The sequence below is a fragment of the Brachyhypopomus gauderio genome, chromosome 5 (genome assembly GCF_052324685.1).
Source record: "Brachyhypopomus gauderio isolate BG-103 chromosome 5, BGAUD_0.2, whole genome shotgun sequence".
In the NCBI taxonomy this organism is placed as follows: Eukaryota; Metazoa; Chordata; class Actinopteri; order Gymnotiformes; family Hypopomidae; genus Brachyhypopomus; species Brachyhypopomus gauderio.
This window is the reverse complement of record NC_135215.1, coordinates 29,856,986-29,929,074: the sequence shown is the minus strand read 5'-3', so window position 1 is coordinate 29,929,074 and position 72,089 is coordinate 29,856,986. Positions and strand designations below refer to the sequence as shown.

The following is a 72,089-nucleotide window of genomic DNA, read 5'->3' as shown; positions in this document are numbered from 1 at the left end:
GCAATGTCACTAAGGCTGCCTTTTTCCATTTACGTAATACCGCCAACCTGAGACACTTACTTTCATTAGCTGATGCAGAGAAGCTAGTCCATGCTTTTGTCTCGTCGAGATTGGACTACTGTAATAGTCTTCTAATTGGATGCTCTAAACAGTCCATAAAGAAACTACAACTTGTACAAAATTCTAGAGTCCTAACCAAGGCTAGGAAATTCGATCATATTAGTCCCACTCTCGCCGCACTACACTGGCTGCTGATTAAATATTACATTGAATTTAAAGTTCTCCTGTTAACCTACATAACATACATCCTGCATGCTCTTTAGGAGACTGTCCTGATGCTTGCTTGACTTTTTTGGGCACTCTGAAGCATTCTTCACTGCAGTTGAACCACTCTTTCAGTTTAAAAAAAACTGGAAAGATATGGTATGAGAGGGGTAGCATACTCATGGCTCAAAAGTTATTTAGGCAATAGATATCAATATGTGCAAATAGGGAATAGTAAATCTGACTTATTAAATGTCACTTGTGGTATTCCTCAAGGTTCAGTGTTGGGGCCCAAACTGTTCATATTATATGTAAATGACATTTGTAAAGTCTCAAATCTATTAAAAACTGTATTATTTGCTGATGATACAAATTTATATTGTTCTGGGGAAAAACTGGAATGGCTTTTGAATACAGTAGGAAGAGAATTAAGTACTTTAAAGAGATGGTTTGATATTAATAAGTTATCATTGAATCTAACTAAAACAAAGTTTATGATATTTGGTAACCGAGAAATTAGAACTGAGGTAAAACTTAGTATAGATGATGTTGAAATTGAAAGAGTGTACGAAAATAAATTTTTGGGTGTGATAATTGATAATAAGTTATGTTGGAAACCACACATAAATAATGTAAAAACTAAAATGTCCAAAACTATTGCAATACTGTATAAAACCAAACATATTTTAAATCAAAATTCACTATATATACTGTACTGTTCTTTAATAGTTCCATACATGACCTATTGCGTGGAGGTATGGGGAAATGCATATAAAACGAACACACATCCAATTTTCATGCTCCAGAAAAAAGCAATACGAATTATCAACCAAGCAGCATATTATGAATCAACTAATAAACTGTTTCTTAAAATACATGCTTTAAAATTTAATGATATAGTTGATTTACATATTGCACAGATAATGTATAAGGCAGAGAAAAATTATCTTCCTAACAGCATACAGAAGTTATTTGAAATTAGAGACAACACATATGAACTTAGGGAAACAAGTAGATTTTAAAAAAATAAGAGCAAGGACTAATATAAAAAATAGATGTGTATCAGTTAGGGGGTTAACTTTATGGAATAGTTATAGTAAGGAAATGAAATTGTGTAGTTCAGTAAGTAAATTTAAAAAAATGTACAAGAGTAAAGTAGTAAATTCTTATAAACTTGTACAGTGATTATATATGGATTGGGTGATATTTATTTATTTATTTATTATTTTTTATGTTATTTTGTACTGTGCTTTGGTATACAGAATGTGAGATAGGCTTAATGTAAAAAGGGTAGGCAAAATAAGCTATAGCTTCAACCTATACCTTTTCGGTTAAATGTATTTTGCTGACATGTTTACTTACAGCAAACTGAGGTTGTGTTGTTGTTTTGTTTGTATATATATTCTTTTTGATTGTGGAGCACATAACCGAAATAAAACTATTCAAACGTCAAACTCTGTTGCTGATTGGATAAATGGTTGAATGGCGTGCTATCTTACAAGCAGCTCTGTCGTTACCTCTGAAACCCTTTTTATGCAATGCAATGATGACTGTATTTGTTTTCTTGGAGGTAACCATGATTAACAGAAGCTCCACTACCCTTTTAAAGCAACCAGTCTGCTCTTCTAATCAGTATGACAGAGTGATATCAGCTGTATTGTCCACATTAACCTTTTCTCCTGAGCTAGAGAGATCGTCACTGAAATCATGTTAGCAGGCCATTTTGTAGGGCTGGAATTCAGTGGCTAGAATGCAGTAATTTTTGTGATAAGGTCATTTTCATGACAGGGAATGACTTTGCAATTAATTGCAATTCTTCTAATCAATCTTCACAATCTAGAATTAATAAAAAATTGCCACTATAAAAATGAGACAGAAAACTTTGTGGCAACCAAAACTGTGCCATTGTCAAAACTTTTGGCCACAACTGTAGTTTGAAGATTTGATAACACCAAGATCCAACCATCTTCCACAACTGTCTAATCTCAACTTTTTCATTTGGTTTACTTTTGTCTTTGTTTCTATTTTTCATTTATCAAGCCCCATCATTCTTGTTGACCCTAGCCTGACCTGATGAAAATGATCCTGAATTTGCCCCTAAAATCTTGCTTCTTTTCACAAATGTGTCTGCCTCCTTTGTGTTCTGAGTTACAGTCGATACAGTTATAACTTGAAGCAAAGGGTTAAGGAATTAAGTGAAACAGAACATAACTAAGGACAAGAGAGCTGGACAGACAGATACACACTGAGGGCTAACATTGTTGTAACAAAACAAGATAAGAATGCCAATGCGATGACTGGGAACATAGACTAGACAAGGCGAAGAAACATAACATGTGCTAGACAGAATAGATTAGAAACAACACAGAACAAACTCTAAATAGAACAAACTCTTCTAACTAGAATTGGAATGATAACACAACATAGGAAAATACAAAGAATAATACTAACAAACCATGACTAGGAATAATGTAGTGAAACTTACAGGGCTTGAACAAAAGATAAAAATTAATCAGAGAAGAAACAAAAGAAACAACCAGACTATAAACTGAAATGCTAAGGGCTAACAGACTAAATGGTAGATGAAGGGAAAAGAGTAATACACACTAAACACTGGTAACTAAATGAAGACAGGTAACTGTGACGCTGGGCGGCGGCAGACGGACGAGACACAGAGTCCTTGGTCTCACAGACGTCACTTTTATTTTAACAGAGAATTGCGCAATATAGCGCACGAAGAACATATACTGAACACAGCAACGTGTAAACATAGACAACGACGAGCACAGGACACTGCGCGAGCGCACATTAAATAGACAAACCACATTAGCCCCACGTGATTACGAGACGATTCACAGGTGAGACTTATTAATAACCCATAACCCCAATACACATAACCCCAACCACGAATATCCACTGACGCAGACAAAGCACGTGGACAACGTTGACACACGCCCAAAAGGGAGGGGCCGGGGTCCTCAACGTGACAGTAACTAGAATAACTGGACAAAGATATTCAATTCAGGAGATTAAGCTATAACAAAACACAGGAAACAAGTTGATAAAAATGTAACCTAAATAAACCAGGCAGGGCAAAGAGGCCACAAACAAGGAATCAATGAACAATGACCAGCCAATAAAAAACTAAGCCAGACACAGGTGAATACAGTAAGGAAAGGTGGAGAACTAAATGAAGGGGCCTGACAACTGAAGTTAAAACACAGCATATAGAGAAGGCAAACAATGACATGACTGACAGCAGGTTGGTTTGGGGGGTGGCTGGTGTGACAATAACCCTTTAAGCCAATGATCCACCAAACGCAATTCACATTCACAAGAGCCAGTTTATTTGTATTCTCCTGCACCTGTCCCTCATTTCTCTAACCCTATTAAGCTCCACAGGTGCCCATCTCAAGTGCTTGACAGTTGAGCTCTACAGTGGTCAGCTAAGCCTTTCACACTGCTGTTTATTTCTATTCTTGCTGTTGACCTTAATCGTGTTGTTGACTAATTCGGTGAACAAAACCACATAATGCGTCAGTACTAAATAGTGTTTCAAATGAACACAGCTTAATGGACCTCGGATTGGGTGCCATGTTTTTAATGAGTGAAACATGAATGACTACTCTGAAGTCCTTGAAGCTCATTTACATTACAAGAGAACCTGCAATGTAACATTACAAGAGAAACTGCAGAAACTGTACCAGAGGTTTAGTAGTGCCAAAATGGTGCATTTGTGATATAAATGTTAATATAACATTGAGAATTGGTGAGCCTACAAGTTGCTGTTTTTGTTAATATGAACAGTAAAAACATTGATTGCTTTCATTTTTGATAAAAACATCATTACAAATGCAAATCTTCAAAGATTATTTTCTGTGTTTGATCAAAGCTGATAAAATAACAAAGACCTTCATAGCCCTTTACTGCTTATATTTACCAAGGGTGTCTAATTCTGAAGAGCACTATAGCCTACATCCAACTACCTTGGACCTCCCATATGTTACATCTAATTTAACCTTATACATTTTAATGATGCTGTAGATTATGTACTTCACTTATTTGTACTCTAGATCTGGATCTGTCAATCAAACCCCATTAGGAGGAGAGGGTCAGATCAACACAAGACCTCTTCTTCCTGGTATGAATGATTCAGCAGTGTGTGTGTTTGCCACGAAACAAACACACAGATGCTCGTGAAGTGATAGGTTGTACTTCACTGATGTAATGTGTTTGTATCTGTAATCCAGATACAAAATGATCAATAGGTAGAGGTCAGTAACAGATCAGAGTTAACAATTCACACAGAAGGGCAAATGCAAAAAGACATAATCCAGATACAAAGTCGACTGTGACGGTGGGTGCGGCGTGAAGGACGAGACACAAATTCTTTGTGGCAGCAAACGTCACTTTACTTATATTATATATGTTGCGCAATAGCGCACGATAAACATACACAAGCACACAACAACGTGTGGACATTAGACAACGACGAGCACAGGACACTGCGCGAGCGCACATTAAATAGACAAACCACATTAGCCCCATGTGATTACGAGATGATTCACAGGTGATACACATTATCACACAACAGCCTTCACCACAGAGTTCCACAGACGCAGACAAAGCACGTGGACCACGTATACACACGCCCAAAGGGGAGGGGCCGGGGTCCTCAACGTGACATCGACACCAAAAGAGACACTGGACAAAGGAACCACTTAGTGCTATATCACAACATTCCTAAGAATCTGCAATCCCTTGCAATGAACTGAAAAGAACACATATACAAGTACAACAAATAACAAGGCACAGCTGGATAGAATTAATATTCAGGTCAGGCAGACATCCTACAAGGTACAACATTGGCAGAACGGGGATGTGTGTCCTCCTTATGACTGTCTGGGGCATCCTGGGAAGTGGAGTTCATTTGAGTCTGGCCAGGAGACAGCATGACATTGTTGTCCAAATGAGAGAATTAATAACTTGTTCCAGTCTTAATTTAATGACCTGGATGCCTCTGACTGGCTCCTGTGGAGCTTTAGTATAGTATACAAATTATCTCCTATTTAAATTAAGATTGTCAGTGTGTTTCATCAGTATGTGAGGTTGCAAGCAGAAACTGTTTATATTCTTTAAGGTGAAATATAATGTTTGCATAGGTACTGTTGGAGCAAAGGAGTGGGGGTGACCCATTCTTTCAAAAATGTTTGAAAAAACAGTCTGCATGCCTAGGTGCTTAATTTTATACATCTGTGGCCATGGAAGTGATTCTGATAATTAGGATCTGTGACCGAATATTTCTGGCAATATAGTGTATATTCAATATTGAATTATTATATTTGGTGGGTAAGCTAACTTTCACCACACTCATGGTTTTCATTAATTTTATTTATTTAAATGGAAGATTTCTAATTGTATTCTGTTTCATTGCTAAACAAAACTGATTACAGTAATACAATTCGATTCATGTGACTCCACATTTTAGTTTTATATTGATTTATTCTTTTGTTTGCAATTAAGCATTTTGAGGGGTATTTGCAAAAACTGTTTACTCATGTGTCCTTGTCAGTATTTGAATCTCATTTTCATTCAGTTTGTATACCCACAAGGACAAATGTGTGTGTATGTGAATATTTGTGAGCGTATGTGTGTGGGAGATGGGGGGGGGGGGGGGTAGTAAACAATGCCCAGGTATATAGTGGAAAGATTAAGCAAGGCTCTGGAAAAATGTGAGGCTCTGGAAATGTATGAGGCTCTGGAAAGGTTCACAATGAATCAGATTTGATTTGTCTTATGCACCTAAGATACTCTACACACAAAGGATGAAAAGAATGCTGATAAATGCACTACACAAAAAACACAGAATTGAATCCAGTTAACCCAATTTTTTTATTGCTGCTCTGTCTAATTTTGGAAGCTTCAATAAGCTGCAACATGTATTTTATATGACATTTTGTATATTTATGCATTTCTTGTGTATTCTTGTGAGTGTGCCCATGTTTATGAAGATAATCCACATCAACATCTGTGTCTCACTGATGGCTGATTTTGTGCAATGCGTAATTAGGGCTTGGAAAGCCTGGCTCTTTGATGTTAATAAAAGAAATGTTTGAAGACAGTGGGCTGTGTCATCAGAGCAGTCTAGTTGCCATGGCTAGTCTGACGTCACGGGAACCAGAGAAATTATTCACTCGCTTACTGTTATTTTGAGCTCACTTTGTTTCTTTGGTAATTGGGTGGCCGTGCCTCTATTTGCAGCTTCTCTGATTTGGAAAGAAGGCACAAAGGGACTGGTTAGCCTGGGCTAGGCTACAACACTGGACACAGTTCACCCCTGACCTCCATTGTACACATACAAGCATTTGATTTGCTCAGGGACCCGTTTCCATGTCACTTTTTGACTTGCTTTGACCTTTAACCTATAAGGTGTATGTAAAATAAAAACATTATGAGGCTTTCACAAAATGATTCAGTTGTTGACTGACTGTTATTACAGTATTACAGTATCACAGGACCAATGTTGAACTGGATATTATGTGGGTGGTGGACCATTCTGAACGCAAAAGTGGGAGTGCCATGGCCAGTAGTGTTATGTGAGTGCATCAGGGACAGCAGGATTTCTACATGTCAGTGAAACTGAAGAGATGAAGATTTGAATTTCAATAATATTCAGCCATCAGGTGTCCATGGTCAGGAACCGGCCATGAATCGTTTGTTTTGCTAAACATAATTGTGCATGGCAAAAGGTTGTAGATACAAATCGTTTATAATAAATAAAGTGTTATCAGTGAAGTAGGCACTGAATGTCTATTGTTTGAACAGTCTAGAAATTACAAAAGCTCTCTGGGGGGTCCTGAGACTTCGTATTGTATTGTGACAATGTTGTTGTGGCAGAGTCTAAAGGGCAAGATTTTTCCAATGTTGGACTCAGCAGGGGAGAGGATGAAAAAAAAAAGTCTATTCTGGTGTCTCTCCACATTTGAGACTCAGACATCAATTAGTCCTGAAATAGCCTGGAGAGTGGAGGTGTATGGTTGAGTGTGAAAGGGAAAAGCAGACACCTGTAGTTTCCCATCTGACATGAAACAGAGTCACTAACAGGAGTGGGATCAGTGGGATCTGAGCTGAGAAAATTATGGGTTACACGGGGAGTGACATGATCCATGGTTCCAGTAATGGATAAAAAATATCACAGCTTGAATCCCAACATGGAGGAAGCTCTGATTCCTTCAGCCTGGTGAACATCATAGAATTTGGTCCATGTAAGCTTTATATTCAGTTCATAACAGCTCTGTCAATCTCTGTGATATTACAGCATGGTAAGGAGGTTTCAAAGCAGACTCTTTGTCTCTTTTCCAAGCTTATAGAGCAGGTATCCCTTACTCCAAGAACATCATCAATTTGTATATTTTTGAACTATCAGTGAATATAAGACTTCTTCCTGGCTTTACTTTCTTAAATATTTTCAGTAACGAAAACAAATTAGGATGATAGCAGGCAAACGCTCGTGTGCTAAACTTGCCTTATCAGAATAAGGTGTTGCTCAAATTAACCCCTACCCCAACTCTCTCACTCCCACCTCTTTTAGACACACTATGGAATGTTATCCTTTCTTCCATTCTGTTTCCAATCAGTATCTTTCTACAAGGATCAAAGAACAGACAAAGACTAAGATTTTTGTTATCACCTCATTGGCAACCCACAGAAATAATTTTAGACGATCTAAACTGAAATGACTAACGTTTACTCAAGGGAAAGAGTTGGGGGGGGGGGGGGGGGGTTTAAAGGGGAAAGCACTGGGTCAGGTGGCCATTCAAAGTGAAATGGAAATGTGGAACAGCTGTGTAAGCTCTGATCACAGACTTGAAGAAGGCAATTTTGTGTATTTTTGTTCTCAATAACATGCCTGCATTGCTCAAAATGTAGACAAGCATGCTGTAGGAAGTATTAGGCAAACAAACATTCAAACACAGATTTAGGAAGAAAAACAACAGGCAACTTAAACATTTTTTGCAATGGACACATGGACTTTTCATTAGGGTTATGGTGAGTTCAAGATAAAGAAAGGAACTGATTAGAAATATCATATACCTGCTAAAATTACATATTAGGTGGATGAACTTTCTAGAGGAAGTACTGTAAGTCTGTATGGCATGACGGGGCCTTGTAGAACATCTTCATATTTCTGTCAAAATAGAAAAAAAGCCATGTTATATTTTAAAGAATTGTATGGGTTGCCAGATATTTTCAGCTCCATTTGGTGATAAACCTTCCCCCTTCCTATCAGGCCAGGCTGTTTCCATAGCAACATGACTGCTATCAGCTCACAACTGCCTACAGTAAGGTAGTAAAGTAGAGCAAGTTGAAAGAATTTTGTCAGATCCGAACTGTTGTCTCACAGGCAGCCTATGACACCAACTTCCTCTCAATGTCATGTAATTTTTTTACTTTTTTGAGTAAATAACATGGACCACACTGATGAGCTAATCTAATATCAGCATATTCAGAACAGTGTAGAATATCAGTGCTGATTTTCACGTTTTTGTCATTTATTTATCCAATTAATGCATGTTTCTCAACAGATCATTGTTTTCCCTTCAGACCGAACTGTTTCTTGAGCTGCTGCTTCAATGATTTTGAGTTGTTTTTGTCACAAAAACCTTGTACAAACCTAATATCGTAACTTTTTTCTATAAAAGTCAGATTAATAGTGAAATACTTTAGGGCCAAAACTGTCAGAATAAGCCTAGTAACACATTGCCACTTCACACTCACCAGCCAGTTTATTAGGTACACCTTGCTAATACGGGGTTGGACCCCCTTTTGACTTCAGAACCACCTTAATCCTTTGTGGCATAGATTCAACAAGGTACTGGAAACATTCCTCAGAGAGTCTGGTCCATATTGACATGATAGCATCACACAGTTGCTGCAGATTTGTCAGCTGCACATCTATGACATGAATCTCTCGTTCCACAACATCCCAAAGGTGCTCTATTGGATTGAGATCTGGTGATTGTGGAGGCCATTTGAGTACAGTGAACTCATTGTCATGTTCAAGAAACCAGTCTGAGATGATTTGCGCTTTATAACATTAAGGCACGTTATCCTGCTGGAAGTAGCCATCAGAAGATAGGTACACTGTACAACAATACTCAGATAGGCTGTGGTGTTGACACAATGCTCAATTGGTACTAATGGGCCAAAAGTGTGCCAGGAAAATATCCCCCATACCATTGCAACACCACCACCAGCCTGAACCATTGATACAAGTCAGGATGGATCCATGCTTTCATGTTGCTGACACCAAATTCTTGCCCTGCCATTCGAATGTTGCAGCAGAAATCGAGATTCATCAGACCAGGCAACATTTTTCCAATCTTCTATTGTCCAATTTTAGTGAGCCTGTGCAAATTGTAGTTTCAGTTTCCTGTTCTTAGCTGACAGGAGTGGCACCCGGTGTGGTCTTCTGCTGCTGTAGCCCATCCCCCTCAAGGTTTGACGTGTTGTGCATTCAGAGATGCTCTTCTGCATGCCTCAGTTTTAACGACTGGTTATTTGAGTTACTGTTGTCATTCTATCAGCTCAAACCAGTCTGCCCATCTCCTCTGACCTCTGGCGTCAACATTTGCGCCCACAGAACCACCAATCACTGGATATTTTCTCTTTTTCAGACCATTTTCTGTAAACCCTAGACATGGTTGTATGTGAACATCCCAGTAGATCAGCAGTTTCTGAAATATTCAGACCAGCAAGTCTGGCACCAACAACCATGCCATGTTCAAAGTCACTTGCAAGACTGCTGCTCATTTTTTCTTGGGATGTCTAGTAATGCTCACGTATACCTAATCAGGTTGCAGTAACAATGAAATTATATATTTAAAATTATAGATTTCAAATGATCTTTGGCAAACACTCTGTAGATGACTTTCTATCTGCTTAAACACGAGAGGAGAGGGGAAAGAGCCAAAGTTGGAGCTAAGATAGTGACTGTGTGTAAGTCATGTTATCATGTTACTATCACCAGGACTCCCACACAGAGTGCAGACAGTCTGGGGCTGCCGGCCAGAGATGATAGTCATTTAACAGCCTGTAAGGTGCCTCTAATGTGCTGTTATGTGAAGTTTCAGAATGTCCTGCTAGGCCTGTGGTCTGGCACCTACATTTAGAGTATTTGCTATCAGGATCAACACTGCTCAGGTCCACACCGTATCTGGACCATGAACTCCTTTCACATTTTACACACACACACACACACACACACACACACACACACACACACACACACACACACACACACACACACACACACTGGCTAAATAATTAGTCTGGTAGTTTTTGTAGTCATGGAAATGTGATTGAAATTCTATCTCTAATAAATTTTAGACAGATCATTCTAAGGAACTTCCTTCTATTACTCAGATAAGCAAGACAAATATTTGCTGATAAGTAATGCTTATATAAAAAGCAATAATTATGCCTCCAGCAATACAAGGCCAAATAATCTTTTGAGATATAGTCAGTGAAGAATGAAAAAGATTAGCATAACGAAAGAGTCCCTTGCTTCATCTCATCGGGATATCTAAGACATTGCCATGGCAACAGGCATGTGGCAGGAGGTTCGGCATTGTTAGGTGAGAGCTCACACTTCAAGCTGGGAGGGTTTCCCATTCTTGTTCCTTGTGGCCATGGAATGTCACATGACTCATATCGCCTTAATGATTCATCATGGGTTCACACAAGGCACATACATACTGCCACCAGTAATTCACACCAAGGACAGAGATACCACTGAAGGCTGTAGATGTCATCCAATATCACACAATTCACATACATACTGCCATAAGCCTCTATCACTAATTTACACCAGTGGCGGAGATACAGCTCATGGTATATATATATATATATATAGCATTAATAGCATTATATAGCATTAATGTGTATATACTGTACATATACACATTAAAGCGATCATCACAGTTATCCTTTATTATACTTTGTTCTCTGTTCTTGTCTTTATTCTTTTGCAACATGGTGGTTGCAATGGACATGCCCAGATCTCTGACCTCAAAATGTCAGAGGTCTACCTGATGTACACTTAGCTGTGTAGCACATCATCTCCGCAATAAAACAGATCCCTAGCTTCCACCATCCTGCAGGCACGCTGGTTGGCACTCCATGGTGTAGGCTCAGTGCAGCATGACTGTGACAACTGCTCATTGTTTTAGGTTATAAATTCGCCCAGATGCCACTGGCACTTTCCCTAAATTCTGGACGTTCTTGCTGTTCTTGACCCAAGGTCTTGCATTTCTGATCAAGTTAGTTACTTGTAGGCTCTGAAAGACTTACAAAACACCTTTAAATTTTTTTTATGATGCATAAAAAACATTGAGGTTCTGAGGTTCTAACATTTTTTGAGGTACTTATCTCTTTCATTGAAGTAAATGTTAATATAGCTGATAAAGAATATAACACTGCTAAGATTTAGATATTATTAAATTCTGTGTCACTGCACTGTTGTTTGCTTAGTATTCAGTCTCAGTTTTGTGTATGTAAACAAAGAGTCTGCACCCAGCCCCCTGCATAACCTCTGCCAGCCTCTGTGCAGTCAGATAAACAGGAAATGGCCAACTGGGTACATGATACAGCTGCCATCTTTCTGCACAGTCTGAACAGCTCATATTTGGAGAAAACCAAATTAACCAGTCTCAACAATTCTTTTTAGCAAGTGAGAGACAGAGCTTAGTGGTGAACTACAACCAGAGATAAGCCCCATGATAACTGCCTGAAAACAGTTTGCTTTGTCACAAAACTTTGCTTCTTGATCTAACAACTTAGAAAATAAATACAGTCTGATAAACAAACAAAAATGGAGTAATGAAACATTTAGGTTTAAGCATGACCGGCTGCAACAGTTCCACACAGCTAGCTTTGAATGATATAAATCATTTTACATCAGGAAGTGAATAATACTATATTATGATCTGATTAACCGGTAAGCAGGAATGAGGATAGAATTTTTTTTTTTTGCCAAGAAGCCACACTTTACATTAAAACAGACTGACACAATGGAAATAAACCCTTCTTAGTAAAATTTAGGTTACATTTGAAATGCCAATAGACAATACATTTAGAGCAGACTGATAATAACACATAAATATATAGAAAATCCCATTGTTAAAGTTATTTATAAATTACTGGCCTATGGTTTCCATTTATATGTGAATATGTTTCTTTTGTCATTAACATTATGTTGGCTTTCATTAGTTCCATAACTATTTTGTTAGGGATAGGGATTTAAAACCAAAGATCCCAGTGTTGAGAGGCAAACATGCCAACCAACCAGGGAGGCCTGGTTCTGGGGAGGACCATCATTGTGGCTTTGTTGGTTGGCATGTTTACCTCTCAACACTGGGATCTTTGGTTTAAAATCCTTATCTGTATGGGTTTCCTCTAGGGTCTATGGTTTCCTCCCACTGTCTATGGCAGTTAGGTTGATTGGCTGAAAAATTCAGAGTTTTTGCATGTGTGACTGTGTGTCTCTCCTTGTCAAATAAAAAATACTGTCTGTGTATTCATTCGTGTGACTAAGCCCAGTTGTGGCTGGTGGCCTGGATGTTCTTTTCTCTCCCCTACTTGAACCAAATTCTGTCCCTCAGGGAGCTATGCTGTGTGTGATTGGCCGATGCGTGTCACTGGTGTGTGAAGGGTTCTGAAAGACTTGTACCTGTGTTTCTGTGTAAATATGTAAAGTTACCTTTGGGTTGTAAAGGGTGCTATATAAGCTGAACATATATATATATATATATATATATATATATATATATATATATATATATATATATATATATGTATAATATTATTTATTTATATTATATATAATATTTATATATTATATTATATTATATAATATTTATATATTATATTTATTTATATTTATATTATTATTATATATAAGACTAAAGTTGTTTGTTACTAGTCTGAGGTACCATTTAAACGCAAAGCACCCGTTTGCTAATGCTGCTGACGCTGAGTCAAGCACTGATGCAGCCCAGGGGAAGAGTCGCCGCCAAACTACTCTGTTTGACTGCAACCGAGGCAAGCCAGTCAGCACAGCTCTATCAGACAAGTTGAGCATGTTTTTTTCTTCAAGTATCAAAGTAGAACAGCTTTCTCAAACAGTCATTGATGCATTTTGGAAACAGGAGATGAGCCCCTGGTCTAATGCACCCTCTGTATTAAGAAACCCCATCTGAGCCATTTTTATCTAGATTAAGATTTCAGTGAGATTAATCTAGATTTTAAAAAAATATCTTTGCCCACCCTATATATATATATATATATATATATATATATATATATATATATATATATACAGTTGTGATCAAATTTATTCAACCCCCACTGAAATAAAGTGTTTTGGCCAGTTTGACATTGATTTTGATCATTTCAGTCATCTTATTTACAATTATATCAAAGAGGCACTTGTAAATTAGACAAACATAACATAATATTTATGATGGAATAACCACAAATGTCTTTACTGTGCTCACATCATTATCAGTTTTATTCAACCCCCTAGTGACATTATTTTTTAGTACTTAGTACAACATCCTTTTCCAGTTATGACAGCTTTCAAGCGTGAAGCATAGCTTGACACAAGTGTCTTGCAGCGACCTATGGGTATCTTAGCCCATTCTTCATGGGCAAAAGCCTCCAGTTCAGTCACATTCTTAGGCTTGCGCACTGCAACTGCCTTCTTTAGGTCCCACCAGAGGTTCTCAATTGGATTTAAGTCTGGTGATTGCGATGGCCACTCTAGAATGTTCTAGCCTTTCATGTTCAACCATGCTCTAGTGGACTTGGATGTGTGCTTCGGATCATTGTCCTGTTGGAAGGTCCAACGTCTCCCAAGCCGCAGGTTTGTGACTGACTCCATCACATTTTCCTCCAAGATCTCCTGGTACTGAAGGGAATTCATGGTACCCTGCACACGTTGAAGCTTTCCTGTACCATTAGAAGCAAAACAGCCCCAAAGCATAACTGACCCCCCGCCATGCTTCACAGTAGGCAAGGTGTTCTTTTGTTCATAAGCCTGGTTCTTCCTTCTCCAAACATAGCGCTGGTCCATTGTCCCAAACAGTTCTAATTTAGTTTCATCTGACCACAGTACACTGTCCCAAAACCTTTGTGGCTTGTCCACATGACTTTTGGCATACTGCAGTCGACTTTTCTTGTTCTTTGGAGTCAGCAAGGGGGTGCGTCTGGGCGTTCTGGCATGGAGGTCTTCGTTATGCAGTGCGCGCCTTATTGTCTGAGCTGAAACTTCAGTGCCCACATCTGACAGGTCTTTTTTCAGTTCCTTAGCAGTCACGCGGGGATTTTTCTCCACATTACGCTTCAGGTAGCGCACAGCAGTCGCGGTCAGGATCTTCTTTCTGCCACGACCAGGTAACGTTTCCACTGTGCCCTTTAACTTGAACTTGCGAATGATACTTCCGATAGTGTCTCTTGGAATATTTAACAACTTCGCAATCTTTTTATATCCATTGCCATTCTTGTGAAGAGCAATAACCTCTTCTCTTGTCTTCTGGGACCATTCTCTTGCCTTCACCATGCTTGGAATCACACCAGTAGATGTCTAGAAGGAGCTGAGTATCACAGTCCTTTTAAATCTGCCTAATTGGTGCTTATCATGCTTGATTGCTGCTCGTTGACATCCACAGATGTTTTCAATACCTGATGGAAAACACTGGAATGAACCTCTGTTCTTAGGAGTGGCAGTCGTAAAGGGGTTGAATAATTGTGTCAATGAAGAAATCACAAAAAGGCCATTTAATACTTTATGACAAAAAAAATTGATGCTATCTTAGTTGCATTTAGTTCTTTAACAAGTCCTTGTAAGATTTCATTATGAACACAATTACAAATGTGCACTGAATTCCATAAAACCCTTCGCAGCATTGGGGGTTGAATAAATTTGATCACAACTGTATATAGGGTGTATATATATATATATATTTTTTTTTATATATATTTTTTTATATAGATGTGTAGCTTGATTGCTATGTGGTCACTCAGGTCTGGAGGCCTGCCTATGAACCAGCTGTGCTGTGTTCCTGTAGGTGGCATCTTGGTGTGTGGTGTCACCGTTCCCTGTGTGGTGTCACTGTTCCCTGTGTGGTGCGGTGTTTGCTGTTCCCCAAGCCCTTCTTTAGTTCCTTTTTGTGCGTGCTTATGTTCCGTTTATTTCATTAAACTCCTCTCCAGCTGTGAGGCTGCAAGTCCCTCTCCAATCAAATAAAAACTGATGCTAGCATCACCAGCATAGTAGCTGATAGCTTTCTTTTTCTTAATTAAAAAGGAACATTTATATAGCTCTGTAAATACATTCAAGGCAACATAAAAAACAATAAAAATGCATATTATAATTGACATTTGCATTTTTATGCAGCAGTTTTCATGATCTGCTCCTACTTTTAGCATATAATTATCCCTCTAAATTAATCTTATCTTAAAAGAGTCCTCGGGTTTGCATAAGAGCATGAATAACTTTACATGCTGGTCCCAAGTATTCATTCAGGTATACATAAACAACCAAATGTTCATTCCAAGCATTTGAAAATATAATATAGTTCTAAATGGTTTGTATAGATAACCCTGCCACCACTGTGCATGATATTGGTATAATTAATTCAGAAAAGCTAACAGCATCATCAGAGTACTGTACAGGTGTTTGGACAAAATGATTGAATAAAAAGATATCTATCTAAGAATATTTCCATAGAAAATTATTCAAAGGCAAATGAGTTCTACTTAGCATGGTGACATTTAGTTGGAAATAGAGGACATTCTGTAGGCAGACTGCCACAATAAATGACCTTTTGCCGAGAGACATCCTTTGTCTATTTATACTGTGGACTGGAGATTATGAATGTTAATTTCTTGATAAAGGAATGAATTGACCTTCACACATAACCTGTCAGCAGAAGATTCATTTTTTGTGAGAAAACAACCCTTATGCAAATGAGCAAGCATTTGTACTACATTACCACAAAGCCAAGTCTACACTAAAGTAGTGTCAGTGCAAGAATGTCAAATCAGGTTGACTTTCTGGAACTTTCCTGCACAATCAAGCTAAGAAACAACTGTAGAGCTGTAACCTCATTGAAGTTTGATGTTCTCCAAAAACACCACCTGCTACCTGAAGCTGCTACAGCATCCCCAGCAGGCTTGCCACCATCCCAAAACCCAACCCAGTGCTCTCATGCCAACCCCAAGACTGCTTCCACAAAAATCTTATCCTCTAGCCCTTGTACCAATCGCCGAATGCAGATTTGAATGTTAGCCTTGCACCATTTCCCCAACCCTGCCATACATCTACACATGTTTTAGCTTGTTCCCTGAGAGTGTAATATGATGGTGATGATTAATAATCAATCATCATCATCATCATCATCACACAAAGTAATCCCTGTACTAAAATGGTAGGAAATTCGGTTTGATGAGTATGTGAATATGTCAATCTGTAAATGTCAGTTTTGCAGAGCTGGATCTTAATTACTAGTCAGTTCATCATCTAAAGTATAAATAGGCAATCACCTTTAACTATGCTTTACCCGAATCTCCCATGTACATTATGGTAGAAAGAAAATAAATAATTTAGGCAAAACAAGCTGTCACAGTAGACCACTCCCATGGTTCAGCTCCCACTTCCATACCACAGTCCCCCGTTCCTCTCCCGTTCTCCACCTGTTTATTGACACACCCTCAGGTGCACCTCTTAAATATGAACACAGGTCCAGCACAGGTCCAGCCGTCCGATGCTGTGTATTCCTTGCGGATGTCAGGATTGAACCAGCGTCTCGTCATCTGCGACTCTTCAGGGACTGATCCTCCGCACCTTGAGAAGTGTGATTAATACACATTCGCCTATAGCGCCTCCTGCTGCTTCTGTCACTCCACAGAATACGCAGCTCCGAAGCAGTAGTGCGAGTACTACAGGAATGGCTGATGTTTTGGCAGCTCAGAGTGCTGCCTTACAAAAGCAGCAACAGGAGCTTAGCAAACTCAGAGCCCTGATGGGGAACCTAGCTCACTGTGTGCAGGAACTCTCCAATAGAGCAGGGGCAGGTTAACAGGTCTGAGCCTGGTAAGTGCCACATTGCCACCCCTGAACCTTATGCAGGTGACCCGGAGCAGTGTGAAGGTTTTGTGGTACAGTGTGAGCTATACAAAAATGTCTGATCCTACCAAAGTGGCATTCATAATATACAGACTTAGCGATAAAGCTTGCTTGTAGGGCACGGAGCTGTGTTCTGATGCCTCACCATTACTTCAAAACTGATCTGGAATGACCCAGCCCTAGTGAACACCTTTTTTTATGGCCTGCTGTTCTAGCTGCAAGCAAAACTGGCCTAGGCTTTGCTGAACGAGGTTGTCAGGCTCGTTATCACCTTTGGTCGCCTTCTGAAACGAGCGAGACGCTTTGCCACACAGGGCATCAATGCAACTCCCTGAGGCGTCCACCGTGGCTCCGGCTGTCCAGCAGATGGTTCCTGAGCCTATGCTCTTCCTGGCCTGCATCACCACCTGCTACCCCCAGAGACCGAGGGGGAGCGGCCGAGTAAGTACTGAATCCGCAAAAAGAATGCTGACTTTGTGACAGTTTCATATAAGAATTGTTCTGTCTCTGCTTTAGTGGACTCTGGCTCCACCGGACCAGAGACTTACTGAGGCCCTCGGTGTGCAGCTGGTTCCTCTCTCGCCCCCCAAACACCCCCCCTTCCCCGCACACCTATGCACGGCACACCTATAGGCACTGGCCTAGTCACACACCGCACACGCCTTTCAGTTGGTCAACACATCGAACTCCTCACCTTTATTATTCTCCCCAATTTGCAATATGAGTTAGTTCTCGGTTTTCCTTGGTTGCAGACACACAATCTCCATGTTTCATGGGAAAAGAGTCCAATAGTGGGTTGGTCTCCCATGTGCCATCGGGTCCACATTGAACAGGCTGTGCCTCTCTATTCTACATCAGTTGAAACAACAGAGGCAGGAAAGCAAGGTGAGGTCCCTTCTGAATACAAAGATCTCCAGCAGGTGTTTGGCCACTCCAGAGCCACGCAGTTGCCACCTCACCGACCGTGGGATTCCATTGAGCTCCACGAGGGGGAGGTCCCACCGTGTTGCAAGATTTACCTCCTGTCTCAGGAAGAGGAGTAGGTGATGGAGCAATACATCAGAGAGGCTTAAGCACAGGGTTACATCCGCCCCTCCATCTCACCCGCCTCAGCTAGCGTCTTCTTTGTAGAAAAGAAGGATGAAGGCTGAGGCCATGTGTAGATAACCAATACCCATACCCACTGCCCCTAGTGCTGACAGTGCTAGATCAGTTAAGGGAAGCAAGGCATTTCACAGCGCCTATAACCTCATCTGCGAGGTTGAGTGGAAGACAACATTTAGTACAGCCACCGGCATTCATAAATGAGGTCTTAAGGGAATACCTGGGTAAATCAGTCATCACTTACATCTATGACATTTTGATTTATTCCACTTCCCAGGACTGAGCACTCTTTTGTGCAGTCACTTGTATTGCAAGCTAGAGAAGTGCGAGTTCTATCTCACTGAGGTGAGCTTCTTGGGTTACATCATCAGGCAGGGCTCCATATGTATGCAATGCAGCAAGGTGAAGGCAGTGATCGGGTGGAAATGACCCCAGACACGCCGTGGTTCCTGGGGTTGGCCAATTTCTATCGGCAGTTCAACCGATCACTAAGCACCCTAGCGAAGCCTCTCACAGACCTGCTCCGAGGAGGAGCTAAATGCCTCAGATGGGGAGAGGAGTTGGAAATAGCTTTCCTAGGACTGTAAGATGCATTCTCAACAGCACTAGTTCTGCAGCAGCCAAACCCCAATCACTCTTTTATCGTCGAAGTAGACGCCTCCGATGTAGGAGTGGGAGAGGTCTTCTCCAAGAAAACCAGGAACCAGGGTGGGCTATGTCCTATAGCCTATTACTCTAAGAAACTCACACCTGCTGAGCGTGATAATGGGGTAGGAGACTGGTTTCAGTTCACTTCACATGTGTGGTGGGAGTTCTTAAACAAATTGATGTGATGGCAAGTCTAACATCTAGCTTCAACCCACAGGCTAACTGGCAAGCTGAGCACTTCAACCAAGAGCTAGTTTGTTTCCAGCGAGCCTACTGCCACAAGTATCCCGAATCCTGGTCTTCCTATCTGGCATGGGCAAAATAGGCCCAGAACTCCGTCCACCGCGAGAGAACTAGGTTAACCCCCTTCGAGTGTGTGCTTGGCTTCCAGCACCCTCTCTACCCGTGGAACTCCCCCGCGTCGGAGCAGCCCACAGTTGAAGAATGGTGCCAGAGGAGTGAGCGCATTTGAGAGGAGATACACCAATGATTGCTCAGGGCCCTCCAGCGCTTCAAAAGGAAAGCCGACCGAAGACGAGGAGAAACGCCTATCTACCAGCCAGGCGACAAGTTTGTTCTAGAACCATTTTGTTCTATGTCCTGTGTGTGTACCTTGATTTATGATGGACATTAAAGACCACACAGCCCCTGTAGGGCCTCTTGCTGCTTCTGTCACATCACACAAGCAAACAAACAAACAGTCCGCTCTGAACTCCACATATCTTTTCATGAGATCTCAGCGCAATAGCTAAAGATTCAATTGCAAAATTGAATAGAAATGAACAATAACTGCAACCTGGTCTTGTCCCTTTAAACGTAGGGAAATTATACTGATACTGACATGACATTGTTAGTGCAAACATATGTTGTAGAAGAGGAGTGTAAACATTTAATCCAGGAGAAAAATTTTGCACCAAACATTTTCCACAAATAATTAATCCCACCCTGCCAAGGCCTTTTTGGCATTTAAGATACAATCACTTCAGGATGCAAGGTTGAGTGGTCTGAGTGACAAAAAACATTAATAAGCATTACCTTCTAGATATGAATGTTCATAATATTTGTAGTCATAGACTCTAAGAGTTTAGATAAATATTTGGTCAGGATCTTATAAGAAGAACACAGCAGATTAATTGGTTGGGTACAACCAACATCTAAAGGGTTTTCTTTTTTCAACAGCACTGAAATGGTAGGTTGTGCAAATGTTTTATAGATATGAATGATAACATTTGTTTTATTAATAGGGGATTATCAGTTTAATCAATCAATCACCAGACATAACAAAGATTAAAACAATCACAAAGAAACAAAACAGGATAGGACACAGAAACCGAAACAAGAGAAATTGAGTACGTTAGTACATTTGGTCTATATATGACAATACATCATAATGAGGACATGAAAACAAACTACATAGGTAAATGTAATTAAGAACAGATGAGTACAGTCAACAATCAGGAGCTGTGGTATGGAGGAGAGAGCTCCTGCTCAAATGTTGCAGTACTAAGAATGTTAGATTTATCTAGGAAGGTTTGGATATAGGAAATATATATTATACAGTGCTGGTCAAAATTATTGGCACCCCAGAAATGTTCATTTAATTTGTCTTCAATGTTAAACCACAAAAAGAATTGTCAAAAAGCCAAATCGGATATAATTCCACACCAAACATACAAAAAGGGGTGGACAAAAGTATTGGCAGCCTTTGAAAAATCATGTGATGCTTCTCTAATTTGTCTCATTAACAGCACCTGTTACTTACCTGTGGCACATAACAGGTGGTGACAATAACTAAATCACACTTGCAGCCAGTTAAAATGGATTAAAGTTGACTCAACCTCTGTCCTGTGTCCGTATGTGTACCACATTGAGCATGGAGAAAAGAAAGAAGACCAAATAACTGTCTGAGGACTTGAGAAGCAAAATTGTAAGGAAGCATGGGCAATCTCAAAGCTACAAGTCCATCTGCAAAAAACCTGTGTTCCTGTGTTCATGTTCCTGTGTCTACCGTGCACAGTGTCATCAAGAAGTTTAAAGCCCGTGGCACTGTGACTAACCTCCCTAGATGTGGACGGAAAGAAAAATTATCGAGAGATTTCAACGTAAGATTGTGCGGATGGTGGATAAAGAACCTTGACTAACATCCAAACAAGTTCAAGCTGCCCTGCAGTCCGAGGGTACAACAGTGTCAACCCGTACTATCCGTTGGTGTCTGAATAAAAAGGGACTCCATGGTAGGATACCCAGGAAGACCCCACTTCTGACCCAGAGACATAAAAAAGCCAGGTTGGAGTTTGCCAAAACTTACCTGAGAAAGCCAAAAATGTTTTGGAAGAATGTTCTCTGGTCAGATGAGACAAAAGTAGAGCTTTTTGGGAAAAGGCAGCAACATAGAGTTTACAGGAAAAAAATGAGGCCTTCAAAGAAAAGAACACAGTCCTTACAGTCATACATAGTGGAGGTTCCCTGATGTTTTGGGGTTGCTTTGCTGCCTCTGGCACTGGACTGCTTGACTGTGTGCATGGCATTATGAAGTCTGAAGACTACCATCTAATTTTGCAGCATAATGTAGGGCCCAGTGTGAGAAAGCTAGGTCTCCCTCAGAGGTCATGGGTCTTCCAGCAGGACAATGACCCAAAACACACTTCAAAAAGCACTAGAAAATGGTTTGAGAGAAAGCACTGGAGACTTCTAAAGTGGCCAGCAATGAGTCCAGACCTGAATCCCATAGAACACCTGTGGAGAGATCTCAAAATGGCAGCTTGGAGAAGGCACCCTTCAAATCTCAGGGACTTGGAGCAGTTTGCCAAAGAAGAATGGTCTAAAATTCCAGCAGAGCATTGTAAGAAACTCATTGATGGTTACCAGAAACGGTTGTTCGCAGTTATTTTGTCTAAAGGTTTTGCTACCAGCTATTAGGCTGAGGGTGCCAATACATTTGTCCAGCCCATTTTTGGAGTTCTGTGTAAAATGATAATTGATTTGACTTTTTTTTCATTCTCTTTTGTGTTTTTTTTCATTGCAAGCAAAATAAATGAAGATATTAATACCAAAGCATTTGTGATTGCAATCATTTTCTGGAAGAAATTGAGTATTATCTGACAGAATTGCAGGTGTGCCAATACTTTTGGCCAGCATTGTAGTGGCCTCTAATGAATACAGTGTGACGCGCGGTGCAGGGCGAAGGATGAGACACAGAATCCCAGCGTCACTCACGGTCACTCTTTATTTAACACAGAAAAGCGCAGTAAGCGCACGAAAAACAGAGGGACACACACACACAACGTGTAGACTCAAACAACGATGAGCACAGGACACTGCGCGAATGCACATTAAGTAGACAAACCACATAAACCCCACGTGATGACGAGACGAGCCACAGGTGAGATGAATCAGCACAAGACACAACCGCACCCACGGAGATCCACAGACGCAGACTAGGAGACGCAGACGACATAAACACATGCCCAAAAGGGAAGGACCGGGGTCCTCAACGTGACATACTGTAGGGGAGTTTGCATCAGACACAGTTAAGGAATGCCGGCCAGAGCACTACTTAAGGCATGAAGATGTTGAATGCTCGGAAAGGACGACACCAGACGGGTGGAACTAAACGTGATTCGATTGTATTCACACTTTAGTTATACAGGTTACAGGGTGGGGATCCGCATTGGGATGTTTGCGTGATCCTGAGCAGAACAGAAATAAATACAATAAATTAAATGCTGTCCATGACGTTACTCTAACATACACACCACACTGTTACATACTAAAATCACTGCTACACACACCTGACCAGAGATTAACTGGACTTACACCGAATACCTCGGCAGCGCGTGTAAGCAGCGTGTGCGTTACAGGTTCAGTACGATCTAATAAATAACGTCAGGATAAACGAGATGTACAAAATATGCCCTGATACTGACTGAAATCAACTTAAATGACAATATGCGGTTACTTACGTGCGTACTTAAGATGGCAGCATACGTAATGACGTAACCGATCTAGCGATGTCAAATTAAGAGCCATTAAGCTGAAGTCAGAAAGTGCATTACATAAAAACAAGGAGAACACCATATCACACGAAAAGTCCATAGCCTTTTCTACAGCCGCCCCCAAATGTACGTGGGACATTTGTAACCAAGGAAAGGCTACTCAAGGGTGAAAACTCTCTTTGCCGACTGGAAGGGCTGGCAGAATCACCAGCCGGGCGACAGGTCGGGTGTAGGTCCGGTCTCTGACCTTCACATCAGCAGATCGGATGTGACCGTCAGGGCTGGGGTGGACCTTGACGATGCGCCCAATAGGCCACATGGCCCTAGGGAACTGAGGGTCCACGATCATGGCCACAGAGTCTTCTGTGACGTCGGCTGCGGAGGACTGCCACTTCTGTCTGAGCTGCAGCCCAGGTAAGTACAGACGGATGAAGCGAGCCCAGAAGTGGTCGGTCAGCACCTGAGCGTGCTTCCATCTCCGCTGGCTGAGGAGCTCGTCTCAGGGGTAGACGAATTGTGGGAGAGACCCGTCGGGCTGCCCCATCAGAAGACAGTTAGGAGTGACCGGGTCTGGGTCACTGGCATCGGAGGGAACGTACCCCAACGGTTTGGAGTTCAGGATCGCCTCCACTTCGATGAGGACAGTGCGGAGGACCTCCTCCTGCAGCGGTTGAGCGCCTACAGTGGTGTATAAGGCATTCTTCACTGAGCGAATCTCTCTCTCCCACACTCCTCCGAAATGTGGAGCAGCAGGAGGGTTGCAGTGGAAATGAATCCTGTAGGATGCCAGGAGGGACTGGAAGTCAGGTGACATGGCCGCGAACGCCTCCCGTAACTCTTTGGCACCGGCTCTGAAGTTGGTCCCCTGGTCTGAATAGAGCTCAGCCAGAGTCCCTCTACGGGCGATAAATCTTCTTAGGGCCATAAGAAAGGGGTCAGTGTCGATAGAGGTAAGTAGATCTAGGTGAACTGCTCTGACAGTCAGACATTTGAATATGATCCCCCACCTCTTCTCCAGACGTCTTCCTACCTTGACTTCCAATGGCCCGAAGCAGTCTATGCCTGTAGAATGGAAGGCAGGTTTAAACAGGCGTAGGCGGGCTAAAGGCAGGTCAGACATCCGAGGGACAGTAGGCTTAGCCTTCCAGCGGCGGCACTCTGCACACGTCTTCTGAAAGCGACGTACTGCCTCTCGACCTCGCAGGATCCAGTAGGAGCGTCGGATCTCTGCAAAGACGCGCTCCGGCCCAGGGTGTTTCAAGCGGCTATCGAAGTCCTGAATAAGCAGGCTGGTCACTGGGTGTGAGGGGTCTAATACCACTGGGTGTAGACTGGTGTAGTCCAGGTCCTCTGACCGGCGGAGTCGACCACCAACTCTGATGAGGTCGCTGCTTTCATCAAGTTCCGGAGAGAGGTTGCAAAGACGGCTGCTCCATAGGACCGGTTTCTTAGCTTTAAGAAGCCGAAGTTCATCAGGGAAGCAGTCTTGCTGGACCTTTCGCAGGAGGTGAGTCTCTGCCTGGCGGTAATCCTCTGCACTCACGCATCCATCCTTAGCAGCGGCCCCATGAAGCTCCTGGGCTGTGGCCTGCAGCAGCTCCCTCCAGGTGTTGTACTGATTGAGCTCTGGGTCGGCTTGATCCACAGCCGTGGAGGTGGCACCACAGAAGGTCTCTTTACGGAGTTCTGAGGAGTCTGGAGGATCTCCCAAGGTGCCCAGAGGCTCCGCTGGCCACTGGTTACGAGGGAGTAGGAGGAACGGAGGGCCTTGGCTCCATCGGTTGGGTTGGGCTATGTCGTGCAGTCTCTTGCCACGAGTAATATCGTCCGCAGGGTTCTGTGCCGAGTCAACATACCGCCATGTGTGTTGCTGAGTGAAATCTTGAATTTCAGCAACACGGGTGCCGACAAAGACTTTGAATCTGCAAGATTCTGATCTCAGCCATGCCAGCACGGTTGTGGAGTCTGTCCACATCACGGTTTGCTTGATGTCGAGGGTAAGCTCATCACTCAGGAGCTTGGAGAGCTGAGCTCCAATGAGGGCACCACACAGCTCCAACCTTGGCATGGACTGTAGACGCCGGGGGGCCACTTTGGATCGAGCCATGACGAAGGCCAGGTGGGGTGCTCCATCGCTGTCAACCATCCTGAGGTACGCGACTGCTCCGTAGGCCAGCTCCGATGCATCACAGAAGATGTGAAGCTCCCTCTCGCTTACGGCCACAGCTGCACCCTTAGGTAGGTATGGACGACTGAAGTGGACTTCAGGGAGAAACTCTAACTCTCCTTCCCAATCTCTCCACTGCTGGAGGAGATGTGGGGGTAACTGGGGGTCATCCCAGCCTCTGTGCTTGTCCCAGAGGCGTCTTACTAGCATCTTGGCTCTGGTGGTATAGGGCAGTATGAAGCCCAAGGGGTCATATTGACTGGCAAGTACCTTGTAAATGTTGCGCATTGTGGGCTCCTCATACTGGATAGGGCGACATTTGTATCCCAGGACGTCAGTGGAGAACTGCCAGCTGAGGCCCAAGGTCGATTCAGAACCATCTGTCTTCTCATGTGCCAACCAGAGGTCTGCACTGCTGGATCTGAGGTCCTCAGGTAGGTGACGGATGACCTCAGGTACGTTGCTGGCCCACTGCAGAAGAACAAAGCCAGCTGAAGACAGGAGGGCTCTTAACTCGTCCACGAGATCTCTGGCAGCGGCGGTGGTAGGGAGTGACTGCAGACAATTGTCCACATAGAAGCATTGCTCCACTGAAGTCCTCAACTCATCTCCAGGCTGGGTGTTCCCTCTTACATGGTGCTGCAGGGCGAAAACAGCACAACATGGACTACAAGTGGTGCCAAACGGCAGCACCTGCCACTCATACACTGATGGAGGTTCGTGTAGTTGTAGATTGCGCCACACAAAGCGCAGGAGAGACCGGTCTTCCGGTAGAAGGCGAACTTGGTGGAACATGCCCTTTATGTCTCCACTCACAGCCACTTCATGCTCTCGGAACCTGAGGAGGACTCCCAGCAGAGATGCTCCGAGCGTAGGTCCCGGTAGGAGGTATTCGTTGAGGTTCTGACCTTGATGCCGGAAAGAGCAGTTGAATACAAGGCGGTGTTTTCCGTTATGGCTAACTAGGTGGTGAGGAATGTACCATGCCTCCTCTCCCCTGTTTACTTCCGATGGGTCAAGCCTGACAACAGACCCTGCCTGTATCAACTTGTCGATCTCAGCACAGTACGCTGTGGCCTTCTCAGGATCTCTCTGCAGACGTCTCTCTATTACTCTGAGGCTCGGCAAGACTGCATCAGGGGTGGCTTGAAGGCGTGGCATGTCCTTATGCCGCAGCAGGGGGGTGGCTAACCGAGAGATGCCCTCAACCTCGACACAGGTTGTCTTCCCTTCAAGCAGGCCGATGGCTAGGTTGTCCTGTTTGGATCGGGTCACCACTTTGCTGCCCCTGAGTGGTATGAGGTCAGCTTGCCACAGCTTCTCAACATGCTTCATTAACTCGGCCATTTCAAGGGGGACTGAAGTGGAAAGGCACTGCTGTGGGCTGGAGAGCTGGCCTATAACACTGGAGGGCCCCTGCAAGGTCCAGCCCAACCTAGTGTGGACTGCTGCTGGACCACCAGGGGGACCCAGTCGTACTGGCTGGGTAGGGGTCACCAGGTGGGCGTGGTCACTGCCTACGAGCACGAGTGGCTTGACACTCTTAAAGGGCTGAAGGGGCAGTCCTGAGAGGTGCTTGTACTTCCTCCGTAACTGTTCCAGAGGGTAAGTATGGTCGGCGAGATCGATGCGGGCCGAGGTGAAGGCATTAGTGATCTGGTACTTGGTTTGGGGTTTTGCCTTGGCAGCAATGGTGAAGGACACGCTGGCACCTCGGAGGGTTCGGACGTCCTGTCTGATTGTACGCAGCGGTAAGGACTCAGGACTTCCTTGGAGACCTAATGCCTCGGTGGCAGCTGGCAGCAGCATCGTTCTCTCTGACCCGTCGTCTAGTACAGCATAGGTGTCCAGCGTGCGGCTGCCATGGCGCAGGAGCACTGGAACCACCTTCAGCAGCACCCTGCTGCCTTCAGCTGGCCGATCGAGGTACAACACCTCTGTTGAGGTTGTGCCTCCGGCCGTGGGTGGCGCTGTTGCTTGGGTGAGGCCTTTCTGGTTTACTGCATTGACATCATGGAGGACCTGCAGGTGGCGACACTGACACAGGTTGCAGGTCTTCTTTAATGTGCACTGTGCCGCCTGGTGTGCGCGCGCACAGCGCCAACATCTCCTGTTGGTTCTAATCCACTCAGTTAGCTGTTCTTTGCTAAGCTTGCGGATGGCTGTGCACTGACTCAGGTGGTGTTCCCTGTTGTCGCAGAATGCACAGTAAGGTGCTGGCTTGACCTGGGCTTGACTGACACTGGTAGGTTTGCCCTCCCGAGGTGTACTGTCTGTTCCATGCAGCACAGTGACAGTGGACTTCCTTGGTTGGGTGCAAGGCTTAGCACTGGGCTTGGGGACAGCTGACCATCAAAGTCCTGACACCAGGCTTCATGCTTCAGCCACTGAGCTAGGTCATAGAGAGTGTAGCTCCTCTTAGACTGGCTGAACATGCATCTGCGGAAATCAGCTCGCTGTTCCGGTGGCAGCTTGCCGAGCAGGCATGCAACATGGCTGCCACATAGGAGCTCCGCCTCACCATCAGGGCCGAGTGTCTTCAACATTCCCACCAGTGACTGTATCTGGAGTGAGAACTGATCGAAGGCTACTGCGTCGCCCCGTCTGATCTCAGGTGTGTCCATCACCTCTGTAATACGCTTCATAGTAAGCTGATGCGGCTGCCCAAACTTCTCATTGAGAGCCATCATGGTGTCTGTGAACGGTGTCTGGGAATAGATGTGGGCATCAGCTATCAGTTTGGCCTCCCCTAGCTTTAGATGATCAACTAGGACCTGATACTTGAACATCTCGGGGCTATCAGCAGGTAGCAGGTTCTCGAGGGCAATCTTGAGATGAGTAAACTCACCAGGGTCTCGATGAGAGAAGTTAGGTATGGTAGCACGGGGGCCGCGATATGCTGACTCTACAGCGGAGGTGTGGTATGATGGCCTGGAGTAGGTTGGAGCCTGCCGTGTTGCATATAGCGGACTCTGAGGAGGTGGTGGACGTTGCCTTGGCAGAGGTCGGAGTGCTGTGGGGTTCAGAGGCACGCCGTATGGTGTGGAGGTGGGCTGTTGTGGAGGTGTGGGCAAGCTAGACCACGCCGGGCGCTGTCGCGGGGTAACGGCGAGGCCGTGGCTACTGCTGAGGTAGGTGGGCCTGGTCGTTGGAGTAACTGGTGCTGCTGACAGCGGCTGGGCTACTGGCGCCACATCTTGCCTGGCTGCTAGTGCCTCACTTCTTAATAGCTGCAGTTCACTCATCAATCGGTCGAGCCGGTCGACCATGGGCTGTTCACTCGAGGGTGGCGCATCTTCGGTGTCGCTTACCCACGGTGGTGGTGGTGGCCATCCTCCATCATCCTCCACTCTGGCGGAGTGATAGCCATGAGCCTCAGGCGGTCGTCGCGGGCTGCGTGCGGTACTCACCAGAGGTAGCATGCCTGCGCGGGCTGCTCTCAGTTCTGCCAGGCCTGCTGACATGCGCTGCCGGGACTGCAGCGACTGCTCTAGCATGTGGTCTAACACACGCCTCTCATGCTGGACTTCTGCAAGCTTCGCGTCATAGTCGGTGCTCCTGGCAGGTGAGTGGCTTAGGAGATGACGAGGAGTACTGTGACTGCGTACAGGTTCCTCATCGTGCCAATGAGCACCAAGATCCCTGTAGTCGACTTCATAGTTTTCATAATGAAGAGGAGGGCGTGTCTGACGTCGGGGGCGCACAGCGGGGAATTCAACATCTTCCAAATCCATGTTAACTGAGTGCAATGCTATCCGGTTCGAAGGACCATTAATGTAGGGGAGATAGCAGGTGGTTGGACTGTATTTTAAACTAAAAGGTTGCACTGTTCAGTTTGCATCAGACACAGTTAAGGAATGCCGGCCAGAGCACTACTTAAGGCATGAAGATGTTGAATGCTCGGAAAGGACGACACCAGACGGGTGGAACTAAACGTGATTCGATTGTATTCACACTTTAGTTATACAGGTTACAGGGTGGGGATCTGCATTGGGATGTTTGCATGATCCTGAGCAGAACAGAAATAAATACAATAAATTAAATGCTGTCCATGACGTTACTCTAACATACACACCACACTGTTACATACTAAAATCACTGCTACACACACCTGACAGAGATTAACTGGACTTACACCGTATACCTCGGCAGCGCGTGTAAGCAGCGTGTGCGTTACAGGTTCAGTACGATCTAATAAATAATGTCAGGATAAACGAGATGTACAAAATATGCCCTGATACTGACTGAAATCAACTTAAATGACAATATGCGGTTACTTACGTGCGTCATTTATGCACACAAAAACCAGGATTAATCAGAGGAAGGAGCGAAACTTTCCGAAGTTAGGTGACATACACAGCTTCCGAACTAACTAAGATGGCGGCATACGTAATGACGTAACCGATCTAGCGATGTCAAATTAAGAGCCATTAAGCTGAAGTCAGAAAGTGCATTACATAAAAACAAGGAGAACACCATATCACACGAAAAGTCCATAGCCTTTTCTACACATACAGTAATTAATCATATTGTTTAATCTTGGTAATCTCATTTTGATTGATAGCCTACTTGTTAAATCTGAGCTCTTATTTATTTCAGTGATGCTCCTGGCAGCTGACTATCACAGTTGATGTGCTAGAATTTTACTAGAATTATTAGACTTTTATTAGACTTATTGCTTTCAAGTACACTCCATCTCACAGCCCCTTCCCCATGGCCAAGCACCAGTGTCAACAATGTCACAAAATTAGTTACATCACAAGGGGAATAACCATATTCATTAAGAAGGGTATCCCATTTAGTACATCTAAAGGGATCCAGATGGGAGATGTCATGTTAGACAAATTGTGTAATACCCAAGAAATACCTCAAGCTTTTTTGAGCCAAACTGAGATGATGAAAGTCTCCATGATTTAAAATTCCCACCAATTTATGCTACTGTGTGTATTTGAATAGGTGTACCTTTTTTACCTTGTACCCTTAACATCCCAAAATCAGCATACTGAAAAAATATTCAGTAGAGTCTCTCCTTACAATCTTCTCCTCACCAAGTCACCTCCTCACAGGACATCTCATGCCTCTTGAACCAAGATTGGATTTTGTGTGATGGTCAGAGGCAGGAGGCAAGTCAGAACTCCAAGGTGCTCTTGAATGGGTGAGCCCTGTATCTGCATGGTTGAGAGAGTTCTAGGCAGACTTAGCCAATCGTGGCTCCTGGCTTACTCTCCTCACCTGCCTCTTGGCCTTGTTCCTGATTCAGCTTAGGGGTGGTAAAACTGTTTCTACCTACATGTTGGCCTTGTTCTTGGGAGTGGTATCCTGAGGTGAGGTTCACTGTGATATTCAGGTTTCCCACAAATTCTTTCCAGACTTTTGTTGTGAATTGGACACCCAGTCTAAGACAAACTGCAGTGTGGAGTGTCAGCAGGGACCATCTTGGAGAACTGATGCACAATGGTGAGGATATTAGTGGTCCCCTCAAAACCCAGGAGGGGGAATCATTGGCCGGTGGGCCTTCTGTCTTTTGATTGTGGGTAGTGGGAGCAGCTTTCTACTGGGGGACTGTGCAGTATGACCAGTGAGGGGAGTGTGCAGTGCACACACTGCCTAGGACACTACCTGCCTCACCATATCTTATTGGATCACTATCTTCCAGGAGCACACATAGGACATAGCTCGTTTGCATGGACACAGGATTCCCCATCCCAAGAGAGGTGTGTGCCCAGGTGATTTGGGGAGTGTCATCACACACATCACATACATCAAGTGGACATCTTGCTGGACGGACAGTGGATGTACTTTCCCATTTCATGTTTGCCCTTGCGATGGCTCAATCCAAGTCAGAACAGAACACCCCCATGTCAGAGGCTTCTACTTCTCCTATAAAGAGCCTAAAGGGGTCAGGATGATCCACCACTGGGGCCATTATGACGGTCACTTCAGTGATTGGAGCTTGCTTCAGTTTCTATGTGTTGCTATGATGCTAATGGATCAGATAAACTTTCGATAGAAATGAGAAAACCTCAGGAACCACTGTAGCTCATGGTATGTCTAGGGCTGTGTCCATTCAGTAACCAATTCCACCTTGCCAGGCTGCATTTGCACACAGGCTTACTCTCCCCACCTGCCTCTTGGCCTTGTTCGTGATTCAGTTTGGGGGTGGTAAAACTATTTCTATTTCTACCTGCATGTTGGCCTTGTTTATCTGATCCATTAGCATCATAGCAACTGAAGCAAGCTCCAATCACTGAAGTGACCGTTATAATGGCCCCGGTGGTGGATCATCCTTGGAGTTTCCATGTTCTCCCTGTGTCTGCGTGGGTTTCCTCCGGGATCTCCGGTTTCCTCCCACAGTCTAAAGACATGGAGGTTAGGTAAATTGGCCCTCCCTGATTCCCTGACAAATTCTCCCTGAGTGTGTCTGTGTGTCTTCATGTTCAATAAAAGCAGTTGTCTGAGTGTCTGTGCATGAATGTGTGTTTGTATGCCCAGTGTTGGATGGTGCTCTGCCACTAGGGTCTGTCCTCTCTCCCATTCCTGCACCCCATTCAGTCCCCCAGGGGGCTGTGGATCCCGGTAGAGAGTATGCTGTGCGCAATTGGCTGCCGCTTCTCGCTGGTGTGTGATTGGTAGTGTAAGAGTTGTACCTGTGTTAAAATTGTAAAGCGACCTTGAGTATCTAGAAAGGCGCTATATAAGTTGAACATTCATTCATACACAGACCTCTTTGATGATGTAGCCAAGGAAGTTTACCTCGCAGTTGTGGAACTCACACTTCATCCCTGGGCATGTCCTCTGCACTTTGCCTCGCTGCCCGGCGCCCCTTGTGCCTCACATGATCAGGGGGTCTCCAACCTATACAGTCTGCCGCCTGATGGACATCCACCGGGTCGGGGGCATGAGCAGTTCCTGGTTGATCGGGAGTGTATGGCCTGGAGGAACGTTTGTGGGTTCCTTCTAGCCGGATCCTGGATCACGCCCTTGTCCAAGGTAGGGTGATTGCCTTGGGCCCATGGAGTCTTGGGCCTGGAGGGGATTCTGTCAGGGTTGGCTCCAGGTTTATCCTGTCAACCTCCACCAGTGGGAGCGTGCGAGCCAGCTCCCGTTAGCAGCATAATCAATCAGCATTGATTACCTGCATCTGTCTTTCTTCTTATTTAAGGAAGACAGATGCAGTGTCTCATCACTGAGTTGTTTTAGCATCGCGCTTGCAACCAGCCTCCTGTTTTCATTACAGTTTTGCATTTCACGGTGTCTTGTCACCATGCTTCCTTTCTCCCTCTCTGATTATTCAAGTATGTTCACTTCTGCGCCACTCTCTGGCCCATCTCAAGTTTTCCTTCAGTGTTTGTTCCTCTATCCAGTTTTCTTGGTTGTTTTGTGTTTGCGCTTCTCTCACCTTAGAGAGCCAGCTACTTCCCCTGGTGTCCTTAGTTGTTTCTTTGTTTTTGGTTTTTACGCGTTAAGGTTTCCGCATTTCTGTTTTTTTTTCCGCTGTTCTTTCCCGTACTGTGTGCCATGTATTATTTTCTCTCGTTTCCCGCATCGTTTTGGCAGATGTTTCAGTTTCCCCTTTGTTTGTGGTCTGGTGCTTGGATCCACACCATTTGTTACCCTTCCCCCTCACCCCCCGCGACTATTGTTCTATTTACCAAGTGACAGTGACTAGGTAGAGGACCCATGAAGTATTGGTACTGCTTGTGCTATAGGCTAGATTTGAAGGATGATCAGCACTAGAAATCATATCAAAATGTTTCTGATTATCTTTGAACTGTCTCTAAGAACTGTCTCTGTCTCTAAGATGCTTTTCAACCTAATAACACCAATTAACTGGAACTGTAATATTTTGTAACCCTATAGTAAAATGCAATATTCCAGAAAAGAACTGCAGTATTCTGTTCACTCAGCACCAGCTCTTTCTCTAGTCTGTGTTTCTCCCTACAGATTATATTAAAGAGTTTTGTATATGTCTCATACTGTATGTTATTATTGAAAGTGGAAAGCTGCATACATTCGTTTTCATTGTTTTACTGACTAAAGACAACAAAAGGAATTAAACTCACTAAGGATTTGAAATGATCCTTTTCTTGATTTGTGTTTAATACTGGGATAGTGGCTCAACGTCTGGGTCAGAATTTTCCTTTCCTGGTTTCTCTTTGACTAACAATCATGCTCTGATCATGAATAACTTACATCCCCCAGACTTGTGCACACTGAACTAGCTCCATATAGAGGATATTATAATTTCATTCAGACAACACCCATTGCTCCAGCTCTGTGTGTGTGTGTGTGTGTGTGTGTGTGTGTGTGTGTGTGTGTGTGTGTGTGTGTGTGTGTGTGTGTGTGTGTGTGTGTGTGTGTGTGCGTGTGTGTGTGTGTGTGAAGGGAAAAGCCTTTTTTGTACTAACACTGGCAACCAGTGAAATTATCAGTGGTGTTAAGTATACATTTTAGTGTGCATGCTAAGCCCATCAATATGTGATTTGAATCATGTTTTTTTTTATTTCTTTAAAAAGAAAGTATACATACCTACAACATTAACATTTTGTCAAAATCATAAAAACCATTTGTATTGCTTTTGACTTATATTTGTGTGTGGGGGGTGTCTCTTTTGTTTTTCCATCAAGAAGCAGGTGTTTGACTCCCCAGCTGAGCTTTCGGGCAGGGCAACACATGTCCCTGCTCTCTCTTTTAATTAAAAATTTAATTAAAAATTAAACTGGATTAATTTTTATTGACTTTTTTTTACAAGTACTTTTCAAAAAAATTACAGAATCTACATAAGTCAACTGTTCTCAAAGTCTCCTAGAAAAGCAGTGCTCTTAAATATAACACAGGGCTTTGAGAAGCCTTAATAATTAAATGTTGCTCAAGTCCTTCAGATGCAATAGAGGGGACGTTCTGAATGCCTCCTTGTAGTAACCACCACAACAGGAAACAAGCCTTTAGCCTAATATGTTAAAAGCAGCATGGTTTAATGTGCTAGGTCTGTCCTATGCTTTGGTATATATGCCTTTAAGGTACTTCTGAGCACGAGACCAAAGAGACGTCACTATGAACAAATAGTGTATACTATAAATTTGTACTGGGTTGAGAGAATTTAAACCAGTGTCTGATGCGACTGGGTTGCTGCCATTGGCTACAACAGAGAAGTGTGAGAAAATCGGGTTCATAAATGAGATGGTAGGTGTTCTGCTCCTCTATATATACCTTTAAGAGCCAACATCATGGGAAGGCACACGATGATGACCCCAGGACCCACCATAACAATTCAGCACACCTGAGGGTAAACTTGCGATGCTGGATAACAGGCTGCTTTCTGCACCATGTACAGAGAGACTCGTTTGGGAGTGTTGTATTTTGGCAATGTATTTGCACTTCTTCCATGGCCACAAATGTGGAAATAAATAAAATATTTATTTTTACATCAGATCTAATACTAAGACATGACTGTGTACGACTGACACTGAAATGGAAGTAGATAACTGTAACGCTGAGGGTGTCAGGAAGCGAAAGGGTGGACACAAAAGCTGAGAGGAGCAAGATTTATTAAAAGACATTCCAAAAGAAGGGTTGTAAAGACAGGGTCAAATCTGACAACAAGTTAAACATGATAATCCCAGCACAGAAAAAAACTCGGTCAACAGGGCTGTAGAACAAAAAACAATGAACAACAAACCAATAGACAAAAGATAGGCTATATATTCACACCATACTAAACATGTAGGGTCTAACCGTGACAATAACATGAAAATTATGGTCATTCAGATCTGTTTATTGAACGAACATGAAAGGACAAATTTCATTTGAGAAACTGCATGTGCCCAGGTTCTTCTGTAGAAATCCTCCATGTCCTGTAGATCAGGGGTTCCCAACCTTTTGGAACTTGTGGCCCACATAACCCAACACAAAATGTTATACTGCCCACATGAACATTTAATCGACCATGTTAAATCTGAACACATACAGCTGTATTTCTCTCATTTTGGTTTTTGCTTGGTTTTCTTGGTCAAAGATGCTGTGGCCATATCCAGTCTTACGATCTTTTATTGTGAAAAATGCTGTTTTTTTAATGAAAAGATAAAACTCATACAAGACAATACAAACATTTCACTCAGACTCACGAATTAGGCCAATCCACCATCAACCTTTATATGCCAGACCAATCAGTGAGCTTGACCTAAATATTTTATTCTTGCAAATAATTTACGTAATTTACAAATTTGCATTTGTAAAGATATCGATATGTATTGGAAGGATTGTTACTTTCAAAACAGATAAAATAAACTTTTGGCCAACCTTCCCCTAGCAGTACCACAGAGCACAGGGGAGACGCCCACTCTGCTGCTGATGCCGCTCTCTGTTGCTGCTTCATAAGTGTATTATTTTTAAGTTAGTTTTGTGCTGTGCACCTTGGACTATTTCCTGCGTTGCCAGGGTTTGGTTATGTTTGTTTGTGCACTATGGACATTAAAGATGTGCTTTAACCACCCTCACCTTCTTCTCCATCTCTCCTCCCGAGACATCACCTAATCGTGTAACGAGATTTGTAGCTTCATAAATAGATAAATGATCAATAGACACAAAAGTATGTACAGGTGTATTCCATTATTAGATGACAATTATTTTGTAATAATGTGAACAATCACATGTGAACAACCACATCTATTTGGCCAGAAAGAATACACAAGCCCACCAGTAGTTTGTCATTCCTTTTTAGGACTTTTAAGTGAGTGTATACCTATAATGTAAAACAAACTCAGAATTAAAACATAAGCATAGAGCTGTACAAACACAACAGTGGCAATACTAATACAAACAAAAGAAAAAATGATGGTAAAATATCAGCACCTCAATCTGTGTCCTCATAGTAGCAAAAGAACTTCATATGCATGTCACAAACTCTACACATGCACTGCTGGTAATCACCTTGAGAAAAGCAGAAATATGCATTGTTAGACCAACTGCTTTTTATCCTAATTTGTCTCTAATAAATAACATTGCAGATGTAAAATGTATGTGTATGACAGAAAACAGGGTTTTATCCTATATTACAGGCATTCAAATTTTGCTATCACAAAGATGTCTCTGTTGAAAAACACAGCAGATTCATTTCACCATATTTTGCATCAAAGCCACCCGTCCCCTCATTTCTGGCGATGTAATCATGTAACAAAACTAACAAAATGAATATCCCTAAATGTAGGCAGTGTAAACATGTGTAGGTGGATTTAAATCAAACATACACCATCAGCTAAAATGCCACCAGGCTACATTAATAGCCATGCACTCTTTGTACAGAAGTATCCTGACTTCAGCCTGTGTGCATGCTGATGATGTCTGGGTACAACATCCATATTAGGACATTTTTAATGGAATGGGTCCTAAGTGTGTCTCAGCTTACATCCTTCTCCCTCAATATCAAGATAAGCTGACTCCTTTGAAGATCTGATCTGTTATTTTATTTTTTGGTATAGAATCACTTAGTGCATATGAGAATAGATACAGCAAGTAATAACTGCCCTCTTGAGTGAACATGATGGGTTTCAGACTGCCTAGATTTAATTGCATGCAATTTTCAGGAAGATAACTATGTCATCTTTGAGAAAAGTGGTCTCTTTCTTTTACTTTAATGCCGTGTTAAAGAATACTGAGATTGAGCGTGGGATTAAGGTGTAGTGAAAGAGCCTTAATCATTTCATAAAAATTTATTATACTTTTGTGAACTTACATTCTGGAAACTATGTATTTAAAGTTAAATGCATGTGTTTGCATTGTTCTCGGTACTCAAAGTGAATGGGCACTAAGTGAAAACAAAGTTAACTGTGAAATAGTGACATATAGCATGGTAGCCTTCAGAAGATTCTAGATTCTAGATCCTGCTAGTTTCTGTTAGTTGTTTCGATATCACATTCTTTTTTGAAAGATATAAGGAAGTCTGTACAACAGTCTACTGAAAATGTATTACAATACCCCCAATCTCTTGTCACAGATCACTAAAACTCAGCGAGGGACAGTGAGAGAGAGAGCAAGTGAGAGATGTTGTGAGTGAGACTGCATAGAAGAATTTAAACTACCGGTACTTACAAGGTCTGTTTCCATCAGGACTTAATTTGAGCATGGTTCTTTGTAATCTGCCACTCTCTGAAAGGTTTGCCAGCAAATCTTGAGTGACTGTCTTAGATAAACAGCTGAAAGGAATGAGAGAGAGATAGAAGACATGCTCTGTGCTGACAGTGCAAACCACATACTGGCAACAATCACACATGGTTTACGCATATCTAACCAATATGTGCACACAAATCAGTTTGTCCATTTTGCCTGACCTACCATTACAGTGATTTAAGAAGCAACTTTTTTTAGTCTTTCTGTACTTTTCAGGCTTAGTTTTAAAGTAGGTGCTCGTAATTCATTTCTGTGGAAAACACTTCTGGGTCCTCTGGAAGACCAGTATTCCCTGGCATAAATTAAACATTTCTCCATTACATCTCCCGTATGCTTCTGTGTCCATCCATCACTGCCCATAGCCAGCTGAGTGCTGCCTCTTCACTTGGGCCCCATGGGGTCTATGTGGTACTTCCCCTCCAACACAACCAGAGAACAAGTGAACATGGAGAACCAAAGACCCAACCTAAAGAGTGGCTGTGGTTGTGGGGTGTGTGTGTGTTTACCATGTTTCTGCCTGAACATGGTAATTTGCTCCCTGTTCTCTAGAGTCTTGCTGACAGAGTAATTTTGCTAAAGCCCATTCCACTGGCAATGTAGATCACTAAACAGTAAAACCTTCAGTTCTGCTTTTCACTTGTGCTTGCTATAATCACAAATCCCCAGAGTGTAAGCAGTCCATCCACATGGAACCCTGGATAAAGACAAGAGAGAAGCTGTGTATATAGTTGAACCAAACAAATATTTTAACTAAACACGAATATCAGTATTCTTCTAATTTTAAAGATCTACAGTTCTTCTTAAAAATCCATGTAAATATCAGAGGTGTATAATCCAGGTTCAGAAAGTAAAAATCCTCACCAGCATTTTGCTCAGGCTTCCTGGATTGTGTTGATTCCACTAATTTTACTTGGATTTCACTAATCAGAAAATCTAGCAAGCTTGAGCAAAATCCTGGTGAGGACTTTTCTGAACCTGGATTATACACCTCTGGTAAATATACAGAGAGTGTATGAATGTGCAGAAAAGTGAATACAGCACTTACATTTTATCATGCAAAGTTTTACTTTTGTTGTTTTCCTTAATGCCTTAATGTAATTCCTTAATGCTCTTTATCATGAGATTTCCATTTGATGCCTTGGCAAAAATACAACAGCATTTTCTACCTAAACAGCATAAGAAATAATCAATACATGATGCACACACCTGAGTGCCGGACACTTGAACATTTCCCTTTACATTCACAAAAGGGAACTCTTTGCTGATGTGCTCTCAAATGTCCTCGAATGCAAAGCCAAAGCAAACAGCACATTAGTAGCTTTGGGTCTTTGTGCAACAATAGGCAATAAATAAAGGCCCTTTTAATTGAAACAAGGGTCAAGGTCAACTAATTTCAAAGTATTAAAGTCTCCATGATTAATGTATGGACTAAAATGTTAAAAACAACACCCTGCTAAAAAAATTTAGAGCCTGGAAAAGTGGACTATTAATTTCAGTAATTCTTTACTTTTGTTTGTATTTCCAACATTACTAATTTTAAAAGATATTTTTAAAGAAACACATAAAATATTTTTACATAGTGTCTAGAAATGACATCTTCACAATCAACACAGTTGTATGGAAATATTAGTTTTGTCAGAAAATCTAATAAAGTCTTGTGTTGGTGCACAACAATAGACTCTCAAAGCATTTCTGGTCACTCAGCCATGGGTATCAGTGGGACAGACATTAATGATCTGTTATGGTTGACAGGTTCTCTACCAACCAAAACATCTCTCTAAGGAAATAAAATATAATGCTAAGTGGAAATGGTCCAGAAAAAAATCTGAATATTAAAGAAAAAAAACATCCAGAAAAGCGGTATATTGTTAAACCATCAGGGAGTACCAGTCAGTGTTTCAATTATAGTTGTGCATTAGGGAGTAGGGCTGGGTATTGATTCAAATTCCAAGAATCGATCCGATTCCGATTCTGAAGATTAAGAATCGATTTTTCTCGATTTAATCCGATTTAATCGATTCAATCCGATTCGGGGTTTAGTGTATGGCGTTATTTCTCTGCCAATAGTCGAGAGCACATTTTTTAAGTGCGAGAGCGTGATTCACGCAGCTCGCATGGATTTTCTTTGTTCTCGCGCAAAATATTAATGTGCTCTCTCATATTTACTCTGCTCTTGCTCAGATTCGCTTTGCTCCACTACAGAACCGCTCGCGCGTGCTCAGATTTATCCTGCTCTCGCACGAACATACTCTTCTTCCGTTTACTGGAGCGTGCGTGCGCACTCAAACCCCTCCCGCGCGCTCGCGAACCTTTTTATGCTCTCGCGCTCGGAATTCACAGAAAACAGCCAATCAGAAACCAGTAACGGATTTTGACCAATGACATTGTTCCTGCTGCTCCGGTACTGCGATTAATTGCTTAAATATACATTATATTTACATTATATCCTGTGTTAGATGACTATAGAAAGGATATGGATTTCTGGTCAATATCCTGTGTAAACAATGTTCTGTGTTTTTTTTACTTGTACAGGTAATAATTATACTCCTTTAACCCTACAGGTCTTGCTTAGACAGCAAGTTTTGGAGGGGTTGTTGAATAAACTGCAGAATGTTGTCAGCAATTCTGCATCTGGTCTTGACCTTGACTATCACAACTTTATTTGTACACACGAGCTGATTATTCTACTGATTATACTACTGTATACTACTGTATCTAGCTCCTGGTCACTCATTGTGCTGAATGACTCTTAACACAGAGAAACTAAAATCCTTCATCTTGCGAAAAACTGTTCTCTCACTAACTCCTAGTAATTTTGCTATGCATGAGACAGGCAGCTGGATGTCCAGCAAGGACTTAAGCCTTTGCCTTGTGATGTTAAATTTAGGACACCCCATTACTCCTTGAACTGCCTCCAACTCAACTGAAGGTACTTCGTTTTGTACCTGCCCTCTTACCAAGGTTCACAGCTCTCGGAGAGCATTCACTATCACTTCAGGTATATCAATTTGTTCTGCAAGGGCATCAATAATAATCAGCTCGTGTGTACAAATAAAGTTGTGATAGTCAAGGTCAAGACCAGATGCAGAATTACTGACAACATTCTGCAGTTTATTCAACAACCCCTCCAAAACTTGCTGTCTAAGCAAGACCTGTAGGGTTAAAGGAGTATAATTATTACCTGTACTGTGTTGATATGCAGAATGCATTCAATTGAAGTTCCACATATGACCACTAGATGGATCTATTGCGGTAGTTAATAGAAGGTCAGAGATATATATATGTGTGGCGAGGAAGTCGTGTAGCACATGTAGGTTGAAGTTGGTTTAATAAAGCGGAACAAGTTCATTATTACAACTATGTTTATTGACTGAGTTCATAAACAACACATGGTACCAGGAGTAAAAATACGTGTCAGTCAACAGAATTAACCGAAGATGGAAATGTTGAAGCCACCGGAGGGACTGAAATTGGTCGGAAATGTCGACAGCAATTGGCGGTCTTTCAAGCAGAAATTCGAGCTGTAGGCTACTTGTCCGCCACGGGAATGGACAATAAGCCAGGGCCAAGGAAGATTGCATTACTGCTCATGGTTGCGGGTCCCCAAGCTATAGAGGTCTTCAACACATTCGAGTTTGCCACGGTTGATGACAAAGAAGACTACAGTAAGGTAAAAGAGAAATTTGAAGCGTACTGCTCTCCAAAAAAGTACGTTGTGTACGAGAGATATGTATTCCGTTCACGACTGCAACAGGCGGGAGAAACATTTGATTGCTTTATGACTGATTTAAAACTAAAGGCACAGTCATGCGAATTTGGGGATTTGAAAGATTCCATGGTCCGCGATCAGATAGTTTACGGAATACTTGATAAAAAGACGAGGGAGAGAATGCTAAGAGACGATAAGCTAACTTTGGAAGAGGCGGAGAAAATATGCCATGCTAATGAGCTAGCGCAACAGCATGCAAAGACGTTTGCTGATGCGAGTACCTCCGTAGTGCACGAGAGTGCTAGAGTAGCAGTCGTCAGAAACAAAATGAAAAGAAATTATCAACAAAAGAATAACAAAGACGCAACAGGCTGCAAACGATGTGGTGGAAAACATGAGCCAAGACAGTGCCCTGCATATGGCAAAACGTGCAAAATGCAAAGGAAAAAAACATTTCGCCAAACAATGTCTAACCAAAGAGAAATCAAGGCCAGTGAGGATGGTTGAGGAAACAGACCTAAGTGAGACTTTCTTCGTAGGCATGGTGTCATGTGAAAATGCCGAGAACGGGCAAGCCACAAAAGCACAAGAAAGTCACACAGAAGATGACAACTGGATAGTCTCACTGCCAATAAATGGAGCTTTGGTAGCACTTAGAATTGACACAGGCGCGCAAGCCAATTTGATCAGCATGACAGAAATCAGCGAAATGAAAGAAAAGCCAAAAATACTCAAGAAAACTGTGCAGCTGAAAGATTATAATGGAAAAGAAATAGAAAGCAAGGGGCAGTGCAGACTGAGAGTGACGGTGAAGAACAAGGAATTCGATGTGCTGTTCTCTGTAGTACCTGAAGGTCGAGAGTCACTGATAGGAGGGGTCACCTCGAAGAAATTAAATCTGGTGAGAAAAGTCTACCAAATCAACTGTGCAGAAGCTGTGATGACACACGACAGCACAGTTAACTCTGTGGTGCAACGTTTTCCTGATGTATTCAAAGGACTGGGCTGCCTTCCGTACACATACAAAATTCAGTTGAAAGAGGATGCGCAACCAGTGATCCACGCACCAAGGAGAATCCCTGCACCACTGAGGGAGCGCCTTAAAAAGGAACTGGACAGAATGAGTGAGATGAAGGTGATCACAAAAGTTGAAGAGCCTACAGAGTGGGTAAACTCTATGGTGTGTGTAGACAAAAAGAACAAGAACAGAGAGCTGAGGATTTGCATGGACCCAGGAGACTTAAATAGGAACATAAAACGTGAGCATTACCAAATACCGAAACGTGAGGAAATTGCAAGTGAAATGGCAGGTGCCAAGTATTTTTCAAAGTTGGATGCAGCACAAGGATTCTGGCAAATTAAGCTAGATGACAAAAGCTCATGATACTGCACATTCAATACGCCCTACGGTCGATACAGATTCCTGCGGATGCCATTTGGCATAATTTCAGCATCAGAAATCTATCATCGTGCGATGGATAACATGCTTGAGGGTCTAGTAGGGGTTCGTTGCTACATTGATGATCTAGTCATATGGGGTTCCACCCTACAAGAGCACAACGAGAGACTGACAAAAGTCTTACACAGGATATCTGACTATGGACTGAAATTGAATCGTGCAAAGTGTCAGTTTGGTGTGCAAGAAATAACATTCCTCGGAGACAAGCTGTCTGCTGAAGGCATTGATGACAAAAAAATAAAATGACAAAAAAATAAAAGCAATCCTTAGCATGCCACGCCCCACAGACAAAAAAGGGGTACTCAGAGTGATGGGGATGATCAATTTTATTGGCAAATTTATACCCAACCTATCTGTGAAAACATCAGCACTAAGGGAACTACTGCGTGACTCCACCGAGTTCAAGTGGACAACAAGGAATGAGCGAGAATGGAACGCTCTCAAGGCAACTCTGACCAAGTCCCCTGTGCTTGCGTACTATGATCCAGCAAAGACACAGAAGATTTCAACGGATGCATCGAAAGATGGTCTGGGAGCTGTCCTCCTGCAGGCAGAAGGAGATAGCTGGAAGCCAGTTGCCTACGCTTCGCGATCAATGACAAGAACTGAAACCAAATATGCTCAAATAGAGAAAGAGTGCTTGGGATTGGCCTATGGACTAGAAATATTCCACGGCTATGTCTACGGGCTTCCCACTTTTACTGTCGAAACAGATCATCGCCCCCTGGTGTCGATCATCAAGAAAAATCTCAACGAGATGTCGCCCAGGATCCAGCGACTCATCATGAAATTGCAGAGGTATGACTTCGAGTTAGTATACACTCCAGGCAAACACTTAGTGTTGGCAGATGCACTGTCACGAGCACCTGTGATGAGTGACGTGAGTTCCACTGAAAAGGAAATTGAAAATCACATCAACATGATAGTTGAGTCCCTTCCAGTATCTGACGTCAGAGCAAAGCAAATAAATGATGAATTGGACAAAGACAAAGTATTACAAACAGTGATCAACAATATGCACAGCGGATGGCCCAGGGGTTCCTGTCCAGAATACTATCACTTCAGATCTGAGCTAAGTGTGGCAAATGGACTGTTACTGAGAGACAATAGAATTGTCATTCCATACAGCCTTAGGCCAGAGATACTTAGACAGCTACACGAGGGACACCTTGGAATAGAGAAGTGTAAAAGGAGAGTTCATAAACAACACATGTACAAGTAAAAAAAACACAGAACATTGTTTACACAGGATATTGACCAGAAATCCATATCCTTTCTATAGTCATCTAACACAGGATATAATGTAAATATAATGTATATTTAAGCAATTAATCGCAGTACCGGAGCAGCAGGAACAATGTCATTGGTCAAAATCCGTTACTGCTTTCTGATTGGCTGTTTTCTGTGAATTCCGAGGGAGAGCATAAAAAGATTCGCGAGCGCGCGGGAGGGGTTTGAGTGCGCACGCACGCTCCAGTAAACGGAAGAAGAGTATGTTCGTGCGAGAGCAGGATAAATCTGAGCGCACGCAGGATAAATCTGAGCACGCGCGAGCGGTTCTGTAGTGGAGCAAAGCGAGTCTGAGCGAGAGCAGAGTAAATATGAGAGAGCACATTAATATTTTGCGCGAGAACAAAGAAAATCCGTGCGAGCTGCGTGAATCACGCTTTCGCACTTAAAAAATGTGCTCTCGACTATTGGCAGAGAAATAACGCCATATTAGTGTTATTTAAAATGTATTTGAGCTGTTTCCTGACTGTGTACAGAAGCAACATGTTAAAACTAGTATTATATAGATATTAATCAGCAAATTGTTACTGGTAGTTGGTAGTTACTGATGGCTGGAAGACTGGTGAAAAGGGTCATCGTAAATCTACCTTCAAGAAAGGTAATCCAGGACAATAAACAGAGGACATCTTTGAGGTGTCTATATCTGCAACAGTGGGCTCCTACTGGGACACTAACCAGTGCATTATTATTATGATTGAAATAATTAAGAATTCACCCAAAAGCTGTTGCTACCAAATGCATTTTTATTTTTAAAGTGCTCACACTTAATAAACTGAAAGTATAAAATGTAAACGTGTATTTTTCTTTAAAGTGAGAATATAAGAACAGAACTCTCACGTTACGGTCCCCGACCCCTCCGTTTTGGGCGTGTTAACGTCGTCTGCGTCTAATCGTCTACGTCGGTGTATCTCCGTGGGTGCGGGTGCGTCTTGTGATAGTCCTCACCTGTGGCTCGTCTCGTAATCACGTGGGGTTGATGTGGTTTGTCTATTTAATTTGCACGCGCGCGCAGCGTCCTGTGCTTGTCGTTGTTTGAGTCACACATGTTCTATGTAAACGTGTTTTATGTGCACTGTCTGCGCTTTGGAAAGTGCAAAGGATTCTGTCTCGTCCATCGCCTTGCGCCCAACGTTACAAGAACATTTTAAACTTTTTTTAAACTGTAAAAACACTGGGTAAACGGTCAGTGACACGGACTAACTGTAAATAGTCACTGACACTGGATAAACTGTCCTTCTGTTTTTACATTTCCGATTTGACTATCGTCGTTACCGGTGTTACACCGAATTCTGCGACCGTCGAATTTTGTGACCGCAGAGGGCGCTATTTCGCAGTTTCAGTTAGTTTCAGTTCACAGGCACGAGCGCTTTACGAATGCTGCGTAAGCTACGCCGACGCGCTTTCTTTTCTCGTTTTGCTGCTGTCCACGAGCCAAAATATGAGAGATGCGTGTATTTACATTTTATGTCGTCTGTTAACAAGAATGTTTCATTACAACATTTTTACACGTGACGACAGGAGTAAAGTCAGCCAATACATAGGCCTACGCCTGACAATAGCAAACTTTTCATAAGTAAGTTCTTAATATGTGACCCCACTGAATTTCCACCTATAATCATTTTGAAAACAGCCATGTCTTTCCTGGTGACCTACCATCCCGTCACCTTATTAGACAGAAAAAAAAATATGAATGGAATGGACAAGTGCACTTTGGAATAGGGGTCACCGATTCTGACGGCTGCCATCAGAATATGTGACCCCACTGAATTTCCACCTATAATCATTTTGAAAACAGCCATGTCTTTTCTGGTGACCTACCATCCCGTCACCTTATTAGACAGAAAAAAAATATGAATGGAATGGACAAGTGCACTTTGGAATAGGGGTCACCGATTCTGATGGCTGCTGTCTAAATATGTGACTGCTGTCCATCTCCATACAAACTAGTTAAAACCCAACCAAATGTTTTCAGGTGACTTACCATCCCTACACCTGTTAGCCAAAGAAAAACATTCATGAATGGAGTGGACAGACTGACCGTGGCATAGGGGTCACCCATTCTGACAGCTGCCAACTGGATCTGTGACTTTAATGTATCTTCAAAAAATATTAAAAGATCGTTTTAAAAACGTTTTAGTAGACTATATTTAAACATTTTATTCAGAAGTGTATAATTACCATTCGGAATGAGGTCCAAATGACAGCAGCTTACATAACTTATGAAAAGTTTGCTATTGTCAGGCGTATGTATTGGCTGACTTTACTCCTGTTGTCACGTGTAAAAATGTTGTAATGAAACATTCTTGTTAACAGACGACATAAAATGTAAATACACGCATCTCTCATATTTTGGCTCGTGGACAGCAGCAAAACGAGAAAAGAAAGCGCGTCGGCGTAGCTTACGCAGCATTCGTAAAGCGCTCGTGCCTGTGAACTGAAACTAACTGAAACTGCGAAATAGCGCCCTGTGCGGTCACAAAATTCGACGGTCGCAGAATTCGGTGTAACACCGGCACTGTCCGACGCCAAGTCGTTTTACAGTTAGTTAGACCGAGCACGCCTGCGTGAATTCAGTGACGAGGCGGGGGTAAAAGTTCACAAAAAAATCGATCTTTGGACGTACGAATCGATAATCAGATCATCATATGCGAATCGATTCTGAATCGGAAAATCGATTTTTTCAACACAGGCCTATTAGGGAGCCAAGTATGAATTAATTCCACATTTACATCTGTATAATAGATCATATATACTTAGAATCAAATTATGTGGGCACTTGTTGCCAAAATGTAATAGCCAGGGGCACTGCAATTCTGAAATGGAAAGGGGATGGTCTTAAGTGCTCAGCCTGTTAAATGAAGTTTTTGGTCTATGTAAAGGCTGCTTTAAGATCCTCAAGATCCTGTTCACTGACCTCAAGTTGGGGCAGAAATAAGCACAATAGACTGATCTTGAAGTATCAACTCAAATTTGCATATTAGCAAACAGGTAACTTTTCTGACTATTTCATTTAAAATTCCTATGAATGACTGAAAGGCAGTGTGAGCTCAATGTCAAATTACCAAATGATTGCTACTATTGTCAGTTAACTGAGTCTTGAGCAGCAAACCCAGCAAACTGTGACCTTTAATGAGTTTTATAGAGCAATAGCGTTTAAACATGAACCTCCATTTGACAGGTCACTTTCATCTACAACAATATCAGAATGAGTACTTCATATGTGACGTTAGCATACTCTTAGTCAGGACCATTGCAGTTTAATTTTCAAAGAAGTACAGTACACAATTCATCACAGCACTCAAAAATGAAATGAAACAAAACAAAATAAATATTTACAGCTTGAGAGTTAAAGCTCACATTCACATCTTTGACAGAGCAAATAAACTTCTCCAGGTATGAATCAAAAGGCTACATCTATATGTAACAGCTGAATGTTGCATTTCCCAGCATGGTTTCTGACCAAATCTTCACAATTATTAATTAACTAAACATAGAGAGTACCATTAAAATTCTTTTAATGTTTTAGACAAATTCTACAGACATGTATGGTGATGGAGAGCAATGAGTTTGGTCTTTCTGTAACATGAATCAGACTGGTTATTCAGCACTCTCAGCGTGTCTCAGTGTCTCTGAACAGGCTGTAATATCAAGTACCATTGGTCATTTTTCTTCGTGAACATGTGTCCCGGTGACCTCAGGTTATTTGCCCCGTGTCAATAAATGAGTGAACATAGCTGTGGCGTCTTTGATCAGTGGGTCAGCTCCAGACAGCCTGAGCACCCCACTTTCCCTTTTTTTTTGACAAAATGTAAACCAGATCCATGAGGTGCCAATCACTTTACAACAAGGTCTGTTATATAGTTCCATTATGCTGAATGACTAGTGTCAGACATGAGGAAATTGGGTGTATTTTTGGATTATTTTGATGTGTGGATTTTTGTTGTGCATTTATTTGGATTATGTTTTTTTTTATTGTTTATTTGCAGAGTGTTTTCACCTGGTGTACTACAAGCCATGCCTGGTGGCCCCTCAAGGGCCTACCGCAGCTCCCCAGGTAGAGGGCGCCCCCACTGCTTCTATGCAAGGGTACTTGGTAACCTTTCAGCCTGAGCAGGGTGGGGAAGTATGTCCTAGGCCAGGTATCACCAAATGGCGGACCCAATCACATTCCTGATTAACTGGATACGGACCCAAATTTTCAGATGAGTGTTACGTTCTCATTTTCAGATGAGTGTTACTGGGCTTGAACAGGAAGCTACCGTCATTCTGCCAGCCTTGGGTAAAGCCATCGAGGGGCCATACGACGGCAGTCCCAGCACCGCCACGAGAGAATCACGCGGGCGGAGACACCGAGGCTGCTAGGAGCCGAAGCAGACGCTGCTAATCCAACCAGGCTTGAATCGCTCACCCTGGGAGTTGGTGGTATCCGCTCCCGGGTCAATTGTGGGTATTGTTCATTTATTTGGGGTGGAAGATAGACGTAACGGCGAGTTGTGTTGGTCGGAGTACTGCTCTTGGTGTTTGTCATCATAGTGGGCGGTTGCTGTGTCTTGTGGACGAAGCTGAGATGGCGCAGGCCGAAGGATCGCCCTGTACTGTGGTTACCCCTCCGTCTGCTCGGATTGACTGGGTTCTGGCGATGGCCGTTCTCGTCCTCGTGATGTTTTTTATTGTTTATTTGCAGTGTGTTTTCACCTGGTGTACTATTGTCTGCACTCATAGAACAATTTTTCCCCATTAGAAGGTTCCTATTTAATTTGCTTGATGGACAACTCGGTAGCGATTCATAGGACTCCTGGAAAAAACTGACAACCAATGGCGTTGCCGGACGGTGGAGCATGCACTTGTTTGTTGGATAAAAGACACGGTTGGAACATTGGCAAGACAGGGGCGGGCGGGCGAGCGGCATACGAGAGCAGCGTAAGATGCACACGGACAGGGATAACCTGGCTGCACGATTTTTTTTGTACTATTTTATTTTTGTTAATATTAGGAATGATGATGCCATAGGACATGCAGGAGTTCAACGGACACTGGCTAGCATTCGTCGACACTTCTATTGGCCGGCCATGGAGGCAGACATAAAGGGATTTCAAATGGGGTGCGTTGCTTGTAGTCTGCAGAAAGACAGAATAGAGGTTAGAGTACCATTGATGCCCATGGTAGCATCGTTTCCCTTAGAGGTGGTGTCTTTGGATTTCCTCTCATTGGGACGGCCAAATGATTACTATCAAAATATTTTGGTGATGACAGATTGGTTTACCCACTATGCATGGGCGGTTCCTACTAGAGATCAGACTGCCATGACTACAGTGAGGGCATTGTGGTCTCATGTGATTTCTAAATTTGGCTGCCCCATGCGGTTGCATGCTGATCAGGGTCCTAATTTTGAGTCCTCATTGGTGCAGGAGTTGTGCGCTCTTTATGGGGTGTCCAAGAGTAGGACCACCCCTTATCATCCAATGGGAAATGGTAAAACAGAAAGGTTGAATCAGACGCTGCTAAGTATGCTTCGAACATTAGGAGAGGAGAAACAGAGTCGCTGGTCTGAATATCTACCAGAGCTTGTGCTGGCTTACAATAATACTGTGCATAGTTCTAGCGGGTATGCTCCGGCCTACCTTATGTTTGGTAGGCATTGCCGCCTCCCTGTTGATGTCCTTGATGTAGTCTCCTCGCAGGCTACAGCTACCAGTGAGGAGTGGGTACAGAACCACCAAAGCCGGTTATCTTATGCATTTGAGGTAGCCAGAAGGAAGGCAGATGTCGCTGCAGGTCAGTACAAACAAGGGTATGATCGGAAAGCTGGGGCAGGCCCGTTGCTACCCGGGGAAAGGGTGTGGGTGTGAGAACACCGGCGACAAGGCAGAGGTAAATTGACAGGTTGGTGGGACCCGACAGTATATGTGGTGGTAGACCTGGTGGGAGAAACCAGAGTAGTGTATAAGGTGAGACCTGAGAAGGGAGGAAAAGAGAGGGTTCTGCATAGCAATTCTCTTAAGCCATGCCTGGTGGCCCCTCAAGGGCCTACCGCAGCTCCCCAGGTAGAGGGCGCCCCCACTGCTTCTATGCAAGGGTACTTGGTAACCTTTCAGCCTGAGCAGGGTGGGGAAGTAAGTCCTAGGCGTTCTGCAAGGAGAAACCTTGGGGTACCACCAGTGCGTTTTAGGGAGTGATGAGTGTTGCCAGGGACTGGCTATATTCTAGAATGGGGGGGTGTCAGACATGAGGAAATTGGATGTATTTTTGGGTTATTTTGATGTGTGGATTTTTGTTGTGCATTTATTTGTATTATGTTTTTTTTGTGTTTATTTGCAGTGTGTTTTCACCTGGTGTACTATTGTCTGCGCTCATAGAACAATTTTTCCCCATTAGAAGGTTCCTATTTAATTGGCTTGATGGACAACTCGGTAGCGATTCATAGGACTCCTGGATAAAACTGACAACCAATGGCGTTGCCGGAGGGTGGAGCATGCACTTGTTTGTTGGATAAAAGACGCGGTTGAAACATTGGCAAGACAGGGGCGGGCGGGCGAGCGGCATACGAAAGCAGCGTGTGACGCACACGGACGGGGATAACCTGGCTGCACGATGGTACTGGGCTCGAACAGGAAGCTACCGTCATTCTGCCAGCCTTGGGTAAAGCCATCGAGGCGCCATACGACGGCAGTCCCAGCACCGCCACAAGAGAATCACGCGGGCGGAGACGCCGAGGCTGCTAGGAGCCGAAGCAGACGCTGCTAATCCAACCAGGCTTGAATCGCTCACCCTGGGAGATGGTGGTATCCGCTCCCGGGTCAATTGTGGGTATTGTTCATTTATTTGGGGTGGAAGATAGACGTAACGGCGAGTTGTGTTGGTCGGAGTACTGCTCTTGGTGTTTGTCATCATAGTGGGCGGTTGCTGTGTCTTGTGGACGAAGCTGAGATGGCGCAGGCCGAACCTCGTGATGTTTTTATTATTGTGTTTGAGTTATAACTACTGCATCTCAGTCATACATTAAGCTGTCTGCTGTATAGCCTGATGTTGGGTAAAGTTGTTATTTTTATTATTTAAGTTAATGGGTTGCTGCAGCATTTCCAATTTCTGATTTTTGAGTTTCCATTTGTTTATTGTGTGTTTTAAATAAATTGTTATTTCTTAAATAATTTATGTCGGGGTCTGGAATTGCTCACCCCCAGATTTAAAGAACCTGCGAGTGGTAAACGTGAACACCCTTATGGTTTAACTTAATTTAGAGTTCCTAGGCTCTTAAAACCTTAGGTGGCGTAGTTGGCTACATTGATTTATTGTAGTGACCCAGCGTCTGGCCCTACACTAGGTTACTTTGCGTTGTATAAACAGATAAAGGATGTTTTAACTGTCAAATGAAACACCGCTTATGATTACTGTTAAAACATAAACAAAGCTCTGTGAAGCACGAGTAGGGTTCCTTTAGTATACATTTGAACAAGAGCCCTACAAAAAAAACCCAGCAATATCTGCAGAGCTAGAAGAGCATCTGCACAGGCAATTACCAATGAAAGACAGAGAAGAAAGTCACCCTGAACAACAAACTACCGCCCCAAACCACCCAACTCCAATTAAATTATTATATTACCCCCAAGGATTATATACCTTAATGCAAATTAAACTTCGATTAACAGCCACAATGGAGCTACTACGTAATCACACAAAATGCTGCTCCAAGTTCCAGTGATAACTAGGCTGGCCACTATCAAACACCTGGGCCAAATTACACCTGAGCTTATGTAGATTCCTTTCAGTAGAACAAAATAAATAATGGGGTAATAAAATAAAAAATAATAAGAGGACAAAATAAAGAAATACCAGAGAAAGTGGTTTGTTGTGATGCCTTTCCCTCCTACCTGAGGACCCTCTCCTCTGCCACAGGCCAGTCTATGTCTACATCAATATCCACACTGTGTTCAGGAAGCATCTCATAATAGGCCACTCTCCCACACTTGGAAAATTAAAACATAATGACATTCTTAGTGCAAACCAGACTTATAACAATGTCTATAGCATTGTTTTATAACAGTGATGAAAGTGTGCATAAGTGATCTGTTATGCAGCAGTCTGGACCAGTATCATTGGCCCTTGATGTAATATGAATTACAGCAGGTACTATACCTGCTTTAGCCCATTCTCTAAGATTTCTCTTTTGTAGAAGTAGAAAGAGCCATTCTCGCACAACTCCCCTGCCCAGTCCTGTCGCCGGGGTCTCTTGGCAGGATTCATGTTCAGAGGAAGGGTGATTATCCCCTCTGTGATGGGATTGAAAACAGGGAGGCTGTCCTGTATGGAAGTTATTCTGTGTCAATATTCAAATGAAAATGTAATACGTATTTGCATTTACATGTTCCACTCATACAAGCAACTTTGAGCTCAAAATTCAAATTCAAATGCAATAATTCCATTTACATTTGCAATGTGATAGACGTCTATTCATATTTCATTTACACATACATTTTGATGCTTTATTTGTGTCTTTATTGAAATGAAAAAAATTTTCCCGATTTGAATTATCAAGTTCATGTGATCATGCAAAGGTTGTATCAAAATTATAATTAAAATGCTATTCGCTTAATATGCTTTGCATTTCGTGATAACACGTTTGAAACGTAATTTTCAACCTCACCACCACGCTAAAAAGATGTCAATATTCAAACGTTAATGGAGAAATAGCGCCACCCCTGTTTGCAATAACATTACGATACCAACAGCGCTAAAACTGTGTCAAAATGCATCTTGAAAGTGCAATCCGAGCAGATTGCATTTTCATTTCCATGGTCTTCCACTATAGTCAAATTATAGTCAAATTAGATTCCACGGTTTCACTTTATTCAGCCAATCAGGTTCCACAGCTTTCCACAGCGGGCAGCCAATCAGGACGAGACTGCAGCGCAGCAGTACAGGCGAGTTTTTTTAGACATGGTCACAGAAGCGCTCATTAGATTAATTCAAAGGGTAGCAGACGAGTCCTTATGGTGAATTTACACTACATTAGTGTGAAAGTTTAATCGATCAAGTGGCAGACATATCAGCCTTATCTGGCGCTGATGTGACTGTTATTGCCAAATTGAGCGCTGTGGCAGAGCAACTGTGTGCCTCAAACTACGGCGGTACAACGGCCGACCTCCGTGAAGCGTCTCGTGTGATCAGAAACAGAAAACCATTTCTGCTCGTTAATGCTGGTTTATTTAAATAAACATTTGTGCTGTCGTATTTTAAAGTTATAAAGCGGTAATGCCTCGATGAGTGATGTTATCTAGAATCCCCCAGCGTCCCTGTTTAGTGTGGTTAATGCCACAGACGCGGCATAATTACCTGAACCCGCAGGTAATCCTCTACCAAGCTTTGATCTTTAACGTACTTGTAATCATGACGCGAGCAGAAATTTTAGAAGCGAGCAAAAAACTGAAACGCGCACTGAAAACAGGGAAGTGAGCGCACTTAACAGCGCTCGGTTTTCTTGATTTTGCGTGCTCAGTGTGTCTGACTTGCTTGATTGAATCTTATCTTTGCGTTCTCATATTAAAGACCGCAATCTCACTCCATACTACACATTGTGGGTTCATAGATTGTCCTTGTTTGAGTCGAGTGGTCCTTATGTTTTCATGCCTTGGTAAGTCCTTAGTATAAGCTTCCGTTGTCTACGTTTCATGCCTTTCCCTAGTCTCAGACTATACCTTTGGGGTTCATAGATTGTGTTTGTTTAATCGAGTGTTCAGTGTACGTTTTTATTCTTTGGTCTGTCTTTCGTACGAGTTCTTTTCCTCTACGTTATAGTTTGCACCTTATGCCCGGTTCACACTACACGATTTTAGGCTGGTTTTTCAGTCGCCGACTGTTTTTTGTAGATCGCCGACAGAAACTGTGGTCGGAGGCAAATCGGCGATCACTCGTCGCTCGCTCAGTGTAGTGTGAACTGCTGAAAGACGCTCGCCGAGTGGTCGCCGACTCATCGCAGACGACCGGCAGATATCTAGCATGTTTAATATCTAGCGTGTTTAATATCTAGCATGTTTAATATCTAGCCCAGTCGGCGACTGAGAGTCGGCAGCAGCGTCTAACTACAGCCAATGTGAACGCGGAGAGAGAACCGCGGCACCGCTGAAGATATCTCTGAGAATGTAAAAAACTTTCAAGAATGCTTTCAAAACAGTAACCCAGCAAACACACAAAATCCTCACCTTTCTTACAACTTTACTACAACACTGTTTAAGTTATTGTGACAGCACTGGAGAAATAGTGCGATTGATTATAACTATGTTCACTGCAATGGAGAGATGAAATAATTCTGGCAACTTGGGACTATGGGACTAAAATAATAATAATAACGAAAATGTGGAGTACATGTACATTGTTTTATTCTTTATGTGGTGTTGCTGGTTTTCACGAGAGTTTCGTTTTCGTGTTCTCGTGTTTTTGGACGGCAGCCAGATGAGTCGGCGATTCCCCAGTCGTGTAATTCGTGAGCCCGCGTCACCGATCAGTCATGTAGTGTGAAAGCCACAACAACTGAAAGACTCGCGATTACAGCACAACCAGTGTAGTGCGAACGGCACAAAAACATGACGACTGAAAAGTCGTGCAGTGTGAACCAGGCATTAGGGATCATAAATCAAGACCAAAAACTCGCCTGTACTGCAGAGCCAGAAACTATATGGCTCTGTGCTGAGCGTGCTTTAGTCCCGTCCTGATTGGCTCCCTGAGGTGGAAAGGGGAACCCGATTGGCTGAATAAAGTGGAGGGAGGTGGAATCTGATTGGAAGGCTGATGGGATCTAATTTGACTATAATTTGACTATAGTGGAAGACCATGGAAATGAAAATGCAATCTGCTCGGATTGCATTTTCAAGATGCATTTTGACACAGTTTTAGCGCTGTTGGTATCGTAATGTTATTGCAAACAGGGGTGGCGCTATTTCTCCATTAAGGTTTGAATATTGACATCTTTTTAGCGTGGTGGTGAGGTTGAAAATTACGTTTCAAACGTGTTATCACGAAATGCAAAGCATATTAAGCGAATAGCATTTTAATTATAATTTTGATACAACCTTTGCATGATCACATGAACCTGATAATTCAAATCGGGAAATACATTTTCATTTCAATAAAGACACATATAAAGCATCAAAATGTATGTGTAAATGAAATGTGAATGGATGTCCATCACATTGCAAATGTAAATGGAGTTATTGCATTTGAATTAGAATTTTGAGCTCAAAGTTGCTTGTATGAGTGGAACAATTGCAAATGAAAATGGAGTTATTGCATTTGAATTTGAATTTTGAGCTCAAAGTTGCTTGTATGAGTAGAACATGTAAATGCAAATGCGCATTACATTTTCATTTTAATATTGAGACAGAAAAACTTCCATAGTCCTGAGAACAGACGCTCGTCATACCACCACTGAAGCAGAGCTGGATTATTTATACTTCTGCTCATATTTAAAGAGCCTAAAGACATTTTTTTCTTTATGATTGTTACATTTACTTTTGCTTTAAATTTACATTGTTTACTTTAACGATCACTCCTACCTTCTCTGTTTACCTCAGACTAGCGGAACTGGTGTCTTCGCACGACAGAAAATACGTAATCATATGCGTCATCTGTGATCATGTTTAAAGCTTCGTTGATGTGGTAAGGGTGCAGACATGGGGAAGTGGCTTGGATATGGCAGACAATGTCCACCTCTGGAAGACAGATGTGGGCAGAGCTTGTTCAGCAAATGTGGAAAGTTTAATGGTAGTAGGTTCGGCAGACTTCCAGGATCGGCGGAACGAGAGTGAGGGTTGGTTTTCTGGGGAAATCAAGATGTTTGAGTTAACGCGCTGTACAAGCAAGATAAAAGATCTTTTTTTTGTTCTTGCTGTGTTTGCTTGTGCGTGAACAGAGCGTGGATATGCTCGCATTGCTTGCGATGCGGTTGAGCATTGTAGTAGTGTTCATTGCGAGGGCTGGTGGAGTCGGTCATGGTCTGTGCGCAACGGGGTAGCACGCGGTAAAGTGTGGACTTGATTATTTAAGGGCGTACTCACACTAGGCACGGTTTGCTGGTTCCGTGCTGGGGCCCGGTTATCCCCCCTCCCCACTCCCCCTCTGGCCTGCACTCACACTCTCTTCAGCAACCCGGCCCGAGCACGCTTACGTCATCACAACGCCGCTTTATTTGGAAAAAAAGCGCGCTCGCACAACACTATGGAGTTCACGATTCTCTTTTTATTGTATTTTTGGAGTCGTTTTGGGAGTGCAGAAACACGGTACAAGCACAGATTTATCGATAATTTATCACAACGATTGTCTGCTAATCGCTTTGCCGCTATGACTGTTTAACGTGAGCATCGCATCACTGACGTCATGTTTGAGTTCCAGCTAAATGAACCAATCACACGAGGCACCAAGCGGGCCCGGGCACGGATAGCGCTCACACTAGAAGCGAACCGTGCCCGAGTCCACATGAATCGTGCCCTGGCCCACCTCTTCAAGCGGGCCCGAGCACGGTTAACTGATCCGGGCCCGGGCACGGTTGGAGCGCTCACACTAGCCAAACGAACTGTGCTTCGGCAGGCAACCGTGCCCGGGCCCGGATCACAGAGCCTAGTGTGAGTACGGTTGCTTTTTGGTACTTTGTGAGTTGTACAGTGAATGTTTTCATTTATCGGCATGGGGGATGCCGATCGAATGTTTTCTTTCTATCCCCTTGCCCGTGTGTCTCCTGTGTTAGACTTGCTTGTAAAAAGGGGTGTGTCGAGGAAGGGTTGGATGAGTGACATATGGTCCAGTGGTTCTTATTGTGTGGTTTTACCCTGGGCGGATGGTGACTTTGTAAAGGTTTTAATAAAGATAAGGTTTTCCTTTTTTGATGCATTTGTAACCAGGTGTTTATTATTTTTTATTTTAATTCTACTGCATTCAAAGAGGTAACCTGTCTAAGTGTAGTGCAGCCGTATGCTGAGAGGCAGGTCATAAAAGGGTTTTTGGCACTTAGTTACGACTGCATGGTATGTATGTACTTGCCTCACTGTCTGCTATCACAGATAAAGCACGGGAAAGCACATTCTGTGCCTCGAGTATTGTGCTGGTTGCGTATTATCGCCCTATAAGCAAAGAGTGTCTCCACTGTGAGTCTTTCCATGCTTATGACAGGATTGTCAGAGACTTCATCTGGGTTTCTACACAAAATATCTGAGTTCGTCGATTGGCATCCTGTACGTGGAATAGGACTTCTTACTCCACCATTTTTCTTTTACTTCACAGAGGACCTGCATAACTTTTTTTTGGGTACCCCATTTTTATTATTATTGAGGAACTGTTTTGTAGCAGGGTAATATTAGAACTGCATGGACATAGCCTATATATATACACCGACAATTTCTTTAGTAAGCTGCAAGATGTATTTTCTCAGTTGGTTGTATAATGTGTAGTTGGAGCATGTTCTTGCCCAGAAAAGAAAAAAAAAATCTAATTCTGAGTTTAGGGTAATATATTGTTACACAGACCCACTGTAACGACTGGGAGAGAGGGCTGAACGCAAGTGCGGACTGAACAAAGATTTAATAACAAAACTAATACATATATACAGAGCACAAAGAACATACACCAAGAATAATCAAACAACACCTAACGTAGGAACCAAACACTAACAGACATAACTGGGGAGACATGGCTAAAGAAAAGGAAAGACATTAACAAGCATATAACTAGAGGAACCAAAATCTCACCAAGTACTACTGAAAGAGAATACAAATGAACAAGGAATACAAACAGGCTAAATTTACAAACAGCGAAGACAAAGCAAGAGATACTTACAATAACAGACCACACAAGACACTAAACACAAGACTTAAATACACTGACTAAACAAGGAACTCAACAAGACACACCAGAAACCAATAACGAGGGCCGGAGAACAAGTAAGTAAGTAAGTAAAATACATTTATATAGCACTTTTCACAGGCACAAGCCACAAAGTGCTTTACAACGGAAAATAAAATAAAATAAATCAAAGACACAAAAACACACACTATAAAACAGAAATAAAATACAGTGTACAAGGTCAACGGCTGCAACCTCCACCACTAACTAAATGCCTGCGTAAAAAGGAAAGTCTTTAGCTGTTTTTTAAAAGTATCTACAGTGTCAGCTGATCTTAAATGTGGAGAAAGTGTGTTCCACAGTTTTGGAGCAACCACCTTAAATGCTCGGTCTCCACGAGTCTTTAGACATGAGCGTGGCACAGACAGTAAACTCAGGTTGTTTGACCTGAGTAATCGTGATGAAGTGTAGGGGTGGAGCAGGTCAGCGACATACACAGGAGCTGTGTTGTGTAGTGCTCTGTATGTTAAAGTTAAAATCTTGAACTGGATCCTGAATTCTACAGGAAGCCAGTGTAAGGATTTTAAAATGGGTGTTATGTGAGACCGTCTGCTTGACTTGGTCAGTAACCTCGCTGCAGCGTTTTGAATTATCTGTAAACGACCACGAGCTGATACACTGAGAGATGAAAACAAGGCATTACAGTAGTCTATGCGAGATGAAATAAACGCATGGATCAGCATCTCTAGATCTGCTGTTGAAACCATAGATCTCAGTTTACTGATATTTCTCAAGTGGAAGAAACAGGGGAGTGAAGTCTGACACAACTAGGAATTTCAAAATAAAAGACACAAACACAGAAGACATGACCGACAGGAGGGAGGCGGGACTGACACCCACAAAGTAAACATTTCTCCACCAAATTGGGTTTGAAATATATTTATTTTCAATCTGCCCGGGTTACACATTCACCATTTTAGGCATATTACATGGAGTCTTTATGAAGTTACCTAATAAATTGAAGTAATACCCAGAATGGTGTGTTGTGTGTCAGATTTAAATTACTTTAAGACGTTGGCAGTGTCCGACACAGGAGCAGACCTAATGTTGGCAGAGAATGCTCAAGAAAGCAAGAGTAGAAACGAAACCCAATCGGTCACAAGGAAGGTACTATAGTCATGCTGTTTTCTGCATTGTCCTGCCAGGGAAGCAAATGCAAACTTTGTAACAAGATATTATGTAAAAATGTGTAGGAGATAAATGCTCCCACAGATAATGAGGCTCTGAAAACATTTAATTTTCAGGCTTTGTTAGTGTCAGCAATGCATGTTCACCTTGGCTGAAGAGATTGAAATTGGGGTCAACTGAAATCAAATTCAAAATTTACATTGGAGACAGTCACAGTGCTGCCACAGAGTGAAAACCATTGTTCCAGTCTGTGACTAAATGCTGCTCTCAACACAAATTTAAGGCTGCTCTAAGCACAAGACTTAGACACACAATCTATCAATCAATCAATCAATCAAATTTTATTTATATAGCGCTTTTTACAACAGTTGTTGTCACAAAGCAGCTTTACAAGTGCCGAGTCCTAGCCCCCAGTGAGCAAGCCAAGGGCGAGTGGCAAGGAAAAACTCCCTAATTTTTTTGCATGAGGAAGAAACCTTGAAAGGAACCAAGACTCAGGGGGGGAACCCATCCTCCTCTGACCAACATCGGTCACCATGACAACAACAACAATTTAAAGAAATAAAGAAAAGGAAAAGATATCGTAATGTCCATCATGGTGTAGGCTTATCCGGTCAGGCAGTAGGTGGCTGGCACTGGATGAATTGCTTGTGCCTCCTCATCTCATTTTTCCTCGAGCAGGCGGGCAGCCATGTGGAAAGAATAAAACAGGGAAAATTAGCTCTGTATGAGGACATATACAGGACAGATTAAATTAAACACATTTCTGGAGTGTGGCAGCAACTCTGGCATGAAGTTAAACTATTACAGCCTAGCTAAAAAGGCAGAACCAGAAGGTAACATAGGCTTGGGGGCATTCTGAGACAATGGCATCCATCCACTGGTCTAAGACATAGGACTGGTCTAATATGCTGAAATTTTCTAGTTCTGGTCAGAACTCTGGCTGCGGCATTTTGAACTATTTGAAGTTTATTTAGATTCCTATTTGAACATCCTGACAGTAGTGCATTGCAGTAGTCTAATCTAGAGCTAACAAAGGCATGCACCAATTTTTCTGCATCATCCTGTGATAATGCATTTCTTAATTTGGCAATGTTGCGGAGATGTAGAAAAGCTATCCTAGTAGTATTATCTATGTATTTATCAAATGATAGGATTCATTTGACGCCAGAGTCGAGTATGACGCCTGTTTTTGGCTACTGTGCCAGGTGTAATGGGGTAGTCTGCAAGACTAAGCATTAGATCTGGAATTTTTTGTCTTGCGGCCTTAGGGCCCACAAGGAGAACTTCTGTTTTGTCCTCATTTAGTTGGAGGAAGTTTAGAGACATCCAGCATTTAATATCTCTTACACAGGCCTCAATTTTTCCTAAACTGAGTTTGTCATCAGGTTTGGCTGATATGTAAAGTTGAGTGTCATCTGCATAACAGTGAAAATTGACACCATGTTTGTTTATAACTGTGCCCAATGGTAGCATATATAATGTAAAGAATAGTGGTCCTAAGATGGAGCCTTGCGGGACCCCATATTTAACTATTGTACGTTTGGTTGGAATATTATTGAGCTCTACAAACTGATGGCGATTTGTCAAGTAAGAGTAAAACCATGAAAGGGCTGTGCCTGAGACTCCAACCCAGCATTCTAACCGCTTTAGCAAGATCCTATGATCAATTGTGTCAAAAGCTGCACTAAGATCGAGAAGCACTAACAGTGATACATAGCCTTGATCTGAAGCAAGGAGGAGATCATTTATTACTTTGATTAATGCTGTTTCAGTACTGTGATGGGGCCTAAAGCCAGATTGGAACTTTTCAAATATGTGATTCCTATGCAGATATAGGCATAATTGCTGGGCAACAGCTTTTTCTATGATCTTAGATATAAATGATGTGTTTGAAATGGGTCTATAATTAGATAGGACAGTCGGATCAAGATTTGGTTTCTTGATCAGAGGTTTAATAACTGCTAATTTACATGATTTGGGCATGTGACCTATTGTAATGGATGAGTTAACTATAGTTAGAAGAGGTTCAGTTACAGCTGGTAATACCTCTTTTAACTGAGTCTAGTGTGCAGGTAGTACAATTTAAGGAAGAAATTATTTTCTCTAATTCTGATTGTGGGAGTGGATGAAAAGCAGAAGGAGAAGTTTTTCTCCCGGTATGTAATTTAAATCAATATCAACCAAACCAGATGACATACCAGTTTTATTGCTAATAAAAGGTTTTATATTTTGTCTAATATTCTTTATTTTATTATCAAAGAAATCTATAAATACATTACTAGTGAGGTTTACTGGAATCTGAGGTTCTGCGCCTGCTTGATTTTTTGTAAGTTTAGAAATAGTATTAAAAAGAAATCTAGGATTGTTTTTATTTTTCTCTATCAGTGAGGCTAAGTACGTTGAGCTTGCTTTAGTGAGAGCCTGTTTGTACTCAATAATGCTATCCTTCCAGGCACAGTGGAATACTTCCAACTTAGTAGATCGCCGTTTCCGCTCTAATTTGCGTGCTATTTGTTTTAAGTTTCTAGTTTGGTCAGTGTACCACGGGGCGAGCTTTTTGGATCTAGCCTTTTTATATTTGAGTGGAGCTACTTTATCTAGTGCTGATGTGCAGGTATTCTCTAAGCAGTCGGTTAGACTATCTAACTCCTGGATCGGATAGCGAATGAGCTAAAGCAGTTAAATCAGGGAGGGCTTCAATAAACTGTGTTGCTGTTGATGAATTTATCGAGCGCTTTATACACTGCCGAGGAGACGGGCGGGTATTTATGTTAAGGTGAAGATCGAATTGGACTAAATAGTGATCAGAGATTGCTACGGTTTGCGGAAGTATATTTATATTATCTACATCGATAGCCAGCATTAAGATTAGATCTAGGGTATGATTTCGATAATGTGTAGGTCCTACTATGTTTTGTATAATGCCGACAGAGTTCAATATAGAAGTAAAAGCCCTTGTCAGTGGATCCTCCGCATTATCAAAATGTATGTTAAAGTCTCCAACCATTATTATTTTGTCACTACATACTGCTAAATTTGCTGCAAAATCGGTGAAATCGTTTAAGAAATCCGAGTAAGGCCCTGGTGGTCTGTATACATTAGTTAGGGAAAATTTACTTTTATTTTCAGATGGACTAATTACATTAATAGACTGCATCTCAAATGAGTTTGAGATATCTAGGTATTTCTGATGAATTTCTAAACAATCACGATAGATTATACATATTCCTCCTCCTCTGCCTGACAATCTAGGTCTATGTATATAACTATATCCCACAGTAGTGGCTTCGTTTAGAGATAAATAATCACCAGATTGAATCCACGTTTCAGTTAAGCTGGGCGTACACTGTGCGATTTTTGGCCCATTTTCAGCCGATTTTTCACTCGTGCGACTATTTTTGCGATCGGGCCGAGTTTCGGCTCAATCGCGTGTCGTGCATCGTATAGTTTACACAGGTAAACGAGGAGCGATTCACACCTCACGACCAACTCCCGATCAGAAATCGCAGCGTCGCAAGAATATCAAACATGTTTGAAATTCAAATCGCTCCTCGTGAGATCGCATGAGAGCGTCGGGTCGTATAGTGTGAGTATATGAATCGTGAGCTGTGAACTTTTAAACCCTGCGATTTAGTCGTACAGTTTGAGCTGGAGCTGAGTACACGATTTAAAATATCGTACAGTGTACGCCCAGCTTTAGACACAGAATATCAATTTTCTGGTCATTCACAAAAACTGCTTTTGAGTTTAGCAATCGAATATTGATTAATTAATATTGACAGTGTTCTCCGAAATGATAGGTGGCAGTGGAGAATAAAAAACCCCTGCAAAACCGGTGAAAGAACATTTTTACCTGAACAGAGACCGTATACACATCAGGCATCAAACGTAAATATGGCTTTGCAGTGTTGTCCGAAACGATATGTTAACAAATACGAGCCTCTTGTAATTCCAGGACGAAACATGAGAGAACGTGAAGACGTTAAGATTGGGCGTTTTGAAAATAAACAACCATTAATGTGATAAAAAAGCAAATTATTTCGATTCATTTCGAGTATATGTATAAATATTTAACTTAATTAAGTTTAACGTGCTGGGAAATATTGAAATGGACCTTTAAAGTGACGTAGGCCTACAAGTGCTTTAATTCCACCTTGTAAAGGTGTATGAACCCGGCAAACACGACTTTGTCCATCGCGCTGAGGCGCGCGCGCGAAGTTACAAAACAGGTTTGGGCCTGGTTAGTACTTGGATGGGAGACCGCCTGGGAATACCAGGTTCTGTAAGCCTTTTATAGTTGACTTGCAATTTACATTCAATTTGCAAGCTTAAATGTGTTCTGTGTAAAAACTAGCCCTTTCTGTTGTTCAGACTTTGCACTCGTTATAAATAGGTAGTATTTGCTAACTTTTTGCGGCTTACGGCCACACCAGCCTGATAACGCCCGATCTCATCTGACCTCGGAAGCCCAGCAGGTTTGGGCCTGGTTAGTACTTGGATGGGATACCGCCTGGCAATACCAGGTGCTGTAAGCCTTTTATAGTTGACTTACAATTTGCAAGCTTAAATGTGTTCTGTGTAAAAACTAGCCCTTTCTGTTGTTCAGATTTTTCACTCGTTATAAATAGGTAGTATTTGCTAAGTTTTACGGCTTATGGCCACACCAGCCTGATAACGCCCGATCTCATCTGACCTCGGAAGCCAAGCAGGTTTGGGCCTGGTTAGTACTTGGATGGGAGACTGCCTGGGAATACCAGGTGCTGTAAGCCTTTTATAGTTGACTTGCAATTTTCATTCAATTTGCAAGCTTATGCCAGGTTCACACTACACAACTTTTCAGTTGTCAGGTTTTTGTGCCGTTCACACTACATGACTGGTTGTGCTGTAATCGCGAGTCTTTCAGTTGTTGTGGCTTTCACACTACATGACTGATTGGCGACGCTGGCTCACGAATTACACGACTGGGGAATCGCCGACTCATCTGGCTGCCGTCCAAAAACATGAGAACACGAAAACGAAACTCTCGCGAGAACCAGCAACACCATGTAGAAGAAAAAAAACAATGTACATGTACTCCACATTTTCGTTATTATTATTATTATTATTATTTTTACCGTTTAAACACTCCGTTCATAGTCCCAAGTTGCCAGAATTATTTCATCTCTCCGTTGCAGTGAACATAGATATAATCAAGGGACACCGTCCCTGCCCAAAAGACCAGGCTTGCCCTCGAACTCATTCCAATCATTAATAAAGCCCACTTGATTTTCGGAGCACCACTTGGTCATCCAGCGGTTTAGCGACGTGAGCCTGCTGTATTGCTCAACGCCGCGCCGCATTGGGATGGGGCCAGAGCAGATTCCCACTAAACATTAGACGTCTTATGGACGTGCAGATCATGTCTACAGAGCCGGCCCAGACCAATGTGGTGCCCTAGGCGAGATTTTGGTTGGTACCCCCTGTATCATCAATCATCGAGTTGATTGTGTCACTATTAAAGAAACAAATAAAAAGCAAATGACTTAAATATTACCATATAACAAGCAATAAATATAAAGGTGTTGCACAAAAAATATTTTTAAACTATTTTACATAACGTAGTGCAAAGAACAACTTTTAAATATTAATAATAAATTAAAAAAATAAATTAAAAACAACAACTACCACCAGTGCAAATCAGGGCAATTTGCCTACTGCAACATTATTATTTCAAAAGTGCATCCGCAATGAACAGAGGAGTAGTATATATTTATTTTAAGTTATTTGGACGTCTAACTATGACCCCACTTGGACATCGATATGCAGTTAAACACTTGAACGTCGGAATTTCAACGTCACGGAGACGTCTAAGAAGGGTACAGAAATGTACATGATACATATTTGTTTTTTTTATATATATTAATGAATATTTCTAAATGTTGAGTAAAGCGGTATGAGAAAACTTGTCTTTTGGGCGATAAACACTTTTGCTCGACTCCGTCAACCTAAAACTCCATGTAACCTCAATGGTGCAGCCTGTGAACTGTAATAAATTCATATTATTATACATTATTTAATGTAGACACGTATAAGAAAATGTATGTATTATCAAAATATTGTAATTTATGTATAACTATTAATGCATGATGTTAAATACAATCAATTGACTATGATACAAAAGTGAGCCTACATAAAAAGCTCGAGAGAGTTGCCTCACGCATTTAGAGGAGTTTAAATTAAAAAGAAATCCGTTACTTTTTACAGTTATTTACTGGCGATTTCAAGGTAACATTAACAACTGGTCTTTAACAAACCTCAAAAAGTTAACCTAAAATGTTTATATGTTGTAGTAACAGATCAATAGATATAATCACATTAACTTGTACTTTTGTAATGGATTTTTGTAAGGTTTGTTACGTTTTAACGTTAGCCAAAAGGCTAGCTAGCTACTTTGGATGGAATTTACCACAGACATTACTACTTTTATAAGTTGGCGTTTTGGCCAGTGATCAATAAAAATGAAGGTGGAAAGAAATTGGAAATGCCATTCATGTGATTTATTTGTAAAGCATATACAATTGTAACGTATGTAACTGGTGCCAGAAGGTGGCGGACCTGTTTATTGTTCCCGTTCATCTTTCTGAAGTTCGTTAGGCTCAGCAGATTTGAACCTTTACACTTTTGTACACGTTTACAGTTATCTGCTGCGACGAAAAGGAAGCTAGGAAAATTTACCAGGACAAAATGCTACCTTCTAAAATGGCACTAGTTGTGCACAGAAACTATGAATCCCCATGGAAATTGTGTTTTAAGAAAGCATTTCCTTCGATATTACAGCTCTATTTAGAAATAGCTGTTGGTAGGCTTATAAAAACGATGTCTAAAAGGAGTCAAAGTTTTACGCAAAAAAAGACCTACACAAGACTTCATTTGGACTAGAATTGGCCCTTATCCGGACGTCCCGGGGTCGTCGATACACGACATGCAGAAGACGTCGGAAAAAAGACGTCATCTGGCGTCACAGTCTGCACCTTCAGGGGACCAAAATCCGACGTGCAAAAATGACTTGGAAAAGACGTCGTTTCAACTTATCTTTGCGCAGTGGGTTACGGCATTGGACATCGTCTGGGCTAATTTAATCACCTCTTTAACATTAGCCTTAGTCACTTCTGACTGCCGCAGACGTATATCGTTGGCCCCTACATGAATGACTATCCTAGAGAATCTCCTATGGGCTAACAGTCTAAGGTTGCCACTAATGTCCAGCGCTCTGGCTCCCGGTAAACAGCTAACTGTAACCGCTGGAGCCCCTACAGGTACAGCTACTTTCATGTGTCGGACTATAGAGTCTCCTATCACCAGAGTCCATGAGACAGGCTCCTCAGCGGGTGTAGCACTGAGCGGGGCAAACCTGTTGGACATGTGAACCGGGGAGTGGTGGGCTAGCGCTGGCGTTAGCTGCAGCCCTCGCTCTCCGACTACGCCGCCGAGACGTCACCCATTCGCCCCGCTGTGAGGGCTCTATCGCCGGAGTCGCTAGTTCTCCCTAGCGCGTCCACAGCTACTACTGACTCTGTCTCTCTATGCCTCAATAATGAGTGGACGTGGCGCTCTAAGCTTTCCACTTTCGCCATGAGAGAATGAACTAGTTTGCACCTCTCACAAATACTGTCTGTTGACGACTGTCCAAAAAACTTAGTCGTCGAGCGGCTGAATGGAGGAAACTAATGCCCGACGCGTTGGCTGTTCAAAACGTAAGTCCAAGCTTGAGATATGGTTGCTTTATTTCATATCAATCCTATATTCCAAAATTAAAACATCATTGTCCATAGATCCTCACAATTCACAAACGGCATAAAATCCGGATACAAACAATAGTCCTTAGTCCCCATGTTCACATCAGCGACTTACGGTGTTTAAACGGTCAGCAAAAGTAGGCTTCCCCCATCACCCACTCACTACCTGGCCCTCACCTAGTAAGTGCACAGGTGATATTGCACATTGTTACCGCCACCAACACCACGTGACCCAAGCAGTACACGTCATTACGTACGTGCACACAAACCCTAACCAAGTCTATGCCTGTCCACAACACTATCGCTGTTACTATCAGTGGCGAAAAGGTCTAGGCTAAACATGCCACACTCCGAACAAGGAAACAAACCCACACCAGCCATAAATAAATCAGAACACTTACCACGTCTAGCCGATTTATACAAACTTACGCTAGCTGATTTGTAGAAGCAGAAAGTTTGTCAGTGGCCGGAATAATCAACTGCCCGTCTTGATAGTGGAAGTACTATCTGTAAAAAATTATCTAGGAAGGCAAAAGGTAAAGATTAGCACGTAAACAGATTATTACACTTTAGAGAGACAATCAAAATTCGCTCCGCAGCAGCGTCAGCAGGAAGCAGCGTCAGCAGGAAGCAGCGTCAGCAGGAAGCAGCGTCAGCAGGAAGCAGCAATCTAGGATGTGTATGTAGTGGCAGAGCTGCAAACATCTTTACTACGTCATCCTACAGTAGAAGAACTATGCTTACTAGCTGGATGCCATGTGTCTGAATACTTCAGAAGTTTTAAAAAGTCAGCTTCCAAAACTTTTCAGTGTATTGGGGAAACTGGTAGGGAAATACAAGATCATTCCTTAAGCATATTCAATGCCTTTCTCACTTTCTACACCTAGATGGCAGTCTGCCAGGGAGATAACAAAATTGTGTTTAGCAACACACAAACTGAACATGACACTGGTGCAGCTCTCATCAGTGTTAGACAGATTTCAAGATGCAGGAGTGACCCTGAACTGTGTAGGCAACAACCCAGATAAAGTCTATGCAATCTGCTACACACGGGCCAAGAAACGTTGCCATGGTCATTGCTGTGTGTCACGGACAGCCACCTAGCTTCCCTGTTTCCATGGTAACCTGATTTGGTTTGCTTCACTTCCTGGTTTTTAGTTCCATGTTCTGATAGATACTCCCCTTGTTTAGTTATTCATGTCATCCTCTTATGTGTATATATTCCCTGTATGTTCTACAGTATGTTGCTGGTCATTAGTCAAGCCCGGTGTATGTTCTAAGCTTGTTCTAGCCCATGTTATTCTAGTCTGTCATATTCTTTATATTGTGTTTAAGCTTGTTTCTAATTAGTGTGTTTTATTGCATTCTGTTTGTTATGTATTCCCCTTCAATTCATGTTGATAATTTGAACATGGATCATCTTTACAACTCTGATTCTATATTTGTCTTTAATAACTCTCACTCTTGTCATCATTTGCATCTATTGCTCCATTATTCCAACTTCTGATTAGCTTCTGATCATTTAAGAAAGGGATGGAGAAACAGGAATAGGTTGAACAATGGAAGGATTTATTTATAGAGGGATACAACTTCAGGGGGGTATTCCAGAAAGCGGATTTAACAAACTCTAAACTTAACCCTGAACTCTGAGTTGTTTTACCCCGATCTGACATACTCATACATGTGTTTAACTTTATTTTCATAATCTTCATTAAGATTTGTACACACAAAGTTCTCCACCTTGCATGCAATCTCTCCATGTTTTTATTTATCTAATTAATGAACAACTTGTAGTCGTCCCCATTCTCAGACATACCACATTAATTTTTAGTTATTTAGCCAGCTACATTACTCTTTGTTCTGACCACGTTGGAATAAACCAGTTGAGCTCATTAACATAGTCGCGCTGCTCTACTGTTTAAAGTCGGCGCCATTTTAGTTGCTTTGTTCTCCATAGGAGAACTGAGATTACAACTCCCTCCCCCTCACGCATTTATTCTCCTCCCCTTTTTACACACACACACGCACACACTAGATGCAAAGTCTTCACTGTAAATATACTGATCCTTGTTGATGCTGTTTGTTTTAGAATAGTTGGTTTTAAATAAATGTATCATTTATTTTCACCAAATTGTCTGTGTTGATATCATTCAAAAGTGGTTGTTGCCAAAACCTCCAAAGAATTCATAGTTAAATCCTTCAGATACCAAGCCATTAATTACCTTTAGTTGATAACTAAACTTGTGGTTCTGGTATAATTAGAATATGAGACTGATTCTAAATTAATGAGACTGATTAATTATTAAGGTAAAACAAATTATATCTACTTTTAAGGATTAGTAGGTGAAACCCCTACATAATTGGTGCCCCTGTGTGAGGGAGATTTCTGGCTCAACCATATTTGTTTGATATCAACCATATTTTCATATCCCAGGCTTTCAAGCCATTAGAATAGGACAATCTCCAAATTCACCAGAAGAGGGCGCCAGAGCGCTTCCCAAGTCTACCTATCAGACCCTCCAGAAAGTCGCGATGTTGCGATTTGCAACTTCAACGCAACTTCAAGCAAACCCCGCGAATTCAGGGCTGTGTTGCAACTTCAGCCAATCACCGCAACTTTCCCGCAAATTTGACCAATCACTGATGTTGTCTTGATGTGACGTCGACAAACTCCCGCCTTATTTCCGTATATACGTTCAAGAGGAGCAGACTGAAAGCAGCATGAGCGAGTGACGAAAATAACGGCAAAAAGATCGGGAAAAGCAGTATCCCGGTACACTACATGAAAGCGGGGATAAACTGTTTTTTTTTTGTTTTCAGTGTTTTATTGTTTCACAACGATTGGTTCATACATGTATTTCCAACAAGTTTAACATTTCTAGCACCAGCCCATCCACTCCAAGTGATTTTTCATAGTCTTTTAAGAGACGGATTCTCTGTCCCAACACCTGTGTTTCAGGGCGCGGGGCATACAAAATCTTGAGAGGGATCATTCCTGCCCAAACTAAGAGAAATAAAATCATTGTTTGAAGTGTTAAAACCAGGGGTTTTATAAGAAGCATAATACCCATAAATAAATAAATCAGGGTTGCCAACTCTCACGCATTGAGCGTGAGACACACGCATTTATCTCTGATCCGTTACTAGTTCAACAATCACAAAAAAGGCCCGCGAAATCCTGGGGGGATTTTCACTCACGCATTAACTCTGTTGGCAAATTTTTTGACATGCTGACTGCCTTTCTCTAGCAGCTACCGCAGTATTCAGGGGTGATAGTGGGAAAAATTCCTGAGCCTGAACTTTTTCTGAGCGGGGGGGGGGGGGGGGGGGGGTTGTGTGTGTGTGTGTGTGTGTGTGTGTATATATATATGGAATACTATATTACAGAGGTGGGACCAAGTCAGTGTTTTGCAAGTCTCAAGTAAGTCCAAGTCTTTATCCTCAAGTCCCGAGTCAAGTCTCAAGCAAAGACAGTCAACTCAAGTCAAGTCTCGAGTCAAGACAAGCAACCGTCAAGTCAAGTCCCAAGTCTGAAACTTGGAATTTCAAGTCCTTTCGAGTCTTTTTTTTTTAACAGGAACCAACGCTTTACGAATGCTACGCTGATGCGTTTCTTTACTCGTTTTGTTGGTGTCCGCAAGCCAAAAGATGACAGATCATTTACATTTTACCTTCTCTTAATTACATAAATGTACTTAAAAAATAATGTTTCGTTACATCATTTTACACGAAAATAGCAAGCTTCATCGTAAGCAAGATGCTGCCATTACGAATGGTTATTCTAAACATTTGGATAAAATGTTTAAATGTAGACTAATAAAAGGTTAGGGTTATTTTTTCATTGTTTTCTGTTATTGTGTTGTCACGGTGTAGTATTGTTACCTGGAGATTCAGTGGGGTCACATATTCTGATGGCTGCCGTTAAAACCCCAGTTAAAAAGGCTCACCTGTACATCCCATTCATGATTTCTTTGTTGGCTGCAATGGTGAGGGGATGGTAAATCTTGTTTAAGTACATTTATGTAATTAAGAGACGATAAAATGTAAATATAAACATCTGTCATATTTTGGCTCGTGGACACCAACAAAACGAGTAAAGAAAGTGCATCAGCGTAGTTTACGTAGCATTCGTAAAGCGTTTGTGCCTCTGAACAGAAACTGTGAAATAGCGCCCCCTGTGGTCACAAAACTCGACGGTCACAGAATCTGGTGTAACACCGGTCTGCGTCAGAAGGACGGAAATGAAATTAATGGGGTGCACTTTATAAATATTAATATGCGTTTTAAAATTTAGATTTGGGGTAAAAAAAATCAAGTCTTTGCAAGTAAACAGGTTCAAGTCCAATTCAAGTCCCAAGTTATTGGTGTAAAAGTCCAAGTCAAGTCTAAGTCTCTGAATATTTTTTCAAGTCAAGTCAAAAGTCTTAATATTAATGACTCGAGTCTGACTCGAGTCCAAGTCATGTGACTCGAGTCCCCACCTCTGCTATATTATAATATATATTATAAGTCAGGTAATCATTATGGTGGAATATAAAAAAAATTCTAATAATATTCTGAGAAAATGCTGTAACCTAAAGATTCTGTTAACACAATTAGACACAATATGTTAAAAAACAGGCATGATCAGTTATTTATTCATTACTATTAGTAAATTATAGGATACCAGACAACTCAAAGAAATTATGCAAATAAAGTTTAAAAGAATTACAAATATTATGATTATAGTTAGTTTTAATATATAAAATATTTAATAAATATTTTGTGTTGGTTTATTCGGACATACATTTTGTGCTTTTGTTCATGTATTACACCTTACGCCGTAAGTTACAGACGGCCATGATGAACCAGATCATCACTTCATCAGAATAAAGATAAAATACCTAAAGGCCTATCCTGACGCCGTCCTCCACGGTCCCGAGCCGCGTAACCGTGTATTCCTCCGCCGCGCACACCAAACACCAAGTTCCGTTTACGAAGCAGAACCACTTAGGTCCAAACAAGGATTTATACAGTAAATGGGAGAAAAATCGTAACTCGGGAAACTCGTAACCCTGGGACCGCCTGTATGATGTTTATGTCGATTGAATCGGAGCATTAATGACCAAAACAAACTGGACTTAAGGCTGGACGGAGGTAACTTCTCTACGTAATGTCCGAAAATCAGCCGCAAGTCAATTAAGCGACACCGCCGTCATCCATCCAGCGCTGATGAGCGCCAGTGACAGGATCATATTTCGGCCTCAAAACAGATAACGCGCACGTGTGGTTTATTATTATGATTTGACGGATTTTCCCCCAAAAAATTCA

General features: G+C 42.2%; 1 long non-coding RNA gene and 2 other non-coding genes across 6 annotated transcripts; 2 read left to right on the top strand and 1 right to left on the bottom strand.

Annotated features, from left to right (window-relative positions):
* Positions 1–34,935: 34,935 nt before the first annotated feature.
* Positions 34,936–57,860, bottom strand: LOC143515067 (uncharacterized). Of its 4 annotated transcripts, XR_013131031.1 has the most exons (7): positions 57,808–57,841; positions 49,611–49,907; positions 38,577–38,697; positions 38,038–38,225; positions 37,454–37,557; positions 36,218–36,295; positions 34,936–36,107 (listed from the first exon to the last, which is right to left on the bottom strand). It is a non-coding gene; the product is annotated as an uncharacterized LOC143515067 (long non-coding RNA). The 4 variants fall into 4 exon arrangements; XR_013131028.1 differs by having other exon boundaries at positions 37,454–38,225; XR_013131029.1 differs by lacking the exon at positions 49,611–49,907 and having other exon boundaries at positions 37,454–38,225; positions 57,808–57,860.
* Positions 57,861–63,420: 5,560 nt separating this feature from the next.
* LOC143515993 (5S ribosomal RNA) lies at positions 63,421–63,539 on the top strand. Its single transcript, XR_013131547.1, has one exon. It is a non-coding gene; the product is annotated as a 5S ribosomal RNA (ribosomal RNA).
* Positions 63,540–63,654: 115 nt separating this feature from the next.
* Positions 63,655–63,773, top strand: LOC143515901 (5S ribosomal RNA). The gene has a single exon (XR_013131459.1). It is a non-coding gene; the product is annotated as a 5S ribosomal RNA (ribosomal RNA).
* Positions 63,774–72,089: the final 8,316 nt, after the last annotated feature.